The sequence below is a fragment of the Hypanus sabinus genome, chromosome 3 (assembly GCF_030144855.1).
Source record: "Hypanus sabinus isolate sHypSab1 chromosome 3, sHypSab1.hap1, whole genome shotgun sequence".
Lineage (NCBI taxonomy): Eukaryota > Metazoa > Chordata > Chondrichthyes > Myliobatiformes > Dasyatidae > Hypanus > Hypanus sabinus.
The window spans coordinates 149,789,537-149,861,625 of record NC_082708.1 but is presented as its reverse complement, the minus strand read 5'-3'; positions in this window follow the sequence as shown (position 1 = coordinate 149,861,625).

Genomic DNA, 72,089 nt, shown 5'->3' with positions numbered 1-72,089 from the left:
ACCCCCTTCACCTGGATTGACAATGATCTCGACGATGTTTTGCATCGAGACTCTTCACCTGGACCCATGAAAGGTCTTGACCCCAAACGTTGACTGTCCATTTCCCTCCACAAAGCCTGCCTGACCCGCTAAACTCCTCCAGTAGCTCATTTCCTGTGTGATTAATTTGCATAACCATTTGGTTTTTCCCAGCCATAAGTTAGAATCTAAGCCAAATACTACCTTTATGAAACAACTTGAATTAAAACTTTGGACTTAAACTTGTGCTGAAATGATTAATAACAAAATTGAATTTCAACTGCTATCATTCTTCCCCTTTTATTATCAGAACTCATCCAATAAAAGATGAAAGCAATGACCTCCAGGAATATAGAAGTTGCAGTCTACAATAAAATGGAACATTAGCTTTGCACAGAGAGACCAAAGCGTTGGGTGGCAAACTGCATGCAGAGTGATTCAAGCTACATTATCGTGCTGCAAGTAACTCTGGACTAACCCGTCATACCCATCTCCAGTGTTGAAAAGCTTCCTGGCCCACGAGGACGTCTAGACACACGAGGTTCCAGTTGCTCGTGATAATAAGATCATTTTTATTTTTAGCTTGCACATTGAGGCAAGTTGAAATGGTAAAGATGTACGTTTTTGTCGGGTCCTTGGATGGTTTTCTTACTGTCTAACATTTGCACTTGCGCTCAGCGGCCACATTATTAGGGACAGGGGGTACCCAATAAAGTGGTCACTGACTATGCTTGTGGTCTTCTGCTGCTGTAACGCATCCTCTTCAAGGTTTGACTGGTTGTGCTCTTCTGCACACCACTGTTACAACATAAGGTTTACTGTTGCCTTCGCATCAGCCATTTTCCTCAACCCCGCTTATTCACAAAACATTTTTGCCCTCAGAACTGCCGCCCGCCAGCTGTTATTTGTCTTTTTTTTTGCACCCTTTTCTAAAGACCATTGTACATGAAAATCCCAGGAGATCACCAGTTTCTGAAGTACTCAACCTGCACCTGTCTGATGCCAACAACCCTTCCATGGTCAAACTCACTCACATTTCTTCCTCATTCTGAGGTTTAGTCTGAACAACCGCTGAACCTCTTGACAATGTCTGACTGCTTTTATGCTTTAAATTGCTTCCCCAGGATAGGCTAATTAGATATTTGCATTAACGAGCAGGTGCATAGGGTGGACCTAATAAAGTGGCCACTGAGTGTATGTTTTGCATGCTGGAGTTGGATTTGCATATAACCCTCATTACCTCCCTTAATTCAACTGCCATTCCTTTAATGATCTGGGCCTGAGGTAGGAATGCTCGTGAACAGAAAAATAGCACACGGAGTCTCAGCTGGGGAGGGACTGGAATTCTGCATCACAAGGTTAGGTACAAGGGCCACAGCCTTAATTTCAGCATTTAACACCATCTGTGTAAATTATCAATGCTAAGGAAAGCTGTAAATCTGGGGAATATCAAACACAGGAGCTTCTCAATGAAGTGGCTCATAAAGGTATATATATCAGGGCTTCATAAAATATTAGCTAAAATTTGAGACTAAATTGGACACTAAAGCATTTTATTCTGTGGATTAGATTGAATAATAGATAGGGAAGCTTAAGTGAAGTGATGGTTAAGGAAAGAGGCCAGAAGAATGTGCTTGATGATCGCATGTCTAGGACCCCAAGGCAATCTGGTATAAAGTAGAATTGATTGGACTGAAAGATAGATTGCCATTAATTAAATCACTCTCCTTTGGCTCTGCATTAAACACATTAACAGCATTAGGATGGAAAGTCCTTAAACATGTGTGGGCTCATTCTCATAAATCAAAAAGGGATTTTGCTAAACATGTGAAGTACCTTGAAATACTTTAATAATCTAGGTAAATGCTTTCAAAATAAGTGAAGGACTGTGACATGTCAAAATGGATCTTAATTGTTCCAAAGTAGTAAATTTGCTAAGCTTACAAAGTTAAACCTTTTCAATTTCAATTCATAATCAGAAACAGGTTTATTATTACTGACATTAGTTGTGAAATTTGGGATTTTACTATCGGTTACAACACCACAAGTTATAATAAAATATATTTTTTTAAATATTCAAAGAGAGTGAGAGTAGTTCTCATGGGCTTGTTAGCCATTCGGAAATCTGATGGCGGAGGGGGAGAAGCTGTTCCAAAACTTTAAGTGTGTGTCTTCAGGCTCCTGTAACCCCCTAATTATAGTAATGAGAAGAAGACAGGCAGTGGATGGTGCGGGTCCTTAATGATAGGTGCCACTTTCTTGAGGTATCATGTTTTGCATATGCCCTCAATGGTGATAGGCTGGTGTACATGATGGAGTTGGGTGAGTTTACATTCTCTGCAGTTTTTTTAAATGGTTTTTGCAATGGCATCTCCATTCAAGTGGTGTAACTGGTCAGAATTCTCTCCATGGAACATCTGTAGAAATTTGCCAAAGTGTTTGATGACCAAATCTCCACAAACTTCTAATGAAATATCATCACTGGCTGCCATCTTGGGAACTGCATCCATATGTTGGGTGCAGGTTAGATATTCAGAGATGGCTCACCCTTTCAATGCCGACCTCTCGATGCGGACTGGTGTGTGTGCGTTCTCCCAACTTGCCCTTCCTGAAGTTCACAATCAATTCCTCGCTCTTACTGAGTGCAAGGTCGACGCGACACCACACAGCCAGCTGAGAATCTCATTCTCGTCTCGTCGTATGAACCATGTATGGTTCCCACAACAGCAGTTGTGTTATTGGTGAATTTAGAAATGGCATTTGAACTGGGGCTACCCGCACAATCACGAGTGAAGAGAGAGTAGAGAGGTGGAGAAGCACGCAGCCTTGAGGGGCACCTGTGTTGATGGCCAAGGAGGAGGAGTATTGTACAGGGATCCAGTTGCAGAGGGAGGTAGGGAATCACATGTTTTGAAGCTTGATGATTAGTTCTGAGGGGATAGTGGTGTTGAACACTGTAATCAGCAGCCTGACTGGGTTGCCTTGTTGTTCTCCAGGTAGTCCAAGGCTGAGTGGAATGCCAGTGACATTGCATCTGCCTGGAGACGGCATCAGCTCAAGCTAGCTTTTTCCATACAGGATGAGACTCTTAATCTCAGGGTTGTGAGTTCGAACTCCATAGTGGGTACAACTTTGTGTAAACTAATAGTTTACCGAGGCAAAATCTAACCAATCATAAAGAGCTTTTCAAGGAAGTTAGCAGAAGAGTTGATGAGGCAGTGGATGTTGCCTACATGGGCATTAGCAATACCTTTGACAAGATCCTGCATGTGAGATTAGTCAAGAAGGTTCAATTTCTTGGCATTCAGGATGAAGTAGTCCATTGATTTAGACTTTGACTTTGTGGGAGAAGCCAGAAAGTGGTAGTTGGCACTCTGACTGAAGGCCTTTGACTAGTGATGTGCCAAAGGGATCAGTGCTGGGTCCGTTGTTGTTTGTCACCTGGATGCAATGATCTGGATGACAATGTAGTAGACTGGATCAGCAAATTTGCAGATGATACCAAGGACTGGGGGCTTAATGGACAGAGAGGAAGGCTATCAAAGCTTGTAGAAGGATCCAAAGCTTCCAGCTGGAAAAATGGGCTTCAAAATGTCAGATGGAATTTAATGCCGACATGTATGAGGTGTTGCTCTTTGGGAGGACAAACCAGGGTAGGACTTGCACAGTGAGTCTTACGGCACTGAGGAGTATGGGAAAACAGAGGGATCTGGGAATGTAGACCTTTAAATCCTTAAAAATAGTGTTGCAGGTAGATAGGGTTGTAAAGAAAGTTTTTGTCACATTGGCTTTCATAAATCAAAGTTTTGTCTACAGGAGTGAGGATGTTATACTGAAGTTGTATAAGACATTGGTGAGGCCAAATTTAGGGTATTTTGTGCAGTTCTGGTCACCAACCTACAGGAAAGATATCAATAAGGTTCAAAGAGCACAGATAAAATTTGCAATGATGTTGCCAGCGGTTGAGGACCTCAGTTGAATAGGTTAGGTATGTATTCCCTTGAGCATAGCAGAATGAGGGGAGATTTGATAGAGGTATACAAAATTATGAGGGGCATATTTAAGATAAGTTCAAACAGGCTTTTTCCGCTGAGGTTGGTTAGGACTAGAACAAGAGGTCATGGCTTAATGGTGAAAGATGAAATGTTTAAGGGGAACATGGGGGTAAATCTTCCCAGAAGGTGCTGAGAGGGTGGAACAAGCTGCTAATGGAAATAATGGGTGCAGGTTCAATTTCAATGTTTAAGGGAATTTTGAATAGGTACATGGATGGAAGGGGTATGGAAGGCTCTGGTCCAGGTGCCAGCCAGTGGTAATAGACAGGTTAATATTTCAGCATGGACAAGCTGGGCCGAAGGGCCTATTTCTGGGCTGTAGTGTTCTTGGACTCTTGACCTATTGTGGCAGAAGGCAATTTGTGGCATGTCCAGGTCCTTGCTTAAGTTCATGCAATTGCATCACAACACTTGAAAGATAAGCTTCAAAATTCTCAAGCAACATATTCAGTGAATCTGTAATAGATTTGCAAAGATGTACTAATTTTTTTCCAACCTTTTTCTAAAAATTATTCACTACACAGTCACATCACTTTGACAAAGGAAATTGTCACACTGGCCAAATGCTTTGTGAATATGCTGTGTTGGGATGAAGCTGAATATAAGTTATAAAGATAAGAGCCTGTTTATTTTGCATGTGACTCCCAAAGCTGTTCCCACCATTTGCTGGCCAGGAGTGAGATGAAATTCTTCCCCACTTGATGTGTGCAACTACAATGGGCATCATCCAGGAGCAAACAATTTACTTGATCATCTGCAATGCTGTCTCCACTATGGCTGCATTGTATTGACACCTACAAGGTGCTTTGTTTCCACTCAATGGTTCAATGGTTCCATTTAATATCAGAGAATGTATACAATATACAACCTGAAATTCTTACTCTCCACAGACATCCATGAAACAGAAGAGGAGCCCTAGGAATGAATGACTATAAAACCTTCGAACCCCAAAGCCCCCTCTTCCCCTCCCATGTACAAGCAGCACCAGAGTATCTACCCTCTCCCTCCCACAGTTATTTCAGCAGAAAGCATCAGCACACAGCACCCACCAGGCAAGCAATAGCAAAGCACCCAAATACAGGCCATTATTTGCAGTCCAACCTAATTGTTCACCCGACAATTCGACATGACACAGGCTCTCTCTCTCTCCCTATTAAAGGAACAGAGAATTATCACCCTTCCCCCAGCAAGAGGGGAGACCAACAAAACAAAACAAATCACTGATTATCATGTTAAAGTCTGCTGCACGTTTTTATTCAGAGTTCTCCAACTCAAGAATCAGCAGCAAACTTCTCCCCACCATCGAGGGAGAGAGTGATTGCCCGAGTACGGAGACCTCCGACAGCTGATCTGCTGCTCGTGATGTTCCGTTTCTCCCGCGGTGACACAGGCATGGAACTGGCCCATCCACAGAGCCACAGGACCTCGCTCGAAGGCGCACATGTCTTCCAGGCTGCATTCTAGGAATATCGAAAACTGGCCAGTCAGTGAGGCCCGTGAGCGGGAACCAGCGCCATAAAGAACCACAGTCTGGGTGCAGCTGTAGCTCACTGACTCCAACAGACCTTGAAAAGGGAGAAAAGAAGACATGAAAGGGAAGAGATTATGCAGTTTTTGCAAATGTGCTCGACGAAGTCCCCCTCTGACTATGTCTTAATTCTGCCTCACTAAAGTCACCAATAAAATCATAAGATACTTCTTCAACAGAAACTTTAGAAGCCACTTCCTCCCATACCCCTAGAATGACATCTGGGACAACCCGGACTTAGGCATTTATCAATAATGATAAAGATTCCTGAAAAGGACGGCAATTCTTTTCCCTTCACAAACGTTGCTCGACCCACTGAGTTCCTTCAGCATATAGTCTGTTGCTCCATGTTCCAGTATCTACAGGCTCTTGCTTCTTCATTTATCAATGACAGTCTTGTGGTGGAGTTTGTATGTCCTTACTGTGACTACGTGGGTTTCCCCCAGATGCTCTTGTCTGCTCACATATCCTCAATGTGTGCTGCTAAATAGGTTACTACAAATTGTTTCAGTGGAGGGTCGGGGAGAGGGGAGAGGGAAGGAAAAGATACAGAAAATCAGTGCAGGATTAGGACTGATGAGATTTCTTTGGTTTCCCCAGCAATGACCTGATGGGCCACATAAACTGCTTCTATGGAAATCACAAGAACTTTGATGGTTTAGGAGGAGGCTTGTCACCTGTATAAAGTGCCAGTCTTGCCATTAACATTCTGTCACATTAGGGCTGTTTTATTCAGTGGAACATAGGGCCTCCTCCTGCAGCTTGTCCCAGTGTTGATCTTGAGGTTTGAGAATTTAACAGCTGAGGGTAATTGAGGGTTCCCAGGTTACAGTTATAGAGAAGAACATCTTACGAATAAACTCTTCTCGGATTTCCAGCTGGGTATAGCCAATTATAACTGACGTTTCGATAACAAACTCTGCCATCTTCATGGGCATGTCTAGTCCGGTGGTACTTATACCTCATAATCCATCCCTCTTGATTAGTTAGCCGTCATCCAATCAGACTTCTGCTCTCCCACCTTGTTTACAATTGAGTTCCAGTTCTTACTTAGAGCAAGATCTTCATCTTTGTTAAAATTCTTTTCCTCTAGTTTTGTTTCAATGGCTTCCTTTACCAGGCAGTCCCAACAGCCATTGGCACAGTGCAGTAGTTTTGAGACATCAAAGTCAATCCAATGGCCTTTCCAAATGCAATGTTCTGCTAGGACCGATTTCTCTGGGTAACCCAAATCAATACATCTCCTGCACTCTTGATGTAGTCTTTCCTGTACTTCCATGGTTTCTGGAAGGATCGTCAGTATCCTGAGGAAATACCAAATTAATACCATTCACAAACCTGTAAGGAAGCTCAAATCACAGCTTATGTGGGTCAAAGATGATCTGGAACTCAGGTCAGCTGGTGCTTACAGGAATCCCTGTGAATGTGGATCAGTGCATATCGGCCAGATGGGACGCACAGTGGAAGCCCGCATCAGGGAACACAGGAGGTGTATCCATTTGGGTTACCTGGAGAAATCAGCAGAAGCAGAACACTGCATTCACAATGGCCATAAGATTGACTTCAGTGACAGGAAACCACTGTGATGTGCCAATAGCCTTTGGGACCGCCTGGTGAAGGAAGCCATTGAAATAAAAACAGAGGAATTTTTTTTGGATGACGAAGGTCTTGCTGTAAGTGAGAACTGGAATTCAATTGTAAACAAGGTGGGAGAACAGAAGTCTGATTGGATGAGGACTAACCAGTCAGGACAGATGGACTACAGGGGTATAAATACCACCAGATTATACATGCTCTGACATCATCCCTGATGAAGATGGCAGAGTTTGTCATCGAAATGTTGGTTATAATTGATACCTGTACCTGGATGGAAACCCAAGAACAGTTTGTTCGTCATATACACCAGGAAAGCACTAGATCCTTTTTCAAAAACATCTTCTCATCACAATGGTAACTTGCTGTAGTGATTTGGAGTTTTCTAAATGAAATATGAAAAGCAAGGGATTCAAGATATATATTTTAAATGTGATGTTTTGTGCAAACAGATGCACAGGAATCTATAATTGGTTTATAACTGTCACATACTGAGATACAGTGAAAAGCTTTGTTTTGGATATAGACCATTTGAAAGCATAAACTCATTGAAGTAGCACAAGTTCAAGTTCCAGTTTATCATCATTCACCTGTACGCATGTATATAAACAAACGGAAAGGGAAAAGCAATAACAGAATATAGTGTTACAGTTACAGACAAAATGCAGTGCAGGGAGACTAATAAAGTTGAAGGGCCACTACAAGGTGATTGGTAGATTAACAGTTCATCTTTATTGTACAGTAGATTTATTCAAGATCCAAAACAGCGGATAGAAGCTGTCATTCAGCCAGGTGGTGAGAGTTCTAGAACTATTGTATCCTCTGTCCAATGTGGGGCGGGAGCGAAGTCTGGGGTGGGAGGAGTCTTTGATTCATTTGGCACAAACCAGTCTATTCAGCCTGACTTGGGACAAAGTGGTCTTGGCATTAGCTCTGTAACTGCCTCATACAAAACAGGAGACATCAAAGGAAGGCAGACTGGATGAAAGGACAGGGTCAATGCAATGTTTTCTCCAAATCAGCAGCTCCGACTTCATTGATGATGACTTGTAAGGACTGCATGCCTTTTGTAACTTTTTTAATTAACTGCCCAAAATATCTATTCTTTTGTTTTCTTTGGTTGGTATTATGTTAGTCTTTGAATAAGAGGTAGTGCATGGCAGATGATGAGTTGATAAAACAAGAAGGATCCAGACTAGATATTAGAAGAGAAAAGCACAAGAGAGATAAAGACAGCTAAATACAAACTTGAACTACTCTCCTTGCCTTTCATATCAACAAATAACAGCCTTCCAGATTCAATCAAGCCATCAATTTCAGATAACTATCTTGTCTTTAAAGATAAAGATTAGCATTACTTGTCACATCCACATCAAAACATCAAAATGCGTTGTTTTGCATCAATGTCAAACACCCATGTGACTGGCTTCAAAACAGCACGCCTGTATCTCACTGACTGTGACTGAATGTGAGGAAACCAGAGCACCCAGAGAAAACTGACACAGTCACGGGAAGAGTATACAGACCCCTTACTGGGAATTAAACCCTGATCGGTGATCACCGGCTATGTGAAGTGATTATACTAACCACTACACTACCATGCATCTATTGCTTTCCTAATTATATTGTCATTTCAACCCTGTTACAGATCTTCCCATAGAACCATAGAACATTACAGCACAGAAACAGGCCTTTTGGCCCTTCTTGGCTGTGCTGAACCATTTTTCTGCCTAGTCCCACTGACCTGCACCTGGCCCATATCCCTCCATACATTTCTCATCCATGTACCTGTCCAAGTTTTTCTTAAATGTTCAAAGTGAGCCCGCATTTACCGCTTCATCTGGCAGCTCTTTCCACACTCCCACCACTCTCTGTGTGAAGAAGCCCCCCCCCCCCCCCAGTGTTCCCCTTAAACTTTTCCTCCTTCACCCTTAACCCATGTCGTCTGGTTTTTTTTCTCCCCTAGCCTCAGTGGAAAAAGCCTGCTTGTATTCCCTTTATCCATACCCATCATAATTTTATATACCTCTATCAAGTCTCCGCACATTCTTCTACGCTCAAGGGAATAAAGTCCTAACCTATTCAACCTTTCTCTGTAACTCAGTTTCACAAGTCCCGGCAACATCCTTGTAAACCTTCTCTGCACTCTTTCAACCTTATTAATATCCTTCCTGTAATTCAGTGACCAAAACTGCACACACTACTCCAAATTCGGCCTCACCAATGTCTTATACAACCTCACCATAACATTCCAACTCTTATACTCAATATTTTGATTTATAAAGGCCAATGTACCAAAAGCTCTCTTTACTACCCTATCTACCTGTGATGCCAATTTTAGGGAATTTTGTATCTGTATTCCCAGTTCCCTCTGTTCTACTACACTCCTCAGTGCCCTAACATTTACCTTGTGTGTTCTACCTTGGTTTTTCCTTCCAAAGTGCAATACCTCACACTTGTCTGTATTAAACTCCATCTGCCATTTTTCAGCCCATTTTTCCAGCTGGTCCAAATCCCTCTGCAAGCTTTCAAAACCTACCTCACTGTCCAGTACACCTCCAATCTTTGTATCATCAGCAAATTTACTGATCCAATTTACCACATTATCATCCAGATCATTGATATAGATGACAAAAAACAATGGACCCAGCACTGATCCCTGTGGCACACCACTAGTCACAGGACTCCACTCAGAGTAGCAATCCTCCACTACCACTCTCTGACTTCTCCCATTGAGCCAATGTCTAATCCAATTTACTACCTCTCCATGTACACCTAGCGACTGAATCTTCCTAACTAACCTCCCATGCGGGACCTTGTCAAAGGCCCTACTGAAGTTCATGTAGACAACATCCACTGCCTTCCCTTCATCCACTTTCCTTGTAACCTCCTCGAAAAACTCTAATAGATTTGTTAAACATGACCTACCATGCACAAAGCCGTGTTGACTCTCCCCAATAAGTCCCTGTCTATCTAAATACTTGTAGATCCTATCTCTTAGTACTCCTACCAATAATTTACCTACTATCGACGTCAAACTTACCAGCCTATAATTTCCTGGATTACTTTTAGAGCCTTTTTTAAACAATGGAACAGCATAAGCTATCCTCCAATCCCCTGGCACCTCACCTGTAGATACTGACATTTAAAATATATCTGCCAGGGCCCCTGCAATTTCAACACTAGTCTTCTTCAAGGTCCAAGGGAATACCCCATCAGGTCCAGGGGATTTATCTACTCTGATTTGCCTCAATATAGCAAGCACCTCCTCCTCTTCAATTTGTATAGGTTCCGTGACCTCACTACTTGTTTGCCTTATTTCCATTGACTCAATGCCAGTTTTCTTAGTAAATACAGACTTTAAAAAACCATTTAAGATCTCCCCCATTTCTTTTGGTTCTATACATAACCAGCCACTCTGATCTTCAAGAGGACTAGTTTTATCCCTAATTATCCTTTTGCTCTTAATATACCCGTAGAAGCTCTTTGGATTATCCTTTACCTTGTCTGCCAAAGCAACCTCATGTCTTTTTTTAGTCCTCCTGATTTCTCTTAAGTATTTTTTTGCACTTTTTATACTCTTCAGGTACCTTATTTGCTCCCTGTTTCCTATACATGTCATACATCTCTCTCTTCTTCTTTATCAGAGTTTCAATATGCCTAGAGAACAAAGGTTCCTTATTCTTACTCACTTTGCCTTTAATCCTGACAGGAACATACGAACTCTGCACTATCAAAGTTTCTCCTTTGAAGGCCTCCCACTTACCAACGACATCCTTGCCAGAGAACAACCTGTCCCAATCCATGCTTTTTAGATCCTTTCTCAGTTCTTCAAATTTGGCCTTTTTCCAATTTAGAACCTCAACCCGAGGACCAGATCTATCTTTATCCATGATCAAGCTGAATCTAATTGTGTTATGATCACTGGAACCAAAGTGTTCCCCTACACACACTTCCGTCACCTGTCCTAACTCGTTTCCTAATAGGAGATCTAATATTTCAATCTCTCTAGTTGGTACCTCTATATATTGATTTAGAAAACTTTCCTGAACACATTTTACAAACTCTAACCCGTCTAGACCTTTAACAGTATGGGAGTCCCAATCAACATGTGGAAAATTAAAACTTTATGTTTCCTGCAGTTGTCTGCTATCTCTCTGCAGATTTGCTCCTCCAATTCGATCTGACTATTGGGTGGTTTATAATACAACCCTATTAATGTGGTCATACCTTTCCTGTTTCTCAGCTCCACCCATATGACCTCGGTAGACAAGCCCTCTAATCTGTCCTGCCTGAGCACTGCTATAACATTTTCCCTGACTAGCAATGCCACCCCTCCCCACCCCGCCACCCTTCATCCCTCTGCCTCTATCTCGTCTGAAACATCAGAACCCTGGAACATGTAGCTGCCAGACCTGCTAATGGTTAATTTCACAGTGGCTATAATGTCATAATTCCAGTGTCAATCCATGCCCTCAGCTCATCAGCCTTCCCCACAATACTCCTTGCATTGAAATAGACACACCTCAGAAGATTATTACCATCACACACAACCCTTCTCTTTGTGAGTTTGCATGAACCTTTAACATCATTTATTTTCACCCCCGCTCCACTATCTGCTCTGGCACTCTGGTTCCCATCCCCCTGCAAATCTAGTTTAAATGCCCCCACCCCCAACAGCACTAACAAACCTCCCTGCAAGGATATTGGTCCCCTTGTAGTTCAGGTATAACCCGTCTCTCTTGTACAGGTCCCACCTGCCCCAGAAGAGGTCCCAATGATCCTGAAATTTGAAACCCTGCCCCCTACACCAGTTCCTCAGCCACGTGTTCATCCTCCAGAGCATCCTACTCTTACCCTCACTGGCACATGGCACAGGTAGCAATCCTGAGATTACCACCCTCGAGGTCCTGCTTTTTAACCTCCTGCCAAGCTCTCTATACTCACTCTTCAGGACTCCTCACTCTTTCTTCCTACGCCATTGATACCAATATGTACCATGACATCTGGCTGCTCACCCTCCCACTTCAGAATGCTGTGCACACGATCAGAGACATCCCTGACCCTGGCACCAGAGAGGCAACAAACCATCCAGAAGTCTCTGTCACGACCACAGAACCTCCTGTCTGTACCTCTAACTATCGAGTCCCCTATCACTACCACTCTCCTCTTCTTCCCCCACCCTGCTGCACTGCAGAAACAGAATCAGTGCCAGAGATCCGGCTGTCGCAGCTTGTCCCAGGTAAGTCAGCCGCCCCCCAACAGTATCCAAATCGGTATCCTTGTTCTTGAGGGGAATGGCCATAGGGGAGCCCTGCTCTGCCTGCCCTTTCCCCTTCCCTCTCCTGACGGTAACCCAATTACCTGTGCCCTGCTCCTTTGGCATAACTGTCTCCCTGCAGCTACTGTCTATGCACTCCTCATTCTCCCAAATGATCCGGAGGTCATCCAGCTCCTGCTCCAGTTCCCTAACGTGGTTTGTTAGGAGCTGCAGCTGGATGCACTTCTTGCAGATGTCATTGTCAGCGACATCAGAGGTCTCCCTGACTTCCCACATCCTGCAAGAGGAGCATTCCAACATCCTGCCTGGCATTCTCTCTGCTCTAAACAAACGAATCAAAATTTACCGGAACCTACCCTCACCTCTGCCTGTTGAGCCAAAGCCGTCCCACTCTGACTCAGTCCACTCCGACAATGGCCGCTACGATGATGGCCGCTGTATGTGGCAGTCTTTTTTTAAAACTTTTGGTGCACTACGTCACACCCCTGCACAGTCTAGCCTCTTTTCCCTGAACAGTTAAAAAAAAATTGGCTTCTCTCCAAGATGCCTTTACTTCTTCACTCTCTGCCTCTTGCTTCAATTTAAAAGACCGTTGAAAAGTTCCTCTCCTTTTTAAACCTTTGGCGGGCTATATCACACACCTGCGCAGTCTAGATTCTGTTTTTTCCCTTGATTCTCTCCTCCCCTTCCTTCTTCTCTGCACCTCAAATCTAGTTTAACTCCAACTTTGACATGAAGTATTAATTTCATTTTCCTCTCCGTAGATGCTATGCAATTTCTTGAGCAGTTATCTTCCATAATTTGTCATCTCTTGTTTTTGTTTGCTTTATTGTCTTATTTTCTACATTATTTTCATTGTTGTAAAATAATACAGCATAGAGTCATTAAAAAGAGCAGAACAGAAACCAACCGTTCAGCTCAACAAGTCCACGTCAGCTTTTTAGTAAATCTCTAATCATCCCATTTGCCTGTACTATCCTCAATGCATTATCTGTTTAAATAACTGTATAAACATCCATATACTTGGCTCTGTCACCTCCTTTGGCAGCAAGCTCCAAATATCAAGGACTTTATGTAAAGGATCATACCATTAACTCTCCTTTAAAACTCCTTCCACTCACCTTAAATCTTTGCCCTCTTGTTTTTCTACTCCTACATCCTCTTGTTTTTGTTTACGAGTCTGTGGTGGCCAGTGCTATCATGTTTGCTGTTGTGTGCTGGGGCAGCAGGCTGAGGGTAGCAGACACCAGCAGAATCAACAAACTTATTCGTAAGGCCAGTGATCTTGTGGGGGTGGAACTGGACTCCCTGACGATGGTGTCTGAAAAGAGGATGCCGTCCAAGTTGCATGGCATCTTGGACAATGTCTCCCATCCACTCCATAATGTACTGGTTAGGCACAGGTGTACATTCAGCCAGAGACTCTTTCCACCGAGATGCAACACTGAGCGTCATAGGAAGTCATTCCTGCCTGTGGCCATCAAACTTTACAACTCCTTCCTCAGAGTGTCAGACACCCTGAGCCAATAGGCTGGTCCTGGACTAATTTCGACTGGGCAATATTTACTTATTATTATTTAATTATTTATGGTTTTATAATGCTATATTTCTACACTATTAGTGGTTGGTGCCACTGTAACGAAACCCAATTTCCCTCGGGATCAATAAAGTATGTCTGTCTGTTCACTCTTTTGCTCATTATAAGTTACAGTCATGCTTCACGTTGCATTTTTCAAGATGACTAAATGCTTCTACCTCATTCTATTCCCTGGTCCCCCAGTTGAAAGTCTGATGCACACCATATTTCCTTAAACAGTAACTGATGCCAGAGTTACAACTTCTGTTTTACCTCATACTGTACCTCCTCTTCCAATATTATCGCAATTTGTACAATAGATATATCTGTCATTCGACTAGTTTCTAACTCTGAGTGTCCTGTTGTGCTGTGCAAACTGAAAACATGTGGGAGTGAAATACAGAAGTTCACTAATATAAAGAAAACAGCTATTAGAGTTGTCTGAGTATAATGTAGGGTTTGCTGTTTGCTCTTACTAATGCACAGGGAAATATTTCACTTTGTGGATCTGGAAATGGGTCATGTGCAGATTCACTTGACTTATGGATGAAACAACACCGTGCTTTTTTGGATAACTTGAAGAACTGTTCCTTGTGTCATCCCTCTTCATCATTCATTTTAGCAGCAGGAGATGGCGAAATGTAGTGAAATTGCTTCTTTTCCTGATCATATCATGGATGCATGGATGCTTCAATTGGAAGATAGATGGTCCTGACAACATTTGCAAGATTCAATCTTGATTCAAAATGTTAGAAAAAATCATGTGAATGTTAATTTCAATATTTTACCATTACAACACTTAGCTTTCAATATAAAGGTGTAGTCCAGGAGAGATCCCGTCATTGACACATAAACAAACTCGAGGAACAGCATCTCATATTCCACCTGGTTGTGTGCTACCCAACAACATGAATACCACATTTTCCAATTTCAGATAAACTGCTTCCCTTCTGTCCTCCTGATCTACTCAGAATTTTCTCACCTCCCCCCCCCGCACTCTTTCTATCTGACCATCACCCCCACATTCCTCCCACAGGTTCCTCTTCCCCCACTATTCCCACCTTCCTTATTTGGTTCCATATTCCACCTTCCACTTGTCTCAGATTCCATCATCTGCAGCCCTTTGTTGCCTCAATTTATCACCTTTGTCACTCCTTCCACTCTTCTCTCGTACATCTGCCTGTCAACCCTCCTCATCTACATCTGACAATCATTTGATTGTCCTTAAACATGAGAAATTCTGCAGATGCTGGAAACCCAAAGCAACATACACGATCTGCTGGAGGACCTCAGCAGGTCAGGCAGCATCTATGGAAATGAATAAACGTTTCAGGCTGAGGTCCTTCTTGAGGGTTGGAAAGGAATGGGGCAGACACCAGAATAAGAACAAAGGGGGGATGGAAGGAGGATAGATAGAAGGTGAAGTCAGATGGGAGGGAAAGGCAAAGGGCTGAAGAGGAAGGAATTTGATAAGAGGGAGAGTGGACCACAGGAGAAGGGGAAGAAGGAGGAGACCCAGGGGAAGGTGATAGCCAAGTGAGGACAGAATGAGGAATAGAAGAAGAGGGGAGGGGGAGGGAAAAATTTATTTGCCGGAAAGAGAAATCAATATTCATTCCATCAGGTTGGAGACTACCCAGATGAAATATAAGGTGTTGCTCCTCCACCCTGAGGGTAGCTTCATCATGGCACAAGAGGAGGCCATGGACCAACATGTCAGAACAGGAATGGAAATTGGAATTAAAATGTTTGGCCACCAGGAAGTTACACTTTTGTTGGATGGAGTGGAGGTGCTTGATGAACCAGTCCCCCAGTTTACAACGGGTCTCACCATTGTAGAGGAGGCCTCATCAGGAGCATCGGACACAATAGACAACCCAGTAGATTTGCAGGTGACACACACAAAATGCTGGAGGAGCTCAGCAGGCCAGGCAGCATCTACGGAGAAGAGTAAACTGTTGATGTTTTGGGCCGGGACCCTTCATCAGGACTGAGAGAAAAGATGAGGTCAGAGTAAGAAGGTGGGGAAGAGGAGGAAGAAATACAAGGTAGTAGGTGAGAGGTGAAACTGGGAGGCGGGGAGAGGAGGAATAAAGAGAGGGTAAAAGTTGAGCGGTGAAACTGGGAGTGGGAGGGGGAGAAGTAAAGAGCCGGGAAGTCAATTGGTAAAGAGATACAGGGCTGGAGAAGGGAAAATCTGATAGGAGAGGACAGAAGGCCATGGAAGAAAGGGAAGTGGGAGGAGCACCAGAGGGAAGTGATGGGCAGGTAAGGTGACAAGGTAAGAGAGGGAAATTGGAATGGGGAATGGTGAAGGAGAGGGGGATAGCCATACTGGAAGTTTGAGAATTCGATGTTCATTCCATCAGGTTGGAGGCTAGGCAAACGGAATATTGGGTGTTGCTCCTACAACCTGAGTGGGGCCTCTTTGCAACAGTAGAAGAAGCCTTGGACTGACATGTCGGAATGAGAATGGGGAGTGGAATTAAAATGGGTGGCTGCTGGGAGATCCCACTTTTTGTGGTGGACAGAGGACAGGCGCTCGGTCTCCCAATCTACGTCAGGTCTCATTGATATACAGTATGTCACACTGGCAGCACCAGATAGTGTATGACTCCAAAAGACTCACAACTGAGGTGTCGCCTCCCCTGGAAGGACTGTTTGGAGCCCTGAATGGCAGTGAGGGAGGAGGTGTAGGGACAGGTGTAGAACTTGTTCAACTTGCAAGGATCAGTGGGGAGGGACAAATAGATGAGGGAGTCGCATGGGGAGCAATCCCTGTGGAAAGCAGAAAGTGGGGGGGGGGGAGAGAAAGATGTGGTTGGTGGTGGGATCCCAATGGAGATGTTGGAAGTTACAGATGTAGAGGCCTTCCTGGCAGGGGATAGATGTGTTTAGGAACTGGACATCTATAGTGAAAATAAGATGATCGAGGCCAGGGAACTTGAAATCTTTGAAAAGGTCAAGAGCATGTGAAGTCCATGGTGAAAATAAGATGATCGAAGCCAGCCCTCAAAGTTCTCCATTTCGTTCTGGACAACAGACCCAAACCAGTTCCCCTTCACCACCACTCTCCCCCGTCTGGCAGAACTAGCCCTCAATCTCAATAATTTCTCCTTTGACTCCTCCCACTTCCTGCAAACAAAAGGTGAGTCCATGGGCACTCACATGGGTCTCAGCTATGTCTGCGTTTTTGTTAGCTACATGGGATAACCTATGTTCCAAGTCTACACTGGTGACCATCCCACATGTTTCCTACGCTACATCAATGACTGCATTGGTGCTGCTTCCTGCACCCATGCAGAGTTCCTTGACTTCATCAACTTTGCCTCCAACTTACACCCAGCCCTCAAACTTAACTAGTCTATTCTCACCACCTCCCTCCCCTTTCTCGATCTCTCTATCTCTGTCTCTGGAGACAGCTTATCTACTGATGTCCTTTATAAACCCACTGACTCTCACATCGACCTGGACTCTACCTCTTCCCACCCTGTTACTTGTAAAAATGCCATCACCTTCTCTCAATTCCTCTGTCTCTGCCACATCTGCTTTTCAATAGACAATAGACAATAGGTGCAGAAGTAGACTATTTGGCCCCTCGAGTCTGCACCGCCATTCTGAGATCATGGCTGATCATTCACTATCAATACCCAGTCCCTGCCTTGTCCCCATATCCCTTGATTCCCCTATCCATCAGATATCTATCCAGCTCCTTCTTGAAAGCATCCAGAGAATTGGCCTCCACCGTCTTCCAAGGCAGTGCATTCCACACCTCCACAACTCTCTGGGAGAAGAAGCTCTTCCTCAACTCTGTTTTAAATAACTGACCTCTTATTCTCAATCCATGCCCTCTGGTACTGGACTCTCCCAACATCTGGAACATATTTCCTGCCTCAATCCTATCAAATCCTTTAATTATCTTAAACGTTTCAATCAGATCCCCTCTCAATCTCCTCAATTCCAGCGTGTACAAGCCCAATCTCTCCAATCTCTCTGCGTAAGACAGCCCTGCCATCCCAGGAATCAACCTAGTGAATCTCCAGAACTAAGGAGATGTCCTCCTCCTTCAAAGAAAAAGGCTTCCTTTCCTCCACCATCAACACTGCCCTCAACTGCATCTCTTTCATTTCATGCACATCTGCCCTCACCCCATCCTCCTGCTACCCCACCAGGGATAGGGTTCCTCTTGTCCTCGACTACCACCCCACCTGCCTCCGTGTCCAGCACGTAATTTTTCATAACTTGCCCCATCTCCAAAGGGATCCAACCATCAAGCACATCTTTCTCTCCCCACCCCCCCCCCCACTTACTGCTTTCCACAAGTGAAACAAGTGCACCTCCCCATTCACCTCCTTCTTTTCCTCCTTTCAGGGCTCTGACCAGTCCTTCTAGCTGAGGCAACAGTTCACCTGCAAATCTCAAACTTCGGCCACTTGCAGGAATAAGTGGCAGGAGGGAGTTTAGTGGGGAGGGACAAATGGACAAAGGAATCACAAGGAGAGTATCCCTGTGGAAAGTGGAGAGAAGTGGGCGGAGAGGTAAAGATATGTTTGTTGGTAGGATTCCTTTGGAAATGGTGGCAGTTGTGGAGAATGGTGTGTTGGATGTGGAAGCTCATGGCATGGTATGTAAGGATGAAAGGAACTCTATCACTGTTAAGAGTGGGAAGATGTGGTGAATGCAAAAACGGAAATGGAGGAGATGTGGGTGAAGGCAGCATCAACAGTGGCTCTTGCCCCACTCCTTCCCTTTGTCCTTTTATATACTGACTATCTCCCCTCTACCGTTCAGTCCAGATGAAGACTCTTGACTTGAAAAGTCGATTGCACATTTCCCTCCACAGAGGCTGACTGGCCTACTGAGATCCCTTAGGATCTTAAACACAAGAGATTCTGAAGATGCTGGAAATGCAAAGTAACACTCACATGGTGAAGGGTCGTGGCCCAAAACATTGACTCTTTATTCCTCTCCAGAGCTGCTGCCTGACCTGCCGAGTTCCTCCAGCATTTTGTGTGTGTTCCTTCAGCATCTTGTTTGTTGCTCTAGCTTAGAGCATCTGCAGTCTCTCAATGTATGTCTCCACAAATATAATGTACTCTGGAGGGAAATTATCTTTAGCCACAGTGTCAGACAAGAACGGTGCTCCGTGATCTCATTTCCAGATCATTACACTTGAGTGTTTTCTCTAATAGTTCATGAATTTCCAGATAACTCTCAGTTAAATATTTTTTAGTTTACCTAGAGTATAATAATACCTAAAATATTATAATTAGAAACTTAATACAAAATAATTCCTATTTGAGATGGGAAATTCACTGGTTTCAGTGGAACCGAATCCATGGAACTCACTGTAAGTGGCATCAGATATTCTTTAGTGCAAGGTTAATGCTGCAGCTGGAAGATTACTTACTCCAAATTACCTCTGGCTGTCAACTTTCCAGTCTGTAGTAGATTTGCCATGAGGGCATACGGACACCGGTTACCTTTGATTGGAACAGAAAATACAGTATTCAAATATTTTTTGAGTTCTTGCTCTTCAGGGATTGCTCACAATAGCCTCATCTGGGAAATGTCCAGATACACCATGAATTATTCAAAGTGCTGACTGCCTGTAGTTTAATGTGTCACAGAGCCTGCACAGTGATTGACTTGGCCCCTGAATAATTTCTATTGGATAACTTTTATTATATGACCAGGAGTTATGAAGTTTACTCGCTGAGCTTTATTGATTCAAGATTGCTTTATGTCATTTCCTGTACACAAATGTATAAAAGAATGAAATAATTGTTACTCTGGAGCACCAACTACACAAAAGATAAATAAAACAATAATAAAAGTAAAACACAATAAATATAAATGCATAAGATGGCTTGTGTACATAGATTTAATGTATGTCCATAAATTGATGCTAGGCACAGGAATGTCTGTACATAAGGTGACTGACAGGAAATAATAAAGTGGTGATGGTTGAGGATGTGAAGGGGTGGGTTAGTGGATGGAGGTTTTGATCAGCCTTACTGCCTGGGGAAAGTAAGTCTGTGGTCCTGGCGTGGCTGTTACGTAGCATCCTCCCTGATGGGAGTGAGACAAACAGTTCATGAGCAGGGTGGGTGGGATCCTTCAAGATATTACTGGCCCTTTTCTGGCATCTTTCTGTATGTATGCCCTTGATGGCAGGTAGGCTGGTGCTGGTGACGCTTTGGGTAGTTTTAACTGTCCATTTTAGAGCCCTTCTGTCTGTTCCAGTACCAAGCTGTGATGCAACTTGCTAGGATGCTCTCCACTGTGCATCTGTAGCACGACGTAACTATTGAGTTGCATAGTACAGCCCTCTTCAGCCTCCTCAGAAAGTAGAGATTTTGGTGAGTCTTCCTCTGGAACCATGAGAGGAGATGTGCACTTGCAAAAGTTTGAAACTGCTTGCAGTTTCCACAGCTGCCCCACCAGTATGGGGGCAGGTGCATGGTATGAGTTCTCCTGAAGTCAATAGCCATCTCCTTTGTTTTTTTGACAATAAAGAACATGTTATTTGACTGGAACCGAGCCTCAAGCTCTTCCACCTCCTCTCTGTAGGCTGTCTCATTGTTGTTGGTGATGAGCCCCACCACTGTCATGTGATGGGCAACTTGAGAATGTGATTACTCTGGTGTATGGTCGTACAGTCATGTGCTGAGAATGATGGGAAGGGAGGAGCAGTTGTGCATCCTAACTATCTGAGGCCTGTTCATTAGAAATTCCAACACCCAGTAGCAGAGTATTGTATTTAGACTAAGGAGTAGGAGCTTGTTCACCAATGTCTGTGGGACAGTAATGTTGAATAGAGAACTGAAATCCAGAAACAGCATTCTGACACAAGTATCCTTGTTTTTTAGGTGTGTCTGGGGCAGATGCATGACAGATGCTATGGCATAGGTTGTAGGGCAATTCTGTCAGTAAGCATATTGGTGAGTGTCTAATGAGGCAGGAGTGGAGTTTTTGATATGTGTCATTATTCGCCATTCAAAGCACTTCATGATGATTGGCATCAGCGCCACTGGGCAGTAGTCACTTAGTTATGCAGCTGTAGAGTTCTTTGGTAGGGTGATGGTGGCTGATTTGAAGCAAGTGAAGACAATAGCCTGGATGAGTGAAGTGTGAAGAAGTCAGTGAGCTGGTATGCACACTCCCGAGTTCTCAGCCTGGGATGTTGTCGGGTCCAGCCACCTTACGGGAGTTGACTCTCTGCAGCGACCTTCTCATGTTGCTGCAGTTACAAACAGTGGCTGCTCACCTAGGTGGGAGGTACCTTTCATGGTCGGTGTGGTGTTGCATGCCTCGAAGCATGGATAGAAGTTGCTTAGAGCATCAGGGAGGGCGGACTCACCGGTACAGTCCACAGTTTTTTTTCTTGCCTAGTTAGTTATGCATAGCACATACACTGGGGATTGTTAGCAGACTGGTGTTCCTGAATTTTTTGTGCATAGGTGGTCTTTGTCCTTTTGATGCCTAAGTTAAGGTTTCTCCTAACTGCTCTGAAAGTTGTGCATTTGCCGGACTTGAAGGCAATGTTCTGGGCTCTACTAGGAGCGCACCTCCCCGTCCTCTCAGGGCTTCCGGCTGGGCTTTGAGATGACTATTCCTGACCTACCAACATTGTTTACACACTAACTGATGTAGCTGGTGGCAGATGAGGCACATTCCTCAAGGTCTGTGCCTTCTCCATTCGTGGCAGCTCACTGTTCAGGTTCAACAGCTAATATGGCAGAAACATTAATTTAACAGTGATTTTGAATCCAGAGGGAGATTATTTTTCAACACCCTCACAGCAAGTTTTTTCTATAAAATGTAAATATGTTCTTTCCTCATTTAAATATAAGTGTAGATAACACAGCTGGGCTTGAAATTTTGACTAGCTAATTTAAGAATGGAGGCATTAATTTTCCACAATGAGGAGGGTTCTCCTTTTTTCCCTCCACCTCACCATCCCTACTCTGTAATGACAGGAATTCACAGACTGCGGGACAATGTCATTGCACAAGTCAGGCAGAAATATTCCATTCGGGAGAGTGAAATAGACTAGGTAACTGCACAATTCCTGGTGTCTAAGTCAAAGACAGGCTTACTGTCCTATCACTAATGAAAAGCTTACTTGCAGCAGCATTACAGGGACACAGTGTAGGATACACAATGTTCACAAATTATACACTATTTTTGGCAAGAAAGAACACAATTGGAACAAAATGAAGTACATTGTAATGCAAGCTGGTCAAACACACGGTAATTGTCTATCGCTGATTCAGATTCAGATTTATTGATTAAATGTACATCAAAACATACAATGAAATGCATCACTTGTGTTAACAACCAGTGGTAACATAAGGGTTAGCGCGACACTATTACAGCTTGGAGCGCCAAGGTTCGGAGTTCAGTTCCAGCATCCTCTGTACGGAGTTGGTATGTTCTTCCCACGTGGGTCTGGGTTTTCTCCGGTTTCCTCCCACAGTCCCGAGAGGCAACAGTTGGTATGTTAACTGGTCATTGTAAATTGTCCTGTGATGAGGCTAGGGTTAAGTAGGTCTGTAGCTGAGCGGTGTGTCTTGTTGGGCCGGAATAGCCCGTTCCACACTGTATCTGCAAAAAAACACACCCATGGATGTGCTGGGGACAGCCTGCAAGTGTTGCCGTGCATAACATGCCTACCATGTTCAGCAGAACTACATGTTGCCACCTTCCCACTGCCCAGTGGACAAGCTGTCACCCGGACTGCTAATGACCCCAAACATACTACAGATTCACAGAAGGCACTCCTTTGATCCCAGCTATTTTACTCTTCATGCCTTCCTTCCACCTTAAAAACAATGTTGGATTTTCCCTCTTTCACTCTTGCCCAAATATATTCAAACATCATAACCTCAAAAGAATATTTCATTTTATTTAATCCAAGGCTGCGTGGTAGTCCCCCTGATTTTGAGTAATTCTCCCCAGCATTAAATTTCTGTTTTCCCTCTGGCTCCCCCAGCTTTCATGTCCATTGGATACCATCTTCTAGTGTCTCACTAGAAGGGAGTGAGGGAGCTGGTTTGTTAATGAACATCAAGACGAGACAGGTATATTTTATATTCAGTTTCAGGATTTAGGTATCACTGGCAAGGTTCATCCCTAATTGTTATTTAGAAGGTAGGGGTGAGCTGACTTCTTGGACTCTGATGGGCTATATCATCTAGAATTCTCCAATAATTCAATGTAGGTACATAGAACATAGGAAATAGAATTCGAAGGGCAACCCCCCACACCTACGCCTCCATTCAATCAGATCATGGATGTTTTACCTCAGTGTCATTTACCTGCACTCCTCCCTTACCCCCGATTCCCTTATTATCCAAAAGTCTATCCCTCTGTGTTTTGAATATACTCAATGATCATGCATCCTCAGCTCTTCTGGGTAAAAATTTCCAAAGGTCCACAGCTCTCTGCATGAAGAAAATATTCTTCCCATATTTGACCTGAAAGTCTAGTCCATTTTTTGAGATGGTGAGCCCTGATTTTAGATATCTCAACCAAAGTTCAATGTAAGTTTATTATCAAAGTACATGAACGTTGCCAGAGCCAACCGTACGATCATTTTCTTGCAGGCATTCACAGTAAATGCAAGAAACACAACAAATTCAGTGGAAGACCACACCCAACAGGATGGAAAACAAACAGTGCAAACACAAAAGAGAAAGAGAGAAAAAACAAAATACTAATAATAAACAAATTAATTAAATAATTGAGTAATAAACAGGCGAAGGATCATCTTAATTTATCCTGTAAAGCCATACAAAAATATTTTACATTTCATTGACAGCTCAGTAGAGTACAGGCCCTCTTCACACAACAAATCCCCAGGACAGGAATAAACTTAGTGAACCTATGCTACATGCGCACTGACACAAGTATATCTTTCTTAGGTAGGGAAAGAAAACCGTGCACAATGTTCTGGATATACTCACACTTCGACCTTATACAATTGGAGCAAATCCCTCTATCGTAAATGAACATCAAATTTTAAACACTGCAGGTACTAGAAATTGGAAATAAAAATCAGATTTTAACAGTTATTTTCTATCACATTAGGTCATCTTGTCTCTATAACATCATAAGACCATAAAATATCGGAGCAAAATTAAGTTATTAAGCTAATCAGCCTATTGGGTGTGCTCCGCATTCAATTGCTGATTTTTCAAGAATGCTCTCCTGCCTTCTTCCCATAACTTTAAACTCCTTTGCCAAAATAGAAACTTAGAATACATCCATTAAATATACCTAATGACTTGGCCTTCACAGCCATCTGTGGTAATACAGTTCATAGCTTCATCACCCTATGGCTGAAGAAACTCCTTACTGCCCATTTGTGCCTCTAGCTTTGTATCATCAGCAAATTTGAATATTTTATTTCATTTTATTGAGATACATCACAGAATAGGCCCTTCTAGCCGTGCCACTCAGCAACCCCTGTTTAATCCGAGCCTAATCATGGGACAATTTACAAGACCAATTAATCTACAAACTGGTACGTCTTTGGACTTTGGACCCAGAGGAAAGCCAAGAGGTCACAGGGAGAATGTACAAACTCCTTACAGGTAGGGGTGGATGTGGTGAACTACATGTGCCTGTCTGGACACGCCCCCTGCCGACTGCTCCTGTGGCTCCTCCCACAGGCCCCTGTATAAAGGCGATCTGAGGCCTGACGCTCGGCCTCAGTCTCCAGGACGTAGTATGATGGTCACTCACTCCTGGTTCCTTCTTCCAGTCAATAAAAGCTGATATCTCGCCTTACGTCTCAGAGTGAGTTATTGATGGTGCATCAGTGGGAATTGAACCTGGGTTGTTGGTACTGTAAAGCATTGTGCTAACCACTACGCTACAATGCCTACACATGATCTCCTCATCCAAATCATTGATGTAGGCCAAGCACCTGAGAACCAGCACCCATCCACTGCATCAATCTGCTGTTTGGAGTCTCACAAGCCAAAGTGACCCATTTGTACCTGTATTCTGTTTTCTGTCCACGAAGAAATCTTCAGTCACTCCACGCATCTTATCAAAGGCCTTCTCCAACCCCAAGTACGCTACATCCACCACTCCATCCATACACATTAAATTAGTTACAACACCAACAATCTCTTTTCTTTCTAAATCTTTTTATTATTATTAGTAATATGGACCGAATACAAATGATATATTGATAAAGAAATTACAAACATACAAATTCCATTACATATGAAAAAACATATATAATAGTTACAATATAAATGAGTTTACCAAGACATAAGCCATAAAATATATGTATGAACATGGTAAGTCTAAATATTTCATAATATATGATATAAAAAAACAGAAAAAAGAACGAAAAAAAATAAAATATATATATAATGCAAAACTAGCTAATCTACTAATCTAATAACTAATAACTAATATAGAAGAAAAAAGAAGCAAAAAAAGAGAGAGAGAAAAAAAAGGGGGCTGTTTATAATATCTCACAAGAATAAATATTCATCAATGCCGTCACTTCCGGTCCTCTCAACATACATAAGCTAAAAGCTGGGAAATCAAATAAACTTGGCACAGGGTCATATTACATCATATGAAAATGTTGAATAAATGGTCTCCATAACTTTTCAAATTTAATAGAAGTCTCAAAAACACCACTTCTAATTTTTTCTAAATTTAAACATAACATTGTTTGAGAGAACCAATTAAATACAGTGGGAGGGTTAATTTCCTTCCAATTCAACAATATAGATCTTCTAGCCATCAGAGTTAGAAATGCAATCATTCGACGGGCAGAAGGAGATAAATGCAGTGAGTCTAACATTGGTAAACCAAAAATTGCGGTAATAGGATGAGGTTGCAAATCAATATTCAAAACCGCAGAAATAATATCAAAAATATCTTTCCAATATTTCTCCAAAAATGAACAAGACCAAAACATATGAGTTAAAGACACAATTTCAGATTATCTATCACAAATAGGACTAATATGAGAGTAAAAATGAGCTAATTTATCCTTGGACCAACAATCTCTAACTGATTTATCAAATATGCCTTGCCATTTATATTGCCTTCAAGTCAATAGCAACCTTGTACTCAACATCAGTAAGAGCTGGGAATGAATTGCTGACTTCAAGAAAGGAAAGTTGAGACAGCTCATACTAGTCTTCATCGAGGGATCAGCGGTGGAACAGATGAGCAGTTTCAAGTTCCTGGGTGTCAACATCTCTGAATATATATCCTGAGCCCCAACATATTGATGCAATTATGAAGAAAGCACAACAGCAGTGATAATTCATTAGGAGCCTGAGAAAATCTGGTATGCCACCAAAGACTCTAGCAAATTTCGACAGATGCACCACAGAGTAGATTCTAACTGGTTGCATCACCATCTGGTATGGAGAGGCCACCGCTCAGGATCAGAAGCTGCAGAGATTTGCAAACTCAGCCAGCTTCATCATGGGCACTAGCCTCCCCAGCATCGAGGACACCTTCAAAAGGCAGCATCCATCATTAAGAATCCCCATCGCCCAGGACATAGCTTCTTCTCATTGCTGCCACTCAGTGTTTTAGAAACAGCTTCTTCCCCTTCTCCATCTGAAGAAACAATGTATACTACCTCATTACTTTTTGTTCTCTTTTTGCACTACATATTTATATATTTTATTTGTTATTATAACTTACATATTTTAATGCATTACATTCTACTACTGCTACAAACAACAAATTCTATGACATACAGTATGCTAGTAGTATTAAGCCTGATTCTGATTCTAAAACCCATGCAGACTTTTTCAAACTCTATTAATTTCAAAGTAACCAGTAAACAATTTTTCTTATATGTTCCGATCATCACACTAACTTGTTCCTGATTTGCAAATGGCGGGTTTACATTACAAGCATTTTCCTTTGATATAATGCCATATTTAATTTATTTTAAGAGATTTATCTTGGCATTTTTACTGGTAAGTTCTCCAAGCGTTCCCAACCTTTTTATGCCATGGACCTATTTAGACATGGACCTAGACGAAGTCCTAGTCCTGACGAAGGGTCTCAGCCCGAAACGTCGACTGTACTTCTTCCTATAGATGCTGCCTGGCCTGCTGTGTTCTACCAGAATTTTGTGTATGCCACTTGAATTGAAACTCATTTCTCCCACATCAAGATCAGAGCTTTGAATTCAGTTCTCTCTGATCTTTTTCAACATTATGTCAACTTGCACATTTCCCAGTAGTAATCAGAGATTATTACTACTGTGGTTTTGACTTGAAATTTTGAAACCTAACTACTCATAGCTCTTTTGCAGAATCTTTCTATTTTTCCATTAGCTTCCACATGGTCATTGAAATTTGGATCTTCCACCAACCTTTACAAGTTGCTCTCCTGTCCCGAATAGATGTTCTTTACCCTGGGACCAGGCAAGGTCAAGTGGGGTCAAGGTATCTGACAGGAAATAAACTAACCAGTTGCATATGGACAGAGTGGGATTGGAAGAAAGGGAAACGAACAGTCAACCCTATGATTGACAAATAGTTCAGCACCCATATCATTTAATTCCATTTGTTGAAAACTCTTCAAAGATGGTGACCTTAAAAACCAAGGTCAGCTGACTATCAGTTAGTTCATCTGCAGTACACATCTGCAGTATTTGCATATGCTCGGAGGTTGAGCTCCAATTTATCACTGGTTTATTCACTGAAATACAAGAGCCTTTCACACTACATCTGCAAAAAGGCTTCTACTTGCCTACCCCATTATACAGAACTAACTTCTAACAATACTAGTTCATGCAGAGACTTGGAAAACATGATCCCCTTCTTATTTCTCAAAGAACATTGGTGATGAAGTTCACCATTGTCTAGAACGTGCCAGCACAGTTTTCTGTCAATTCAGGAAATAGATATCTGAAGATCAGCTCATCTGGTTTGTTGCAAAACTGATCTCTAACCATATTATAGTGAAACTTGCCCGAAGGCCCAGACTATCTACAGGAGATGCATCAAGGCATCAAAAATACCAACAAAGTCAACACGAAACCCTCAACGTTCACTGGAGCCAATGCCAGCAAATTCACTAGTCTTCAAACCAGACACTTAATTCCAAGCTGCATCATAGGAAGAAATTATCAGGTGACAGAAGAAAATATTCAAGGAGTCCTAAACGACATCTTGAAAAAATGTATTTCCACATAGATTCTTGGAAACCTTGGGTCTGTAAGCATTCACAGTTGAGATAAAACATTCAGGATGGCACTGAGAGCCTCCTTAAGAGTACTAGCTTCATCAATGACACAGAACGAGACTGGAGGCAAGACTGGGGAAAAGATGGGAAAAGAGAAGAGTAAGCCTTTCAGCTCTTTAATCCTTCTCTGCCATTCAGTATAATAATAACCGATTCCCCTTTCTTATTTGGTGAGTCCCTTGTGTCTGCAGCTTGAATAATAAGAAGAAATATGACATTGATATAACTGTATACATACAGATCAGACAGTTCTTCTTCCTTATGGGAAATATGAATGCACAGTTATATACAGTCATTACACCTTTAGTCAGTGAGCTAGCTTTCTTTATTGATTTGACCTCAAATATGTACCTATTCCTCTCATTGTACTCATCCCTGGAACCAAAGAACTAGCAACCTCTTCATTTGACTCACCACTCTTCCATAACTCTTCAACATAACTGGCTCTGTATCAAAACCAAAGCTAGATTTGTTATCATGCATTACTTCATGTCTATATGTACCATGAGTCTTGCTTCAATCACTTCAATTCCTTACCTGATTCCCAATTCAAACTTCTGCCACCACACATTTGAACGACTTCACCGAGGTTCCATTGCCGAGTCTCGCTGGCCCAGTTATCTCTCACTCAGTTGAAGTTGCTTTTCTCTCTCTCAAAACATTGCCTTCCACTTCACTTGCTGCTCTCTGATTTCCCCTTTGAGTTAAGCTGCACCATGATCAGTTGTGTGAAAAGATGCATTCACAGCTCTGCTGGAGTGAAACACCCAGTGGAACGTGAAGTCATACATTAGTTAAAGTATTAATGACTCATCGGGAAGCCTGAGTAACCTTGGAACACTTGCTCCTTCAAGGTTTCTTTTGGCACATGTTCACATCTTTCTGCTGTCCAATGGAAGTGCGAAGATCAACAGAATAATCACACAGAAACTCGCAAAGTGATGGATTCTATTGCCAGCCACCATTTCTACTGGTAATTCATGCGCAGCAGAGAGCCAACTCAACTCTTCAATGGTACGTTGCACAATTGAACATATCTGACTTCAATCCATTTTCCATAAACACCACCAGTACAAGGAAACTAACATTGTCTTTATGACAGAAATCGACAAGGTTTGTTGGAATGGTCAGATTGGCCTTTTCCCTGGCTGTAATGATCCCTTAGATGTTTTTGATCAGCATGGCTGACAAACTGTACACATGGACACATGAACATAAATTCCTCCATCTCCATTAATGTGCAGCCATTTGTAACCTCTTAACAATGACCTCCATTTGACAAACTACAGTCTTTTCCTGAGAATGTTCAGAATGACTGTTCCACATTCCCATTCTAAACACCCCTGATTGGTTGACAATTTAGCCCAGCAACTGTAGATAGTCATAAAGCTTCATTCAGAAACTCATCCAAGCTGGTCATTCTCAATCTGTTTCTGTAGACCTGCTTTGATGTTACACCTGCTGAATAACCTGAACAACCTCATTAGTGTTACAGAAAAAAAGCCTTTGCTTTGCAGTCTGACTATCAAACGTTTAGTACTAATATCTGAATGATCTGAACAGAGGATCAGCTGAAGCAGGAAGCTCTTCTCTGCTATCAATTTCCAGACTTTTTAAAACCAATCTTTGCTGATTACTGTAGGTCGTGTTCGTTCGTCCATTGTCGTCGATGAAGACCTCGACATCAAGATGGTGTCGAGAATAGTGCTGGGTTTCGATTTAAGTGAGGGAGAGTTGCGCAGGAACAGTTACTACCCCTCAACCATCAGACCAGAGGGGATAACTTCACTCAACTTCACCTGCCTCATCAGTAAAATGTTCCCACAACCTATGGACTCACTTTCAAGGACCCTTCATCTCATGTTCTCGATGTTTACTTTTTATTTATTTACTTTTTTTTGTAGTTGCACAGTTTGTTGTCTTTTGCTCACTGGCTGTCTGTCCTGGTGGTGCAGTCTTTCACTGATTCTGCTATGGTTATTGGATTTACTGAGTATGCCTGCAAGAATATGTATCACAGGTGACATATGTAGTACCTACTTTGATTATGTTTACTTTGAACTTTGAATTTTTGAACCTATAGCAGCAATAGGCAAATTGCAGCAGGTTCTGGTCCTTGTTTAGGCAGGTGTTAATTCAGGCCATGGCCAACCTTCCAATGCACTTCAACACAGATATCAGTGCAACTGGGCATTAGCCACTGAGGCAACTCACCCTGCTCTCCTTGGGCACTCGTATGAGTGTCACCCTTCTAAAGCAGGTGGGAACTTCTGACTGCAGAAGTAAGAGACTGAAGATGTCCTTGAACACTCCCACCAGTTGGTTGGCACAGGTTTTCAGTGTCCAACCAGGTACACCATCAGGACCTGACAGGCTTCACCCTCTTAAAGGTGTTCTGCGTCAGCATCTGAGACAGAGATCCCAGGGTTACAGGATGCTGCAGGGAATTGCACAGGTGTAGTTTTATTTTCTCTTTTAAAGTGTGCATAAGAGGTGTTGAGCTCATCTGGGGGTGAAGCAATACAGCCATTCATGATGTCAGGTTTCATTTTATAGAAAGTAATGGCTTGCAAACCCTTCCAGAGTTGATGTGCATCCAATTCTGTCTCTAACCTCAATCAGAATTGTTTTTTTTTAACCTGTTGTGGCAAAGGCAAATTGCAGCAGGTCCAGGTCCTTGCTTAGGCAGGCGTTGATTCTGGCCGAGAATCGGAATCTCCTGGTTCATCCATGGCTTTTGGTTTGGTATGTCCAGTATATTCTTGAAGGCACACACTCATCCATACAGGTTTTCATGAGGTCAGTGACAACTGTGACGAATTCATTTAGATTGGAAGATGAATTGCTGAATATTGTCCAGTTCTGTGAGCAATCCTCTTCCTCATTTGACCATTCCTTCTTTCTCCTTAGTCTCTGCCTATATGTCAGGAATAGAAGTACATGCAGGCGATCAGACCTTCCAAAGTGTGGGCATGGGATGGCAAGGTAAGTGTTCTTAGTGGCGGTATAACAGTAGTGAAGTGCCCTGGCTCCTCTGGTTTCACAGGTGATACGTCGGTGGTAATTCAGTGACTTCTCCAAGCTGGCCTGTTTGAAAATAGAGAAGGTATCTGGGTCCATGGTGCTGGGTGGCAGGGGGGAGATACATCTCTACAAAAGGAGATGTAAGGTGCTCCTTCCCTCCGCTAGCCTGCAGGTCACCCTTGGGCAATGTGTAGTACCTGCTTAGCCCCCCAGTCAGAGTCAGACGAAGCCATGGAAGCAGGTGATGGATGATCGTATGAGCAGCTGGTGCACATCACAAGACCTGGTTACGCGAACGCTAAAGCCAGGCAGACAATCTCTGAAGAGCATTGATAATGGCTGGGGTCACCCGTCTTGTAAAAACACTGATCACAGAAGAAGGCAATGGCAAACCACTTCTGTAGAAAAATTTGCCCAGAGCAATCATGGTCATGGATAGACCGTTATTTCCCACATCATATGACATGGCACACAATGATGGTGAGCATCACAGTGCCTGTACCTGCCTGACATTGGCCTGAGGTGCAATTACACTGTTATTAGGGTGATGTCAGATGAAATGGATGACATTTGATGGCCAGATGTTCCAGGTTGGCTGAATAGGATTGAGACGGAACCGCCACATTGTGCACCACAATGAGTTAATCACGAAGTGTACTCCACATCCTCTACCTTTAAACCACCCTCACCTTATTGTTCGCCTGCACTTCACTTCCTCTGTAACACTTTGCTCTGCATTGTTTTCACTTGCACAGTTGTAATGAAATAACCTGTATGGATGATATGCAAAGTTTTTTCTCCACCTCAGTACATGTGAAAATAATAAACCAATATATTAATTTAAATAAAACACTTTCTGAATTTTCTGTTGCTGAGGTAATATTGTGCAGACTCCTCCATTTCTAATAAGAAGCTCATTCTCTCCAGTGTAGTATATTTAAGATGTCATTCCTGTCTTTTGCCTTACATCTTTGGTCTGCCAACTACTAATGCACATTTTTTCTTCTGACACAAGTAGCAGTTTGTCTCTCTTACAGACTGGGGAAGAGGTTGCCAGGACACACTGAAATGACTGTTGCTACCTGCAGTCTCCAGACGCTTTCATTGTCCTTTGACTGTCAGCTATTGTTACATCTTTGGCTGGGAATCTTGGATATCATCTCCATGGGATTCACAATCCCAAACACCAAATAATAGTAGAGCTTTCTGTGCCTAACAATTTGGACTGGTTCCTTTTGACTCATAGACAACACACAATCCTGTTCCTGCATCACAAATCTGAAAACTCATTAAAGATACAATACCTTTATAGGACTCTAAGTACAACAATTCGATCACTCATGATTTTGCCCAAGGTATAGGGTTTCCAAAACTAGAGAGCAAAGGTTTAGGGTGTGAGGTGAAAAAATTAAAAGGGATCCAAGGGGCAACTTCTTCATGCAGAAGGTAGTGAGGCGCTTGAAAGAGCTGCCAGGGGAATGGTTCTGACAGGTACAGTGGTGTCATTAAAGAAGCTCTTGGATAGGTATGTGGATGAATGGGTCTTAGTGGGATATGGAATGAAGACAGGAAATCAGGATAAGGTGGATGGACACCGTGGTCGGCTTGGATCGGTTGGCCAAATGGTTTGTGTCAGTGCTGTATTGCTCCAAGTCGAAATGATTTCTCCTGGATTTTGATTGCTTGTGCTGAATTAACAGCTGTCTGCAATCTCAAATAGCCGTGGGTTGTAGTAAGCGTATATAAAGCTAGTGGACCGAGGTTTAAGGTAGGAAGGGAAAGGATCAAAGAGGAATTGAGGGGCTACTTTATCGCACAGAGGGTGGTGGGTGTATGGAACGAGCTGTGGAGGAAGTGGTAGAGGCAGATACAATTACAACATTTAAAAGACTTTTTGGACTGGTATGTGTATAGGAAAGGTAAAGGTGGAAAAGTGCCAAATGCAGGCAAATGGGACTAGCTCAGCAAAGCACTAGGTCAGCATGGATGAGCTGGGCCAAAAGGCCTGTTTTCATGTTGTATATACTCCTCTTGATTCTATTTCCTTTGTTCTATTTCCTTTGTGCTAAATCTTTCCAGCTTGTTCTGCATCTGCCCTTCTACAGTTAGCCTGCACCACTGTTTGCAAACCTGCATTGTGCGCTCTGCTTTGATTTTACTGAAGTATCAGTCAGTCCATCTTTAAGAGAGGTAGCTGCTCTTTGGCAAACAAGCACAACTGCTGCTAGTTCTCTGCCTGCCTTTGATCTGGCCCACAGCAACAGCACCAGCACACTTGATCAGCCTGTTAACTGGGAAATTCACCAATTTCTGCTGATATTTTATCATTTTCCTCACAGTCACAAAACATCCACAAGATTAGCAGGGCATAATCAATTGTTGTTTTCTATCTTTTTCTTTGTAAAACCTCATCATTAATTGTAATTGACAGCAGCATACAAGAATTAGTGCTACTGTCTCAGTTCCAGAGACCCAGGCATGGGCCTGACCTTAGGCACAGTCTATTGGGAACTAGCATAGATCCAATGGGCTGAATGGCCTCCTTCTGTGTTATAATAAGTAAATGATGTAAACAAAAGACAATCAAAATTCAAAGTAAATTTATTATCAAAGTATGTATGCAGTGTACAGCTCTGAAATTTGTATTCTCCACAGAGAGTCACGAAACAAAGAAACAACATGGAGTCAAGCCATTCATAGAAAAACATCAAACATCAAAGCCCCCTCTCCTCCAACACACAAAAAAACATGCAAAGAGCAATAAAAAAAGCAGAAACACATGATGTAAAATGCAAAATCAAAATACATATTTCAGTACAGCTAAGCTCAGTGCTCATTATCGAAAGGCCGCCCCTTGCCCCAGCTCTATCTGCCAACAGCATCGGGGGAGAGAGAGATCGCTCAAATGCAAGGACCTTCCCTCAGGAGCAGTGAGTGGGAGATCACCGCATGCAGACACCTCCTCTGGAAACAGTGAGTGGGAGATCACCGCATGCGGACACCTCCTCTGGAAACAGTGAGTGGGAGATCTCCGCATGCGGACACCTCCTCTGGAAACAGTGAGTGGGAGATCACCGCATGCAGACACCTCCTCTGGAATCAGTGAGTGGGAGATCTCCGCATGCAGACACCTCCTCTGGAAACAGTGAGTGGGAGATCACCGCATGCGGACACCTCCTCTGGAAACAGTGAGTGGGAGATCACCGCATGCGGACACCTCCTCTGGAAACAGTGAGTGGGAGATCACCGCATGCGGACACCTCCTCTGGAAACAGTGAGTGGGAGATCACCGCATGCAGACACCTCCTCAGGAGCAGTGAGTGGGAGATCACCGCATGCGGACACCTCCTCTGGAAACAGTGAGTGGGAGATCACCGCAGGCGGACACCTCCTCTGGAAACAGTGAGTGGGAGATCACCGCATGCGGACACCTCCTCTGGAAACAGTGAGTGGGAGATCACCGCAGGCGGACACCTCCTCTGGAAACAGTGAGTGGGAGATCACCGCATGCAGACACCTCCTCTGGAAACAGTGAGTGGGAGATCACCGCATGCAGACACCTCCTCTGGAAACAGTGAGTGGGAGATCACCGCAGGCGGACACCTCCTCTGGAAACAGTGAGTGGGAGATCACCGCATGCGGACACCTCCTCTGGAATCAGTGAGTGGGAGATCACCGCATGCGGACACTTCCTCTGGAAACAGTGAGTGGGAGATCACCGCATGCAGACACCTCCTCTGGAATCAGTGAGTGGGAGATCACTGCATGCAGACACCTCCTCTGGAAACAGTGAGTGGGAGATCACCGCATGCGGACACCTCCTCTGGAAACAGTGAGTGGGAGATCACCGCATGCGGACACCTCCTCAGGAGCAGTGAGTGGGAGATCACCGCATGCAGACACCTCCTCTGGAAACAGTGAGTGGGAGATCACCGCAGGCGGACACCTCCTCTGGAAACAGTGAGTGGGAGATCACCGCATGCGGACACCTCCTCTGGAATCAGTGAGTGGGAGATCACCGCATGCGGACACTTCCTCTGGAAACAGTGAGTGGGAGATCTCCGCATGCGGACACCTCCTCTGGAAACAGTGAGTGGGAGATCTCCGCATGCGGACACCTCCTCTGGAAACAGTGAGTGGGAGATCTCCGCATGCGGACACCTCCTCAGGAGCAGTGAGTGGGAGATCTCCGCATGCGGACACCTCCTCTGGAAACAGTGAGTGGGAGATCACCGCATGCGGACACCTCCTCAGGAGCAGTGAGTGGGAGATCACCGCATGCGGACACCTCCTCTGGAAACAGTGAGTGGGAGATCACCGCATGCGGACACCTCCTCTGGAAACAGTGAGTGGGAGATCACCGCATGCGGACACCTCCTCTGGAAACAGTGAGTGGGAGATCACCACATGCGGACACCTCCTCTGGAAACAGTGAGTGGGAGATCACCGCATGCGGACACCTCCTCTGGAAACAGTGAGTGGGAGATCTCCGCATGCGGACACCTCCTCTGGAAACAGTGAGTGGGAGATCACCGCATGCGGACACCTCCTCTGGAAACAGTGAGTGGGAGATCTCCGCATGCGGACACCTCCTCTGGAAACAGTGAGTGGGAGATCTCCGCATGCGGACACCTCCTCAGGAGCAGTGAGTGGGAGATCTCCGCATGCGGACACCTCCTCTGGAAACAGTGAGTGGGAGATCACCGCATGCGGACACCTCCTCAGGAGCAGTGAGTGGGAGATCACCGCATGCGGACACCTCCTCTGGAAACAGTGAGTGGGAGATCACCGCATGCGGACACCTCCTCTGGAAACAGTGAGTGGGAGATCACCGCATGCGGACACCTCCTCTGGAAACAGTGAGTGGGAGATCACCACATGCGGACACCTCCTCTGGAAACAGTGAGTGGGAGATCACCGCATGCGGACACCTCCTCTGGAAACAGTGAGTGGGAGATCTCCGCATGCGGACACCTCCTCTGGAAACAGTGAGTGGGAGATCACCGCATGCGGACACCTCCTCTGGAAACAGTGAGTGGGAGATCTCCGCATGCGGACACCTCCTCTGGAAACAGTGAGTGGGAGATCTCCGCATGCGGACACCTCCTCTGGAAACAGTGAGTGGGAGATCTCCGCATGCGGACACCTCCTCTGGAAACAGTGAGTGGGAGATCTCCGCATGCGGACACCTCCTCTGGAAACAGTGAGTGGGAGATCTCCGCATGCGGACACCTCCTCTGGAAACAGTGAGTGGGAGATCTCCGCATGCGGACACCTCCTCTGGAAACAGTGAGTGGGAGATCTCCGCATGCGGACACCTCCTCTGGAAACAGTGAGTGGGAGATCACTGCATGCGGACACCTCCTCAGGAGCAGGGAGTGGGAGATCACCGCATGCAGACACCTCCTCTGGAAACAGTGAGTGGGAGATCACCGCATGCAGACACCTCCTCTGGAAACAGTGAGTGGGAGATCACCGCATGCAGACACCTCCTCTGGAAACAGTGAGTGGGAGATCACCGCAGGCGGACACCTCCTCTGGAAACAGTGAGTGGGAGATCTCCGCATGCGGACACCTCCTCTGGAAACAGTGAGTGGGAGATCTCCGCATGCGGACACCTCCTCTGGAAACAGTGAGTGGGAGATCTCCGCATGCGGACACCTCCTCTGGAAACAGTGAGTGGGAGATCACCGCATGCGGACACTTCCTCTGGAAACAGTGAGTGGGAGATCACCGCATGCGGACACCTCCTCTGGAAACAGTGAGTGGGAGATCACCGCATGCGGACACCTCCTCTGAAAACAGTGAGTGGGAGATCACCGCATGCGGACACCTCCTCTGGAAACAGTGAGTGGGAGATCACCGCATGCGGACACCTCCTCTGGAAACAGTGAGTGGGAGATCACCGCATGCGGACACCTCCTCTGGAAACAGTGAGTGGGAGATCTCCGCATGCGGACACCTCCTCTGGAAACAGTGAGTGGGAGATCTCCGCATGCGGACACCTCCTCTGGAAACAGTGAGTGGGAGATCACCGCATGCGGACACTTCCTCTGGAAACAGTGAGTGGGAGATCACCGCATGCGGACACCTCCTCTGGAAACAGTGAGTGGGAGATCACCGCATGCAGACACCTCCTCTGGAAACAGTGAGTGGGAGGCTCATAGACGGCACTGAGCACTCGCTCGCCTCGGCACCTGCTTCGAGGCTTTCAATCTACCTCAGTGTTTAATCGACAAGAGATGGAGTTGATCATGGCCTCGCTCCCCCCAGGCTCCCTGGTCTTCGTGCTGCACGCTTGGGTTGCAGCCTCTTGGAACATTCTCAGAGATAGCAAAGGGCCAGATTGCCAGATCGGACTGAAATCACACAGCCAGATTGTAGATTACAAGCTCTGACCGCAGCAGAACCATATCAGAAATAAAAAGATGTGAAAACAATTGCTTTTTGACCCATCTTGAGGATGTCGCCTTTGACAGTGTTCATCATGGCTGATGTTCTAGTAAATTTTACTGGCAGTTTCAGGATATAGAAGCACTAAACGAAGGTGTTTATCCTAACCAAATATGCTTGATGTTTACATTATGTGCATATGTGTTTCATCCTGAAGGTTAAGATAAGGTATGTGGAGTATAATTTTCCACAGAGAGTGTGGTAGGTGACTGGAGTGCACTTTCATAGGTTGTGGTAGAGGCAAATATGATTGAGGCTCTTAAACAGGCATGTGAATATGCAGAGAATGGAATGAAAGAGACGATGTGCAGACAGGAGGGATTACATGTCATTATCTTAATTAGTTAAGCACAACACCATGGGCTGAAGGTGCTGTTCTTGTTCCGTGCTGTTCTGAGTTTATATGATGCCATGCTGTCCTGGCACCACAACAGCTCTTCATATAACTAAACAAATATGAAGAAGAAGAAGAAGAGTAGCAGCCTGTAACTCGTCAGTGGAGTTATCGGGGCACCGCCATGACAGCGTTTCCATAGCAAGCTATTCTTGTTTTTACGATGCCAAGTTGCTAGCTCGATGCTCAACCCGACTTGGAATCGAACTTGGAAACCTTCACTCCAGAGTCCGGCGCTGATATTATTGCACCACCAAGCAGGACAAAGAAATATAGGTATACAACAGATAGGGTAAACGCAAGCAGGCTTTTTCCACTGAGGCTGGATGCGACTACAACTGGAGGTCATGGGTTAAAGGTGAAAGGTAAAATGTATAGTGGGAACCTGAGCAGGAACATCTTCACTCAGAGAGTGGTGACAGTGTGGAACAAGCTGACAGATGAAGTGGAGAATGCAGGTTTGATTTCAACATTTAAGAGAACTTTGGATAGGTAGATGGACAGGAGGGTTATCAAGGGCTACGGTCCAAGTGCAAGTTAATGGGACTAGGCATAATAATAGTTTGACATGGATAAGATGGGCCAAAGGGCCTGTTTCTGAGCTGTAGGGTTCTATAACTCTATCACTTGACCATTAAGTGTCAGGGGGTTTCAGGGAAAAGGGCATAAATTTATATCCTCAGTGGTCCAAAAACAAGATGTTAATGCCAATATCTCATGGAAGACCCTCATTATAAAGTTGCCAAAAATATAAACTTGACTATCTAACTTGCCTATTAACCATGCCTATCTAATATTAGCAATAATAGGAAAAGAACTGGGTTTACCCTATGAAGAATGCCTTACAGAAGAGGATGATGATTACTCCATGTATGAAGGCCATTGGCTCATCTGGTCTCTGCCAGAGGCTTGCAAGAGCAATCCAGTAGGGCCCACTGTCCCAGCCTACCCCATCACCCCCAAACATTTTTCTTTCAGCTACTTAACCTGCCTCCACTCTACCTGAAGTGCACTCCAGAGCTTAACCACTCTCTGCAAGAAGGTGATTTTCTCAAGCTTCTCTGAATTTACTCCATTCTATGTCCTCCACTTCTTGACCCTTCCAGCATTTGAAACCACTTGGGACACGGAACATAGAACAGTAATACCCAGGAACAAGCCCTTCTGCCCACAATGTTGTGTTAAACCAACTAAATTAGTCATCAAATGACTAACTAAATCAATTTTCTTCTGTGTCCATATCCTTCCATTTTGCTCACACTCATGTCCCTATCTAAACATCTCTTAGAATTCTTTAATGCTTCTGCCTCTACCATCACCCCAGGCAGCCCATTCCAGGTACCCACCACACTCTGTGTATAAAAACCTGCCCCTCACATGCTTTTGAGATTACCCACTCCCACCTTAAAGGCAGTCCCTCTGGTATTAGACACTGGAAAAAGATATTGTCTGTCTGCTGTATCTATGCCTCACTTTACTTATAAACCTCTATCAGAACTCCCCTCAGCCTCCGCCACTACAGAGACAGGAAACAACCTGCACATATCCTCTAATCCAGGTAAACCTATGCATTGCCTCCAAAATCTCAATATCCTTCCATTAATGGGGTGACCAGAACTGTATGCAGTACTCTAGATGCACCCTAAAGAGAGTTTTATAAAGCTGCAATATAACTTCTCCACTTTTGAAGCGAATTCCTCATCTAATAAAGGCAGCATGCCATATGCCTTCTTAACCGCCTGATCAACCTGCATAACCACTTTCAGAGAGCTATGAACTTGGACTCTAAGATACCTCTGCTCATCAACAAGTTAAGTATCTTGGCCTTAATAGAGTTTTGTCTCTTTGCATTTGACTTTACATGGTGCAACATTTCACATTTGCACATGTTAAACTCCATCTGCCATTTCCCTGCCCATATTTGCAACTTATCTATATCCCGTTGTATTCTTTGCCAGCTTTAAGCCAACCACAACACTACTAATCTTCATATCATCTGCAAACTTAGTACATTTCCATCCAGGTCAATTATATACATGACAAATTGCAGAGGTCCCAGTGCAGCCCGTGTGGAACACCACTGATCACAAACCTCTAACTAGAGTAAGTCCTTTCACCATTACCCTCTGTTTCTACAGGCAAGCCAGTTCTGAATCCGAACGGCCAATTCACCATAGAACCCATGCATCTTAATCTAATGCGTGAGCCTCACATGAGGAACCTTGTCAAATATCTTACTAAAATCCATACAAACACCTAAAACTTTACCTTCATCAGTCACCTTGTCAAGAAACTCAATCAAAATCAGAATTCATTTCACCGTTGCGACATTTGTTAACTCTGTGGCAGCAGTACAATGCAATGCATAATAATAAAGTGAGAAAAAAACTGAATTACAGTAAGTACATACATTAAACAATTAAATTAAATATGTAATACAAAAAATAGAAATCAAAAGGTAGAGGGGTAGCTTGCATGGGTTCATTCATTCATTCAGAAATTGGATGACAGAGGGGAACAAGCTGGTCCTGAGTATGTGTCTTCAGGCTTCTGTACCTCCTTCCTGACAGTAACAATAAGAAGAGGGCATGTCCTGGGTGATGGGGGTCCTTAATGATAGTAAGATACGACTTGCCCCACACAACCCGTGCTGACTCTCCTTAACTAGACTATGGTTTTCCAAATGCTCATAAATCCTATCCCTAAGAATTCTCTACAGTAACTTCCCTACCACTGAAATGATATTCACTGCTGTATAGTATCCAGGATTATTTCTGGTTCCTTTCATGAATAATGGAACAACATTAGCTACTCACCAGTCCTCTGGGATCTCGCCTGTGGCCAGAGAAGACAAGATGATATTGGACAAGGCCCCAACAATCTCAGTTACCAGGGTTATATCCCATCAGGCCATTCTAAACTTTACACACTTTTCCTTTTTCTTCTTGACTAAATTCATCACTTCTCTCGACAGCCAAGGTTCTCTTACCTTGCCATCCTTGCCTTTCCGTCTGACTGGAACATGCCTCTCCTGAACACTGTGAAATTGGCTTTTAAACGCCCTTCACACATCAGATGTGAACTTGCCCAAAAATAGTTGTTCACAAACTCCATAGTTCCTGCCTATTGCTCTTGTAATTTGCTCTGCTCCAATTTAATACTCTTCTGCAAGGTCCATACTTATCCTTATCTATAGCTACCTTAAATCCTAAGGATTTGTAGTCACTGATTCCCTAACTGCTCACCCACTGAAATAGTGATCACCTGCCCAAGCTTATTACCCAAAACCAGGTTCAGTACAGCGGCTCCTCTTATTAGACTTTCCACATATTGATTTAAGAGACATTCCTGGATGTACTTAACAAATTCTGCCCCATCTAAACCTCTTGTACTCAGAAGGTCCCAGTTGATATTAGGGAAGTTGAAGCTCCCCATTGTTTTTCCACCTTCTTTAATCTGCCTGCATATCTGTTCCTCAATGCTTTGGTGGCAACTGAGTTCTACAGTAAAATCCCATCATAATGAAGGACAGATGAATGAGTGGCTGAGGAACTGGTGCAAGGGCAGATTTTTGAGTTCTATCTAGATAGACACAGTGGATGAGTCCTTCATTAAGAACAGCTGTGATATTGTGTCTGATTAGCAGTGCAACTCCCCCACCTCTTTTACCTCCCTCTCTATTTTTCTAAAACATCAAAACCCCAGGACATTAAGTACCCCTTCCTGTCCTTCTCCCAACTAAGACTCCGTTATGGCCACAACACCATAGTTGCATGAACTGTTCCATGCTCTAAGTTCATCATCTTTACCCATAATACCCTTAGCATTAAAATACACAAACTTCAAACTATCTGTCCCACCATATTTATCACTTTGCTCCTGCCTGTTTTTACTGGTCCTGACATCTACCTTCCTCCACTTTCTGATTTGGTATTCTGGTTCCCATCCACCCCTCCCCCCTCTGCCAAACTAGCATTAGTGAATCTCCTGGTGAAGATATTGGTTCCCCTTCAGTTTAGGTGCAACCCATTCCTCTTATACCCTGCCACAGAAAAAGCTCCATTTATCCAAAAACCTGAAACCTGCCCTTGCACCAGTTCCTCAGCCACTCATTTATCTGTCTTTCATTCTATTCCTACCCTGACCAGCACATGGAACTGGGAGTAATCCAAAGATTATGACCTTGGAGGTCCTGTTCATCAGCCTCTTTCCTAACTCCCTATACTCACTGCACAGGACCTTTTCCCCCTTCCTACCTATGTCATTGGTGTCAATGTGCACCATGACCTCTGGTTACTCACTCTCCCTCTTCAGCTGCTCTGAGGCATCCTGGATCCTCGCACCATGGAGGCAACACACCACCCTGGCACCTCCTTTGAAGCCACAGGATCTCCTGCCTGTGCCCTAACTATCTAATTTCCTATTGCTATCGTTCTGCCTGAACTTATCCTTCCCTGCTGAGCCTCAGATCCAGCTACAGTGCATCTGGCCTGGCAGCTACTGCTGTGGCCTGTTAGGTCATCTTGCCCCCCTCCACCGAGCAGTATCCAAAGGACAATACATGTTGCTGAGGGGATTAGTTACTGGGGAACCTGCACTAACTGCCTACTGCTCTTACTCCTCCTGGTGGTCACCCATCTACTATCTAATGCCTGGTGTGACCACCTCAATAGAAGTTTCATCCTCCCAGATGGTCCCGAGCTCCAGTTCCTCACCCTGTCAGTCAGGAGCTGAGGTTGAGTGCACTTCCTGCAGATGTAGTCATCAGGCAGACCATTGGGAACCCTGCAATCCCACATTTTACAGGAGGAGCATTCCTCTCCCTTAACTACCATCCTGCCTACACTTTTTCTATATCTTTGGCTCTAACTTCTTAAGCTCAAGTTCTACAATCAACTAAACGACTCCAAAAGACTCAGCTACCTTAGTCTCTGCTTGTCACGCCAAAGCCTCCCACTCTAACTCTGGCAAATTTCTTTCCTTTTACTCTGCATAGATCTTAATACTGTTTGGTACCTTTAGTAGAATTGCCTGTGATCTTCTCCTCTCCAAACAGAACAATACCAAGTTCTCCAATCTCAGCATGTAACCAAAGAACCTCATCCCTAGATTCATACCAAATCTTTTCATTGAGGCAGATTACCACCCTGAAGACATGTGACAAATCCTCCTTTTTAGAAACCTTTCTTTTCAAGACCCTCATTGCCATTCTCCTACATCAGCGGCCCAATCTGGGATTCCGAGAGAGACTCTGACCTTATTTGGTCATAGGTAAAACTTGGACTGTGCTTAGGATCTGGTTTATCTGAATTGCAAACAAGCTATCTCTTCACCCACTCTTATTTTGGAGTAACATGGATCTGACTGAAGGGATAGCATAGATCATTCACCCTTAATGGGATTAGAGGGCATGCACTGTAACCAGAGATTGGGCAAAGTAGGATTCCTTTCTCAGGAGTTGTGAAGACTGAAGGGAAACCTGATAGAAGTTTATAACATTATGAGGAGCATAGAGAGGTAGCCTTGTATCTTTTTCCCAGGATCTAAATGTCTAATGCTAGAGGGTATGCATTTAAGGTAAGAGGGGATAAGCTCAAAGGAGGTGTGCAGGGTAATTGTCTCTTACATAGAGAGTGATTGTGTCTGGAATGCACTACCAGGGGTGGTAGTGGAGGCAAATCTTCAGCAAGTGTGTGGATGTGTGGAGAATGGAGGGAAAAAGACCATGTGCAGGCAGGAGGCATTAGGTGTCATTGGCTTAATTACTTCAGCACAACATCGTGGTTTGAAAGAGCAGTTTCTGTGCTGTCCTGTTCTGAGTTCTATGTGATGTCATTCCGTCTTCTCACCACAGGAGTTGTTTACATTGCTATAAAGAAATACATAACATGATTGGTAAGTGTCAGGAGGCTTCAGGGAAATGAGCATAAATTTATATCCTCAGAGGTCTAAAATGGAATGACTCACAGCAAGATATTAATGCCAATATCCAATGGCAGGGCTTCATTATAAAGTAGCCAAAGATGTCAACTTGTCAGAAATAGACCATTCCTACCTAATGTTAGCAATAGTAAGAAACATATAGGGGTTGCCCTAATGAAGCACTGTCCTCTCCCCAAAGCTCATATGCTTTAAAGAATTAGGGGAAGGTCATTGGCTCATCAAGTCTCTGCCAGCATTGTCAAAAAGAAATCCAGTGAGACCCACTGTCCCATCCTACCACATCACCCCGTTAATGTTTTTGATTCAGTTATTTAATATGCCTCCTACCCAAAGTGTTCTCAAGAACATAACCACTCTCTGCTAGAAGATGCTTTTCTCATGCCTCTCTGGGTTTACCTCCTTGGCACAGGTCTTTGCCCCTTACTGGGCTATGAATTTATCATTTTTGGGGAGGATATAACAAATTATCAAAAAAAAAAGAAAAAATGATGCTAAATCTTTATCAGGTCTTTGAGCAGGTTGAATTTATACCCCTGGGTAATATAGAGTCAAGCAGCAAGTGGTTGCTCCATGGAAGTGGTGGCCAAGTTGTGGACAATACCAATCTCACAGCATGAGGGTTCATTCAAGTATCCGCCAGTGAGCTCTATTCACATACAATGGGCAAGCTGGAATCAGTTTCACTTTGGGTGGTGTACTAGACTGAATTGTGCAAGATACCAGTGGATGTTTTATAAGGTATTGCTGTTCAGTTCATATCAAAGTATCCGAAGTAGGGTGCAACCAGGTCCTCAGATCCTGTTTTTGTCATGTGTAAACCTTCATCTTACATCAATGATATCCATTTGTCTCTTTTAGCTGGACCAGAGCCACACAAAACCCTGTGAGACACCACTAAAAAATGCCAAGACCTGGCAAAAGTTTTCTGTAAGTACATTAAAGGCCTCTAGATTCATGATCTCTTCAAGCAATCTAGATGCATCGGTGTCTCTTTTAACCTGAGAAATTCATTGGCACATCTGGTAGCCTTATGTTGTACCCTGTCTGTGGTTTTGATGAGGGATTTGAGATTCAAATGTCATCACTCATGCTGTCAGTCTATAGTTATAGTCACCTGGGGGAGAAGCATGTAAAAGAAAATGGGATATAACCAGCCAACTCATGCCCGCAAATGGGATTAACAAGGACGGAGCAGTTCAATCCATCTTTTTTCAGACAAAGGTAAACTACTGCAACTTCCGGAGAACTGTACTCAGAAAGTTTTTGAAGAGGTGGCTCTCTTGATGTGAACAATATAATGGTGGAGATGGAAACATCTGTGAAGATAATTCACTCACATTTTTTATTTGTTTGTTGGTAGGAATCGGGTAATTCTGGCATCTTTAAATACTCTGATCTGAGGAGATATTTAAGGGTGAACCACATTGGAGAGTCTGGAGTCACATATGGGTCACACAGGATAAACATGGTGGATTTCTTTCTCTGAAGGACATAAGTGAATCAGTTGTTTTTAACAATAATCAGTAGCTTCATGTTTGCCATTGCTGAGACAGCCCTTTCATTTTAAAATCCCAACTTATTGAATTATTTAAACTGGTTGCATCACATCCTGATATGGAAACTCTGATGCACAGAAGAGTAGTGACTCAGCCAGGTCTATCACAGGTACGGCTCACCTCACCATTAAGAGATGGATTTTCAGGAAGTCAGCATCCATCATCCAGGACCCCCCACTCTCTGGGCCGTGCCCTCCTCTCCAAGCCGCAATCAGGCCAGGGTTACAGGAGCCTGAAGACCCACACCTCAAAGTTCAGCAATAGTTTTTCACCACTGGCATCGGGTTCTTGAGCCAACCTGAAACACTCCAAAACCACATTGCACTGTATTTCATTCAAACACAAGAAAATCTGGAAATCCAATGCAATACACACAAAATGCTGGAGGAACTCAGCAGGTCAGGCAACACCAATGGAAAAGACCAGACAGCAGACATTTCAGGCCAAGACCCTTCCTCAGGACTATATTTCTTTCTCTCTGAATTTGCACCAGTGGTGTTATATTTATCTTGTTAAGTAAATTACATATAATTTATATTAATTTAAATTATGTGTGATGTTTGTAATATACTGTCCTAATAGCTATTTTATGGCATAAATCCTATATATCTACACCTATGACAATAAACTTGGAAGTTGAATACAATCACTGCAATCAAAATCCCGTAACATCTCGTTCGAAGTTGAGCTTTCAATCCGCCTGTAGGACTTGGCATTTTTGCGGTGTGAACTGAAGTCTCAAAGGTGCAGAATGGTTGCAGCATGGCGAGTACAGGCCGAATTGAGGCACCAGGGTTCAGGCCCACAAGCGGGGTAAGAGCCAATGTTTGGCTATTGCAGGAGTGAACTTGGATGCAATTCAATGTGGCAGAACCAAGTTGAGGCAAGGCAGAATCAAGGTGGTGAAGCTCGGGCCCAAGAGCGAAGAAAATCCCAGGATTTGATCGATTTAAGCTCCGGGCCAAATTGGAAAAGTCAGGTATGGTTCAAATCAAGGAGGCAAGGCCCCAGGCCTGAGAGCATATTGAAGTGGCAGGGCCTGGGTCTGACAGCAAGGAACGATCTGAAGTTTGCACAATTTAGGCACTGGCCAGATTGAAAGGGTCAGGGTGTTGGGGCAGGAGGTGAGGGACAGACCATTTAGCTCACTGCTCTATGAGGTTTACTCATCTCTGCACTGAATGAGGCTGTGGCCTACTACTAACAGTCCGCTGAATCAGCTGTGACTGGCTTCGTGGCTATGAGCTCACTTTCACGAACTTCAGGTCTGAATGTTACTTACTTACTTTTATTGTTTGCATGTCTTGTTTTTTATTCCTGCACATTGGGTGTTGGATGTTGGTTTTTTAATGGGTTCTACTGGGTTTCTTTGTTTTGTGGTTGCCTGTATGTGTATAGTATACATACTTCGATAATAAGTATACTTTGAACTTTGATTTAAGTTCTCCAGCTGTTGTAGTGGAACTTACACTCGCATCTCTGAATCAATGGTCCAGAACTCCGAATTCTTATACAAAACTTTTTCACAACAAAATTGTATCGTTATCATAACCATTCAAGATGCTGTAGCCATATAACCTCTTCGTCACATGCACCCATTCTCACCCATCACTGCCCTACATTAGAACTTGCTACGCACCACGGCATACATGCTTGTGCCACCGCCCTATATTAGATCTTGCTATACACAGTGGCATTTTGTACGTTTATATAGACCTTTGCTGACTGGGACCATTTTCTCATCGTTGATTGGTAGAAGTATATTGCCATATAGTGAACTCATTTCACTTTCAACTTTTTAAAAGAACAGCCTGTGTTGACCTTTCCCAAATTAAATTCTGCATTTACATCATGCCTTTTATACATACTCCACCATTTTAAAATAACAGACAAAACAGTTTGCATTCAATGGATTACTTCTGAAAAGAAGCTATTGGAGTAGTGAGTTTGAGTAGAGCAGGAACCCACATTAGGTAATCTGGTTTTGAAATGTTGATTTGAGAATAAGTATTGCCTAGCATATAGTAGTCAGCATTCTGACTCCTACAAAATATCACCCAGTGTTCTTTCACCTAATTCTTCAGATGGATAGCACAATTTAATTTTGAAGCTTGCGATGCCATGGTTACACAGTAATCTTATCAAATACTAAACTGTATAAAAGGAAGCATTAACACTATTAGCAGAAACTAGACAGAGCACTTCTACTATGAAGGCAGGAACATGGGGTTGAGAGGGGTAATGAATCAGCCACGATAGAATGGAGGAGCAGATCTGATGGACCAAATGGCCTAATTCTGCTCCTATGTCTTATCGTCTTATACCACAGTAGGACAGAGGTTAGCGCACCACTATTAGAGCTCAGGATGTTCTAGAGTTCAGAGTTCAATTCCGACACCATTCCATAAGGAGTCTCTATACGTCCTCCCTGTGGAATGTGTTGGTTTCCCTCGGGTGCTCGGTTTCTTCCAAAGATGTATTGGGTAGGTTAATAGGTCATTGTAAGTTTTGTAAATTGTCCCACAATCAGGTTAGTGTTAATCAGGGTTGTGGGGTTGCTGGACTGACAGGGCTCGAAGGGCCAACTCAATACTGTATCACTAAAAAACATAAATGAATAAATAGATAAACTTCCAGGATACACTCCAGCTTGGTGATGTAAAGACTGAGTTCTCCAGTTTCCAGTAGCTGATTCCTTTACTCTTTTCTCTCTCATCCTGATAGACCTGGCCCCTCAACATATCTGTTTCCCCTCCGCCATTCTCCAAATCTGCCCATCACCTACACCTTCCCTTCACACCTCTCTCCATCAGATCCTTCCTGTCCCATCATCTTCAGCACTTGGTCACTTTTGCCTCTCACTTCCCAGCTTTTGATAATATTCACATTCACATCTCTCAGACCCCATACCCCATCTGCCTATCACACCTTATCTGGATCCACCTGCCAACTGCCAGCTCTTCACCAAATCCTTTCCTTCACCTCTTTATACAGGCTATCATCTCTCTACTTTTCAGTCCAGATAAAGGATCTCAAACTGAAGTGTCAACTGTCCATTTTCCTCCATAGATGCCTGACCCACTGAATTTCTCCAGCACTTGGTGTGTTGCTCCATATTCCAGTATCTGTAGTCTGTTGTGTCTTGCTAGTACCATTCATTGGAGAGAAAGTAGTTTGAATGTTCTTGAGACACTAAAGTGATGGAAAAGCCCTCAGTGATTTACAGTACTGTGCAAAAATCTTAGGTACATATATACAGCTCAGGTGCCTAAGACTTTCATCAGTACTGTATTTGTCAATATGGAGCAGGAAACGAGATTATGAGCACCATGGGAGGGATGTTAAACAGGTGGCAGAGAAGGAGTGCCAAGGGTGAGAGGTGGCATGGGTACAGACACACCCAGCCCTGAGCCACCAGGCAAGGTCATTTGATTCCTAACAATTGGTTTATTGATCATTACAGAATGTCTCTCTGGTGCTTCCTGCTCCTTCCCCTCTCTCTTCCCCTTTTCCCAACCATGATTCCCTTCTCCCTGTCCCCTTTCCATGAGACCCATATCAGGATTGGGTTTATCATTACTCATGTATGTCATGAAGTTTTTTTATGACAGCAGTACAGTGCAATACATAAAATTACTACATCACTGTGCAAAAGTCTTAGGCATCCTAGCTGCTCTATATAATATACACCTGCTTAAGACTTTTGCACACTACTGTAAATAGTGAAAATAACTTGCATGCTTTCTCCCACAAAATGGATGCATTGTGTGTCCAAATGTTGACCAAAGTATGGTTGAATAGTGAAGAAATAGGTAGTGTTGGAAATGAAGTGTTGCCCTTATTGCCATCTGGTATTTCATACAAATGACCAACAGCATAAACTCGGTGGCAATGTCAAAGTTAGGTGTAAGGTTGCACTCATTCAACATGACCTCTTGAAGCTGAGAAAGAGCATTTAAACTGACATTGAAGCATTATTCAAGAACATCTCACTGTACCATCAATCACAACCTGTCCCGCCTCTCTGGAATTGCCTATGGTTCCTACACTGGCCTCACTCACCACCTCAGAGCTCCCAAAAGCAGAGTGGAAGTAGTTCACCCTGACTCCCAAGAGATAGGTAAAAAGGTTTGGACTACTTCTCCCACAGATGGTCCCCGGACTCATTCAACCTACAGAAGTAGATAACCCAGCATCACCATTCAGAGGTGCCTCAAGAAGACAAAAAGTAAATATAACATTTTTTCCAATCTCCCAATGGCTCTAAAGTAAGCTTTTTATCTGAGTGTGGCATTGAAATCTAGTCCCCTTATCCTCTGATTACTTTAAAATCTAAAACTCTATCAACGTCTGAGTTTCCACAACCCTTTGAAATAAAGAGTGATCACCCTTAGAGTAAAGGGATTCCAGTTCAATGCCAGTGAAATTGGTGCTTCCTTTTATACTATTCAGTCCTTGATAAAATTACCTTTCAACCATAGCTCAGCAAACTTTGAAACAGTGAAGCATTTTATCCATCTGAAGAGTTAAGTAATGGGCCACAGAATGATAGTTCAAAGGAGTGCAGTGTGCTAATGACATCTTGTTTTGAGACCATGACACCAGGTTCTAGATTCTTCAACCAGAAGAAATATTTTCCCCGCGCCTACTGTTGAAGATTTGCTTTTTACACTTCAGTGAGGTTATTCTTATTCTTCTAAACTCTGAAGAACGAAAGCCTGGACTATTCGGTCTCTCCTGATATAGCAAAGCTGTCGCCTTAGATATGAGACCAGTGGATATTCATGGCACTTATGGGAAGTATATTTTAGACAGGGAGACCAAATAAGGAGTTTAATCTGAACAAGTGTTAGTGTTGTACTTGGGGAGGGCAGAAGTAAGGGGAAAGTACACAGTTAATGGCAGCAGGGTTGATGGGTTGATGTCCAGAGGGGTCTTGGAATGCAAGTCCATAACTCCGTGGAAGTAGCAACACAAGTAGACAGGAGAAGGTAAGCAGCATACCTGCCTTTATTGTTTAGGGAATTGAGTATAAACATTGAGAAGTAATACTTCAACTGTATATAACTGTAGTTAGGCCATGCCTGGGAGTATGACGTGCATTTCTAATCACCTCATTCCAGGAAGGATGTCAAGCTTTGGAAAGGGTGGTCAAAGAGGTTCACCAGGATGTTGCCTGATTTGAGCCCATTAGCTGTAAGGAGATATAGGACAGACTTGGGATTGTTTTCTCTGGAAAGTCAGAAGTTGATAAAAGTTTATAAAATTATTAGAAACAAGTTAAGGAAGATGATCTTTAACCCAAATGGAAATGCCTAATGTGGGAGAGAAGGTGAGGGAGGGGGGCTTTCTAAAGTCGATGTATGAAACAAACTATTTTACTCAGAGAGTGGTAGGTGCTGGAATGTACTGCCAGCGTTGGTGGTGGAAGCAAACGTGAAACCAATGACAGGCACATGAATGGGCTGGGAATGGACTGGATCATTTGTAGATGGATGAAATTGTCAAATTTGACATCGTGATCAGCACAGAAATGAGGGGCCAAAGGGCCTACTCCCCAGTTGTGTTCTATATAAAAAGATAAATAATTCCCCTGCTGTTATCTTCCATTATGCAATGGTTGAATGGCCAAAATATCACAACGCCCTGATTTCTTGCATCATCTGTATGTTATCTTTTGATGACCTGCGAACAAAGAAACACTGGTCATTTTGATCATCACATTTCCTAATCTATCACCAATTAAAAACTAGAAATTTGGCCCAGAGGTGGATGGCCTCACGGTAAACTATTCAACATTATTGCTGAATTCCGTATTATTCTCATGCTCTGGTTTGGTTCTTGAGAATCCACACGGGATATATTTCTGTATTAAGTGCTGCAAGTTCTTGCATCTGCAAATCTGATCCCAGGATAGAGCTATCACACACTGAATGTGTGCAATGTGTAGCCAGTTTGAGATGGGAATTGCTTTCATATTTTCTGGTGGTTCTTTCCAAATACAGAGCCATTACTTTACATCATTACTGTCTGCTGGTTTTACTTATTTCAATAATGAGGCCTCATCTCTTGATAAAGTGTGGAAAAAAGAAAGAGAATACCACAAAGTAGCACTGTTTAAACGTAAATAAAGCAACTTCTGGTTTGGCATAACTGATCACAATGATAGGGCCAAAGCCACATCAAAGACTAGGCTGCTTTGCAGTAAAATTTTATGTTTATGAGCTGCTAGAAGGAAGGGACTGTCAGGTTTAGATCTTCTTTTTTTCCGGGAATATGACAGCGCAGACTTGCACAGTGAGAGAATCTCCATATAGCTTCCCATCGCCTCGTAAACCTGTCTTTCGACTCTCTGGTGATCTTCTGCAAGAGTTTGTGATACCCCACTTGCTTCCCTTCATTTCTGAGGCCCCCACAATGAGGGGGGTGGTAGCAGAGACTTTCACAGTTCAGAAGTGTCTAGCCCAGCACTTGAAATACCAATGAACTGAAGGCTATCTGTGAAAAAATAGAACTATTGTAGATGGGAACCTGTTGGTATGGACAGAGCAGGCCTATTTCTTTATTGTGACTCCACTGGTTCTATCACCATAAGATATAGGAGCAGAAGTAGGCCATTCGGCCCATCAAGTTTGCTCTGCCATTCAATCATGGCTGATCCAATTCTTCCAGTCATCCCACTCCCCTGCCTTCTCCCCATACCCTTTGATACCCTGGCTAATCGAGAACCTATCTATCTCTGCCTTAAATGAACCCAATGACTTGGTCTCCACAGCCACTTGTGGCAACAAATTCTACAGATCTACCACCCTCTGGCTAAAGTAGTTTCTCTGCATCTCAGTTCTAAATGGACGTCCTTCAATCCTGAAGTCATGCCCTCTTGTCCTAGACTCCCGTACCATGGGAAATAATTCTGTCATATCTAATCTGTTCAGGCCTTTTAACACTCAGAACGTTTCTATGAGATTCCCTTCCCTCATTCTCCTGATCTCCAGGGAATACAGCCCAAGAGCTGCCAGACGTTCCTCCTACGGTAACCCTTTCATTCCTGGAATCATTCTCGTGAATCTTCTCTGAACCCTCTCCAATGTCAGTATATCCTTTCTAAAATAAGGAGCTCAAAACTGCACACAATACTCCAAGTGTGGACTCACGTGTGCCTTAAAGAGCCTCAACATCACATCCCTGCTCTTATATTCTCTACCTCTAGAAATGAATGCCAACATTGCATTCACCTACTTCACCACCGACTCAGCCTGCAGGTTAACCTTTAGAGTATCCTGCACAAGGACTCCCAAGTCCCTTTGCATCTCTGCATTCTGAATTCTCTCCCCACCTAAATAATAGTCTGCCTGTTTATTTCTTCTACCAAAGTGCATGGCCATACACTTTGCAACATTATATTTCATTTGCTACTTCTTTGCCCATTCCCCTAAACTATCTAAGTCTCTTCGCAAGCTCTCTGTTTCCTCAACACTACCTGTTCCTCCACCTATCTTTGTATCATTGGCAAAGTTAGCCACAAATCCATTAATCCCATAGTCCAAATCATTGACATACATCGTAAAAAGCAGAGGTCCCAACACCGTCCCCCGTGGAACTCCACTGGTAACCGGCAGCTAGCCAAAATAGAATCCCTTTATTCCCACTCTGTTTTCTGCCAATCGGCCAATGCTCCACCCATGCTAGTAACTTCCCTGTGCAATAATTCCACGGGCTCTTATCTTGCTAAGTAGCCTCATGTGCAGCACCTTGTCAAAGGCCTTCTGAACATCCAAGTCTACCACATTTACTGCATCTCCTTTGTCTACCCACTTGTAATTTCCTCAAAAAATTGCAGTAGGTTAGTCAGGCAGGAATTTCCTTTCAGGAAACCATGCTGGATTTGGCCTATCTTGTCACGTGCCTCCAGGTATTCCGTAATCTCATTCCTAACAATTGATTCCAACAACTTCCCAACCACTGATGTCAGGCTAACAGGTTTATAGTTTCCTTTCTGCTGCTTCCCACCCTTCTTAAATAGTGGAGTAACATTTGCAATTTTCCAGTCATCCGGTACCTCCAGTACTTCAGTGGATAGCTCATCACTGGAGGCCACCATTTATTGGCCAGACCCCACTGCTGAAATCTACCTTGTGCTGAGAGGCTGATTAACCAGAGGAAATGGTTGGCAAAATCCTTGCCCTGGAATACCATTATTGAAGGAGGTTATCCAATGATAAACCCAGAGTGTCTGTTTGCACTTCTAAAAGGCTGAATCACTTGAGTTTTTTAATGCCTTGATTAAAGTCAAACCACAAAATTTGGTCTGTTGTTCCATAATAGATCTGGAAAATAAAATTGAAGACCTCAAAGCAAGATTACAGCAGCAGAGGGACATCAGGGACTGCTGTGCACATTGCTTCATGGAAACATGGGTCACCATCCAATTTAAAAACAGAACAGCTGAATCTCTTAAAGGTAAAAGAGAGGGAGTGTGCTTCATGATTAACTCATTGTGATGCACAGACATGATGATTCTACTTTAGTCCTGCTCACACGACCTGGAACACCTAGTGGTCAAGTGACATCAACTTTATCTGCCAAGTGAGTTTTCCGTCATGATCCTGGTAGCAGTGTACATTCCATCCCTGGCCAATGTCAGGTATGCACCAGAGGAAGAGAGCATTGTGATCAGCAGACACAAAACAGTCCATTCTGATGCCTTCCCTATTATTCCAGTGGATTTCAACTAGTCCAGCTTGAAGAAGTCACTAACCAATTCCCACCAATATATCACCTGTGGAACCAGAGAAGCAAGCACATGACCACTGTTACACCACCATCAAGAATGCTTAACGTGCCATCCCGCACCAGCACTTTGGCAAGTCTGACTATTTAAACTGTAATTTGTCCATTCAGCCCATCAAATCTACTCTGCCATTCCATTATGGCTGAGTTATCTATCCCTCTCAACTCCATTCTCCTGCCTTCTCCATTCATCCTTTTGATGCCCTGACTAATCAAGAGCCCATCAACATCTGCTTTAAATATACTTAATGGCTTGGCCTGTGGCAATGAATTTCACAGATTCACTTCTCATTGGCTAAAGAAATTCCTCCTCATTTTCATCCTAAATGGATACCCCTCTAATCTAAGGCCAAGCCCTCTGGTCATATACTGTCATGTTTCATAAGAAACATCCTCCCTACATCTACTCTATCGAGACCTTTCCTGTATTTGAAAGGTTTCAATAACATCACCCTGATTCTTCTAAACTCCAACAAGTACAGACCCAAAGCCATCAAACAATCCTCGTACATCAACCCTTTTATTCCTGAATCATTCTCGTGAGCCTCCTTTGAGCCCACTCCAATGCCAATACATCTTTTCTGAGATAAGGGACCCAAAACTGCTCTGAATAGTCCAAGTATGGTCTGACCACAGCATTACATCCTTGCTATTGTATTCTAGACCTCTTGAAATGAATGCCAGCATTGCATTTGCCTTCCTTACCATTAATCAATCTGCAAGCTAATCTTTAGAGAATCTTGCACAAGGACACACAAGTCCCTTAGTGTGGTGATATCACATGTCACATGTCAGGACGTGATTGGACAGAGTTTTGAGCATGTGCAGAAAAGAAAGAATGACCAAAAAGTTTGTATGGTTGAAAATGTGGTTGCTGTTTGCTGCTGTTAAATAAAAGTTCTAGTTTTCATTCTTCCAGAATATGGTTTGTTCTTAGTAACCCACGGTATGTATAAAGAACACAACATGGTGTCAGAAGTCAGTCTGGAAGAATAATACGTTTGCTAAACACAGGAGAAGCGAAGATGATCGAAAAAAAAAGAGCACAAACTTTTTTAGTGTTTGCTGACTGGGAACGTAGCTGAAATTTGGGGAAAAAAATTAAACAGCATTTTGAAATTTATTTATTGACATTCAGAGCAGAAATAAATCTGAAAAAATGAAAGCTGCGATTCTATTCCATGTAATGGGGATGACACAGTTAAGGTATATAACCATCTTACTTTTGAGAATGGAGATAAGTTGAATCTAAAACCAATAACGGACAAATTTGACGCATTTTGTATACCGAAGCACAATGTGACATATGAAAGGTATAAATTCTTTACCTGTTGGCAGAGAACTGGTCAAATGATTGATCAATTTGTTACGGAATTGTGACACCACAGTAAAACATGTGTGTTTGGAGAACTGACAGACTCTCTCGTTAAAGACAGAATTGTTTGTGGCATTCTGGATAATGCTATGAGAGAAAGAATCTTCAGAGAACCAGACGTAAATTTGGAAAAAGCTTTGATTCTCTGCAAAGCTTCTGCAACCATGATGTCGCAGGCTAAAAGAACTCTTCATCGAGAAAGACTACGTAGATGCTGTGAGAAAGTGCAAACATATTAGAAAAAAACAATAAAACAGCAATGGAACCGACAGAGAACAAGACGTCGTCTGAAAGAAAAAAATTTGTGATCACAACATCGACCAAAAAAGTGTCCAGCATATGGAAAAACGTGCAAAGACTGTGGTAAGAGTAATCATTTTTCACCTGTTGCAGAAGTAGGAAAGAAACAAAGCATGTAAATGCAATGCTTGAAAATGAACTTGAGGAGTTTTATATAGATGTGCTTTGTGAAAATAAACAAAGTAAGAATGAGCGGACTATTCCATTGCAAATGAACCAAAACAATATTCTGCTTAAATTGGATACTGGAGCACAAGTAAATGTTCTTGCAGAATCTGAGTTTGATGCATTAAAGCCAAGACACAAGTTACATCAGACAAATATAAAAGCGACTGGGTATTCAGGTGCAGACATTCCATTTAAAGGAACATGTGTGGCAAGTAATGTACAGTCAATACTGGGTTTATCTGCCTGTAAGAGACTGAATTTTGTGGAAAGAGTATTAGTCCTGAATAGTGTCACAGAGTCAGAATACAGTGACTTGATGAAAGAGCAAGAGAGAACAGAATTTGATTCCAACATGGCAAAAGTAATGAAAGCTTCCAGACCCATCTCCTTGGTACCAGCACCTGACAAAGCATTGCCACCAAAACCAAACTTGCCGGTACAGTAAAATACTGATCTGAAGCCAAAGAGTGACAAGAATCAGGATCCAATTGAAGAAGTGAAAGCACAAGTGAAAGAATTGAGAAGCTTTATTGAAATGATGACGTCTCAGCTTAAAAAAGAGATTACACAGTTAATGAATGAATTAGATGAAGTAAGGATACATGACATAATGAACACATGGACACAGAAAGTTACAGTGCTTGAAGAAGTACAACCCAGATCATACATGGTCCAAACAGAAAAAAGAGCAGTGTTAAGACAAAATCGCAAATACCTCAAGAAAGAGCCAACTTCAGAGTTTCAGTTAACTGATGCAGACCAGACAAAACATGAAAATAACAATGAAACACAAGAACTGTGTGAACCACTTAGAGGTCTACTCGTGTTCCTAAACGCCCAGAGAGACTGATAGAGACATGTTAAATTATGCATTTGTTTTAATTAGTACTGCTAATTGTTTTTCTTTTTAAGGAAAGGAAGATGTGGTGATTTCACATGTCATGTGTCAGGACATGATTGGACAGAGTTCTGAGCATGCGCAGAAATGAAAGAATGATCGAGAAGCTTGTATGGTTGAAAACATGGTTGCTGTTTGCTGTTATAAATAAAAGTTCTAGTTTTAATTCTTCCAGAATATGGGTTGTTCTTAGCAACCCATGGTATGTATAAAGAACACAACACTTAGTGTCTCTGATTTTTGAATTTTCTCCCCATTTAGACGATAGTCTGTGCCATTATTCCTTCTACCAAAGTGAATGACATACATTGTCCGACATTATATTCCTATCTGCCACTTCTATGCCCCTTCTCCCAATCTGTCTAAGTCCTTCTGCAGACTCCCTACTTCCTCAGCACTACTTGCCCTCCACCTATATTTGTAACAGTCGCAAAAGTGGCTACAAAGGCATCAATTCCCTCACTAAATCATTCACATATAATGTGACAAGAAGCAGTCCCAACACCAAACCCTGAGGAACACCATTCGTCACCGGAAGCCAACTAGAAAGTGACTTCTTTATTCGCACACTTGCCACCTGCCAGTTAGTCAATTTTCAATTTGTGCTGGTATCTTTCCTGTAATACCATTGGCTCTTGTTAAGCAGCCTCATGTGTGGCACCTCGTCAAAGGCCTTCTGAAAATCCAAATAAACAACATCCATTAATTATCTTTTATCTATCTTGCCTGTTACTTCCTCAAAGAATTTCAACAGATTTGTCAGACAAGATTTCTCCTTTAGAAAAACATGTTGACTTTGGCCTATTTTATCATATGCCTCCAAGTACCCCCAAACCTCATCCTTAATAATGGGCTCCAAAACCTTCCTAGCCACTGAGGTCAGGCTAATTGTTCTATAATTTCCTTTCTGCTACCTCCCTCCTTTCTTAAAGAATGAAGTGACATTTGCAATTTTCCAGTCCTCAAGAGCCATTTCAGAATCTATTGATTCTTGAAAGATCATTAATAATGTCTCCACAATCTCTTCAGCCACCACTTTCAGAACCCTGGCATGTAGTCCATCAGTCCAGCTGTTTTATCTAACTTCGGACTTTTCATCTTCTCAAGTACCTTCTTCTGAGTAAGAGCAATGACATTCACTTCTGCCCCCTGACACTCTCAAATTTCTGGCATGCAGCTAAATAATTATTAACAAAATAATTATTAAGTTCTTCTGCCGTTTCTTTGTCTCCCATTACTACCTCTCCAGCATAATCTTCCAGTAGTCCAAAATCCACTCTTGCCTTCTTTTGCTCTTTAAATATTTGAAAAAACTATTTTAGTATCCTCTTTTATATTATTGGCTAATTTCCTTTCATATTTCATATTTTCTCTGCTTGTGGCTTTTTAGTTGGTTTATAAAAGCTTCCCGATCCTCCAACATCCCATTAATTTTTGTATATTCTATGCCCTCTCCTTTGCTCTCCTTTGACTTCTCGTGTCAGCCACAGTCACCTCACCCTCCCTTTAGAATATTTCTTCATTTCTGAGATGTAGCTGCCCTGCATCTTGGATGTGCTTCTATTTCCAGCGTACGGGCAGAGACAGAGGACCACAGCAATAGTGGTGAGGCCAATGAAGGTATGGTCACAGGAGGTGGAGGAGTGCTTACAGGACCGCTTTGAATCAGTGGACTAGATAATAGTCAGTGATTCATCAGTGATGCATGAATACATCACAGCTGATTTCATCAAGCCCTGTGTGGATGAGTGTGGACCTCCAAGAACATACTGGACGTACCAAACCAGAAGCTGTGGATGAACCAGGAGATTCACAATCTGCCGAGAGCTATATCCGGAACTATACAAGAAGTAAAGGTATGAACACTAGAAGGCTATTTTAATAGTGAGGAAACAATTCTGATTGAAGTTAGAGACAGAATGGGATGCACGTCAGCTCTGACAGGTTAGGAGCAGCACAAATGCCATCTATAAAATTCCTGATGACACAATTAATGTTGGCAGAGTTTCAGATGGTGATGAGGAGGCGTACAAGAGAGAGTTAGATCAGTGAATTGAGTGGTGTTGCTACAGCAACCTTGCACTCAATGTCAGTAAGACCAAAGAATTGATTGTGGACTTCAGAAAGGAGAAAATGGGGAAACACACATCAGTCCTCATCAAGGGATCAGCAGTGGAAAGGGTGAGCAGTTTCATATTCCTTGCTGTCAACATCTGTAAAATCTACCCTGGGCCCAAGGTGTTCATACAACTTCAAAGTAGGTGCAACAATGGGTATACTTCATCAGGAATTTGTGGTGATTTGGTATGTCAACAAAAACTCTAGAAAATTCTAGGAAATTTCTGAAGATGTTCCATGGAGAACATTCGAACTGGTTGAATCACCATCTGGTATGGAGGGGCCACTGCACAGGATTAGAAAAAGCTGCAGAAAGTTGTAAACTCAGTCAGCTCCATCACGAATACTAGTCTTCCCAGCTTTGAGGACATATTCAGATATGAGTCAGATGCAAGAATCAGATACTCGAGAGTACCCCTGTGGCTGTCCCCTTAACAAAAGGCACTCATGTTTGAATACTGTTGGGGGGAGATGGCCTACCTGGTGGAAGCAACAATGGACGAACCTCTGGCATAGAGTCTGGCCCTGTGGCTCAGAAGGGTAGGGGAAGGAAGAGGATAGCAGCAGTGATAGGGGACTCGATAGTTAGGGGGTCAGATAGGTGACTCTGTGGACGCAGGAAAGAAACATGGATGTTAGTTGCCTCCCAGGTGCTAGGGTCCGGGATTTTTCTGATCATGTCCACAATATCTTGAAGAGGGAGGGAGGACAGCCAGAGGTCGTGGTACATATTGGTACCAACGACAGGCAGGAAAAGGGAGGAGGTCTTGAAAGCAGGGGAGTTAGGAAAGAAATTGAGAAGCAGGACCACAAAGGTAGTAATCTCGGGATTACTGCCTGTGCCACGTGATAGTGAGTATAGGAATAGAATGAGGTAGAGGATAAATGCATGGCTGAGGGATTGGAGCAGGGGACAGGGATTCAAATTTCTGGATCATTGGGACCTCTTTTGGGGCAGGAGTGACCTATGCAAAAAGGACGGATTGCACTTGAATCTGAGGGGGACCAATATCTTGGCAGGGAGATTTGTTAAGGCTACTGGGAAGAGTCTAAACTACAATTGCCAGGGAGTGGGAACTGAACTGACAGCGGAAGAGGCGGTTGGCTCACAAATAGAGAAAGCTTGTAGACAGTACAAGGGAGGATAGGCAAGTGATAGAGAAAGGGCATGCTCAGACTGAAGGTTTGAGATGTGTGTATTTTAATGCAAGGAGTATCATGAACAAAGAGGTTGAGGTTAGAGTGTGGATCAGTACTTGGAGATATGATGTTGTGACCATTACAGAAACTTGGATGGTTCAGGGGCAGGATTAGTTACTTAGAGTGTCAGGCTTTAGATGTTTCAGAAAGGACAGGGAGGGAGGCAAAAAAGGTGGTGTCAGATCTCTCATTGGGAGAGCATTTTGGAGATAGTGATCACAATTCTGTCTCCTTTACCATAGCGTTGGGAAGGGATAGGAACAGACGAGTTAGGAAAGCGTTTAATTGGAGTAAGAGGGAATATGAGGCAATCAGGCAGGAACTTGGAAGTATAAATTGGGAACAGATGTTCTCAAGGAAATGTATGGTAGAAATGTGGCAAATGTTCAGGGGATATTTGTGTGTAGTTCTGCATAGGTACGTTCCAATGTTACAGGGAAAGGATGGTAGGGTACAAATGCTGTTGTAAATCTAGTCAAGAAGAAAAGAAAAGCTTAAGAAAGGTTCAAAAAACTAGGTAATGATAGAGATCTATAAGATTATAAGGCGAGCAGGAAGGAATTTAAGAATGAAATTAGGAGAGCCAGAAGGGGCTATGAGAAGGCCTTGGTGGACAGGATTAAGGACATCCCCCAAGGCTTTCTACAAGTATGTGAACAGCAAGAGGATAAGATGTGAGAGAATAAGACTAATCAAGTGTGACAGTGGAAAAGTGTGTATGGAACCGGAGGAGATAGCAGAGGTACTTAATGAATACTTAGCTTCAGCATTCACTAAAGAAAAGGATCTTGGTGATTGTAGGGATGACTTACAGTGGACTGAAAAGATTGAGCATATAGATATTAAGAAAGAGGATGTGCTGGAGCTTTTGGAAAGCATCAAGTTGGATAAGTCACCGGGACCTGACGAGATGTACCCCAGGCTACTGTGGGAAGCGAGGGAGGAGATTAGTGTGCCTCTGGTGATGATCTTTGCATTATTAATGGGAATGGGAGAGGTTCCGGAGGATTAGAGAGTTGTGGATGTTGTTCAATTATTCAAGAAAGGGAGTAGAGATAGCCCAGGAAATTATAGATCAGTAAGTCCTACTTCAGTCATTGGTAAATTGATTGGAAAGATCCTGAGAGGCTGGATTTATGAACATTTGGAGAGGCATAATATGATTAGAAATCGTCAGCATGGCTTTGTCAAAGGCATTACGAGCCTGATTGAGTTTTTTGAGGATGTGACTAAACACATTGATGAGGGTAGAGCAGTATATGTACTGTATATGGATTTCAGCAAGGCATTTGATAAGGTACCCCATTCAAGGCTTATTGAGAGTAAGGAGGCATGGGATCCAAGGGGACATCGCTTTGTGGCTCCAGAACTGGCTTGCACATAGAAGGCAAAGAGTGGTTGTAGATGGGTCATACTCTGCATGGAGGTCAGTCACAAGTGGTGTGCCTCAGGGATCTGTTCTGGGACCCTTACTCTTTGCGATTTTTCTAAATGACCTGGATGAGGAAGTGAGAAGATGTGTTAGTAAATTTGCCGATGGCACAAAGGTTCGAGGTGTTGTGGATAGTGTGGAGGGCTGTCAGAGGTTACAGTGGGACATCGATAGGATGCAAAATTGGGCTGAGAAGTGACAGATGGAGTTCATCCCTGACTACTCAATGTGTTGCCGCAGAGATCGGGAGGGAACATCAGGAGGTGGCATTGCTGTTTACTGCTTGGAGGGTATTGCGATACACCATAACCCTCAGAGAGATCCAAAAGACCTTGAACTCATGTGGTTCACCATGGTTCTTCAATCACAGAAACTACTAATTGGTGCCATCTACTGACCTCCTAGTGCCAATGATGACGTCCTCGAATACTAGGACAGTAACACCTTCCCCAAGATGACAGAGTTCAGTGCACAGTCTGTGATGCTTATAGGGGACTTCAACATCCATCACCAAGACTGGCTGGGCAGCAGAACAACTGACAATGCTGGCCAGTGCACACTACAACTAGCTGATAGATTTGGTCTGCAGCAGATTGTGTCAGACCCAACAAGGGGGGAGCATATCCTTGATCTTGTTATGATGGTCCTACCCGCTAAGGCAACAACTATGTTTCAAGTGGGTTCTTCAGACCATACTGCCGTGCTAGTGAAGTTGGATGTTCCAGTTTACCGTGACCAGCCATACAAGAGTAAAATTTGATGTTACAACTTCTGGGATATGCGTGGTCATCTTACATCAACTGACTGATCTGGCATTCTCAAAGACAAGGACCCTGAGAAGGCTTGCACCAAGTTATATGTGAGGCCATGGACATTCACATTCCCAGCAAAATTGTTACTAAGAAGACTGGCGACAAAGTATGGTTTGATGACAAGTGCAGACAAGCAGCAAAGAAGAAACAGCGTCTCTACTGCCATCTAAAGAAGTGCAACACCCCTGCTAATAAGGAAAAGTTTGTACGGGATAGGCAGTCCTATAATTGAGCGGAGAGGCAGGCCAGAAGAAACCATAACATCAAACTCAAAAATGACTTAACCAGTGGGTACCTTAGCAGCGAGAAGTGGTGGAATGGTGTGAACTCCTTCTCTGGAAGAACAGGCCACTCTGACATCCCTGTCATTGAGCACAATGGGCCTGTACATACAACAGCAAAGGATTAGGCCAATGTTTTCTGTTGGGCTTTTGCAGATAAATGTCGGCTCACAAATGCTAATGACCAGCCACCAGATGCCAAGCAGCTTACTACCACCTCGCTGAACAAAATCATCTTCAAACTAAGACATCAGGAAAATTATGCAACAGCTTTCACCTGATAAAGCATTGGGCCCTGACCAGATTCCAACTAGGGTCTTAAAGGAATGCAGTGCAGAACTTGCAAGTCCTCTCTGCCGCCTCTTCCAGATAAGCTTCTCAAGAGGTGTATTCCCAAAACAATGGAAAATAGCATCAGTAACACCAGTACACAAGCCGAATTCCAGAGGTGATCCTACAAATTACCGCCCCATATCTTTCCTCAGTGTCATCAGCAAGGTAATGGAAGCAGCAGTCCACAAACAAGTTCAGAACTACCTACTCCGTAACAACTTAATTTCAAGTAGGCAGTATGGATTTAGACCTGATCACAGTACAGCCGATCTCCTCACCACCTTATCTCAAATGTGGAAAGTCTTCTTGGACAAAGGTGGAGAAGTGCATGTCATAGCCCTGGATATTGTGCTAAACCATGTATATCTGTCTGGACACGCCCCTCTGATGACTGCTCCTGTGGCTGCTCCCACAGACCCCTGGATAAAGGTGATTGTGTCACTGCTCCACCCACAGTCATCCAGCATGGACGTGCTCCATTTTACTGTTAATAAAAGCCTTTCAGTATTTACACTACTTCCAGTCTTTTGGAGTTATTGATAGTGCATCAGATATCAAAAGAGCATTTGAGAAGGTCTGGCATAATGGACTCTGTGTTACGCTGAGATCCAAAGGAATATCTGGAAAGCTGCTTAAATGTCTGCAGAGCTACCTTCATGGACGGACTGTATAAGTTGTCATCTCTGGTCAGGCTTCTGATTCTTCAACCATCAATGCATCTGTACCACAGGGTTCAATACTTGGGCAACTTCTGTTTTCCATCTTTATTGATGACTTGGTTGATACATGCAGTAACGAGCTATACCTGTATACTGATGACTCCACACTATTTGCACCAATTAGAGCAGGAAAGAGTAATACAGTGACAGCAGGCCTGAACAGGGATCTTGACAGGATGAAAGCCTGGGCAGATGACTGGAATGTCACCTTTGAGCCTACGAAGTGCAAGGCCATGGTGATGTCTAGGAAGAGGAATCCATCTACCCCCGACCTGTAGTTTGAGAACTGCAAGCTGGATTTAAAGAAGGAGCTAGTAATCCTTGGTGTTAATATTGACAACATGTTGGTGTGGGATAAACACCTTTCCACTATTTCAAACAAGGCTGGACAAAGGCTTGGAGCTCTACAGAAAGTAGCATCCAAACTAGACAAAGAGGGCAGAGCCACGGTTTACAAAGCCCAGGTACGAAGTATCATGGAGTATGCCTGCTTATCATGGATGAATGCCTCACAGAGTGTCCTCAGCCAGCTTGATTCCACTCAGAGAAAGGCTCTCAGGATTACAGGTGCAGATGAAGCCACAGCTTGTGAGAAGCTAGCCATCAGTAGCTGACACCACAGACGACAGGTTGCTGCAGCTACTGGGCTGTACAACATGCACACCAGACACAGCCCTGCAGACCTTCGTGCCATGCTGCCTTCATCTTATGAGAGATGGCACACCACACAATCAAGTTTATCAATGCCTGCTCAGGCTGTTTCTGTGCCTGATGCGAGAACCCACACACTGGATAGAAGCTTCCTTCACTGTGCTATCAGAATTTGGAACAGCCTTCCAGATGCTGTGGTTGGAAACATCTGCGACAATGGGGTCAAGCCTTCAAGAGTCGAGTGCACAAACAACTATCATCTCTGGGAGGGAGGCTGCATGCTTCTCCATAAGCTATCATGAAGGGGACCAGGATGGCAATGCTTAGTTGTTGGTAGGTAGGGTTAATACTTGACTTTCAAGTATTGTGAGTTATGTTCCAGCTGGACTTAGTCCTTAAACTGCTGGAGAACAGTGCGGAAAGATCAGGTGCTGTTTTCTCCCAGTAGGGATTAGTTTTTAGTTCCAAGTGCCCCAGTCACGTTTTGTCACCCTGCAACCTTATCCTTCAATCTCTCTGAATTATACAGGACAGCATGTGTATAAATGTCTCTCCAGCAGACTTCATCATGATCATCATGACTCCAGTATTTCTACTATTTTTTAATGCTTCTTAATTGTACATCTGATTTTTTAATGTTCTATCGTTGAGCAGCAGTGAACCATCTGATTGGCCTATCAGAGTTCTTTAAGGGAACTGGTTGACTTGATCAGCATTTCTGATCTGGCTATTGTTCAGAATTGCACTTAATAAAAAGAAAGTGTGAGGTGATTTATTTTGGTAGGTCAAATATGATGGCAGAATATAGTATTAATGGCAAGACTCTTGGCAGTGTGGAGGATCAGACAGATCTTGGGGTTCAAATCCATAGGACACTCAAAGCAGCTGCACAGGTTGACTATGTGGTTAAGAAGGCATTCGGTGTATTGGCCTTCATCAATCGTGGGATTGAGTTTAGGAGCTGAAAGGTAATGCTGCAGCTATATAGGACCGTGGTCAGACCCCACTTGGAGAACTGTGCTCAGTACTGGTTGCCTCACTACAGGAAGGAAATGGAAACCACAGAAAGGATGCAAAGGAGATTTACAAGGATGTTGCCTGGATTGGGGAGCATGCCTTATGAGAATAGGTTGAGTGAACTCAGCCTTTTCTCCTTGGAGTGACAGAGGATGAGAGGTGACCTGATAGAGGTGTATAAGATGATGAGAGGCATTGATCGTGTGGATAGTCAGAGGCTCTATCCCAAAGCTAACACGAAAGGGCACAGTTTTAAGGTGCTTGCAAGAAGGTACAGAGGAGATGTCAGGGGTAAGCTTTTTTCACACAGGGAGAGCTGAGTGCGTAGAATGGGCTGTCGGCAATGGTGGTGGAGATGGATACGATAGGATCTTTTAAGAGACTCCTGGATAGGTACATGGAGCTTAGAAAAATAGAGGGCTATGGGTATCCCTATGTAATTTCTATAGTAAGGACATGTTTGGCACAGCTTTGTGCGCCAAGGGGTCTGTATTGTGCTGTAGGCTTTCTATGTTTCTATTTTCAAAATAGTGGCATACATCATTCAGGATCCCCATTACCTGGTACGTGTCCTCTCCTCATTGCTACCATCAAGGAGGAGATACAGGTGCCCAAAGATACACACTCAACATTATGGGAACAGCTTCTGATCCCTTCTGCCATTAGATTTCTGAATGGACAATGAACCTATGTACACTACCTCACTATTCTTTTGATCTCTTTCTGCATGGCTTATTTAATTTAATTGTATACTTTTCTATGTACTGCACTGTTCTGCTGATACAAAACAACAAATATATGCCAGTGATATTAAATGGGGTTCTCATGCTAGTGATCATAATTTGGACAGGTACAGTACATGGATTGAAGATGTAGGGGCCAAATGCAGGAGATTGGAATAAATTACAATGGCATCTTGGTCTGCATGAACAAGTTAAGCCAAAGCACTTGCTTTTCATAACAAGACCAGAATACAGTAAGACATAAGAGCAGAATTAAGCTATTCAGCTCATTGAGTCTGCTCAGCCATTCCAATCAAGGCTAATTTATTATCCTTCTCAACCCCATTTTTCTGCCTTCTCCCCATAACCTTTGAAGCCCAGATTAATCAAGTACCTACCAGCCTCTGCCTTGCACATACCCAGTGACTTAGCCTGCACAGCCATTATGGCAATGAATTCCACAGATTCACCACTCTCTGGTTAAAGAAATGTTTCCTTATTTCTTTTCTAAATGGAGGTTCCTCTATCCTGAGGCAACACCATCTGGTCTCCACTATAGGAAACATACTTTAAAGCTACATTCTATCTAGGCCTTTCAATAGTCAATAGGTTTCAATGAGATTCCCCCTCATTCTTCTAAACTCCAGCAGGTGCAGGCCCAGAACTATTAAGCTCATGTGATAACCCTTTCATTCCTGGGATCATTCTTGTGAACCATCTCTGGAGCAACTCCAAATCCAGCACATTTTTTCTTAGATAAGGGGCCCCAAAATGGGCCATCATCCCTGCTAGTATCCTCTTCCACTCAATTTTGGCTAACTCCCCTCTCATGCCACTATAATTCCTTTTACTCTTCTGTCATATTGATACATCTGACTTTAGTCTCTTCTCTTCAAATTGCGGGGTGAATTCTATCATATTATGATCACTACCTCCAATAGGTTCCTTTATCTTAAGTTCCCTCATCAAATCTAGGTCATTACATAACACCCAGCCAGAATTGCCTAACCCTTAGTGGGCTCAACCACAAGCTGCTCTAAAAAGTCATCTCATAGGCATTTTACAAATTCCCTCTCTTAGGATCCAGTTTCAATGCAATTTCCCCAAAATACCTGCATATTGAAATTCCCCCATGACCATCATAACATTGCTCTTTTTACATGCCTTTTCTATCTCCCATTGTAATCTGTAGCCCACATCCTGGCTACTGTTCAGAGGCCTGAATATAACTCCCATAAGGGTCTCTTTACCCTTGCAGATTCATAACTCTATCCACAAGGATTCTACATTTTCTGATCATAAGTCACCTTCTTCTTAGGGTTTGTTTCCTTTCGTACCAACAGACCCACCTTATCCTATGTGCCTACCTGACTATCCTTTCGATACAGTGCATATCCTGGGATGTTAAGCTCCCAACTACGATCATCTTTTAGCCACAACTCAGCAATGCCCACAGCACCATACACACCGATCTCTAACTGCACTACAAGATCATCCGTTTTATTCTGTATACTGTGTACATTTAAATGTAACACCTTCAGTCCTGGATTCATCACCCTCTTCAATTTTGGCTCCCTGTGTCAGTACCTCCAGTTGAACTCTGTCTTTTTGTGTGTTTCCCCCCAGCTGTCAGTCTGTGGTTTTGTATTGCCATGTGCTCCTGTCCCCGCTCCTGATCTACTCCGGCGCCTGTATCACTGAGTACTCTGCTCTCACCCGTTTCCCATTATTACCTGTTTTGTTGCCTCCTGTGTCTCATTGTGCTCCACCTATCATCTGCCTCTCTGTTTATTACTCAGTGTATTTCAGTCCTGTGTTTTCACCTGTTTGTTGCCAGATTGTGCCAGTGAATTTTCCTGAGCCTCTCCAGCATTTGTATCTGTATTCTGTCCATCTGAATATCGACTCTGCCTGTTTCCTCATTCTGGTTTCTGGATTTCTCTGGATGTTTTAATCTCTGCCTGAACTTTGACGCTGACTGTGTTTACAACTTGGGATTTTTTTTACTCAATTAATATCACTGTGTGCACAGTACTGGGTCTGCAATTGGATCCCTGCTCCAGTATCCTGACACCCTGTTGCACTTTAACTCATCCCACTGACTGCAATTTTGCCTTATCTGCCTGTCCTTCCTCACATTTTCACTACACACTGCACCTAAATGTACACAAACTGTCCCATCCCCAGCCTTATCACTCCGGCTCCCATTCCCCTGCCAGATTAGTTTCTCCACAGCTCTAGTAAACCTGCCTGTAAGGATATTGGTCCCCCCTCAAACTCAGGTCCAACCTGTCCTTTTTGTGTAGGTCATACCTTCCCCAATGATCCCAATGATCCAGAAATCTGAAACCATTTGCCTCTTGCACCAATTCTTCAGCCAGGCATTCATCTGCCAAATCATCATACTCTTACCCACACTGGCACATGGCACAGGCAGTATTCCAGGAATTCCTACTCCGGATATCTTGCTTTTTCAGCTTTCTTCCTATCTTCTCTTTTCAGAACCTCCTCCCTGTACTGATGTGCACCATGACTTCCAGCTGTTCACCCTCCCCCTTTGGACCCAATCCAAGACATCCTTGGCACCTGGGGGCATCATACAGTCTGTGTGTCTCTTTCACATAAAGAATCTGGTGTGATTATGGTTCTATGATGTATGACATTGTGAATTAAATGGTTCCATGAATCATAAGAATGTAATCCAGAACTGTAAGGTTTCCAAACCTACCCAGGAATACTGAAGATAATTAAGATCTATTAAGGCTACCATACTTATCCCACAAATACTAAATCTAGTTAAGATCAGACCAGAGATATTACACTATTGACTTTCCCAAGATCTCTTATTCAGTCCCTTGTTATTTATTTCTGCACAACTGAGAATATGGAGGATGTTTCATTTAAAATGTCAGCACAAAGTGTAAGAGTTTCCCATATACATCTGATTCTAGTAATATTAAGAACAGAAGAAAGCCAAGATTTCTGTTTGCTAGAACCAGTCCTCGTAAACCTGGTAGTCAGGAAATGATTTCTAATGTTAAGGCAAATAAATGAAAGCACAATTTTCTTTACTTTAAAAAAAACATTTAAGTTGGGCAATGCAACACTTAAATTGAGACTCTGATGACCCAGCCACAGATGATTATTATGTGCTAACAAGTTATGTAATGAATTGGAGTCTTGCCAATCAGAAGCGACTTTGATGTTGGAGATAGAGGAAGCTTCTGAAGATCAAGGACAAGGCAAATTGATTGATCAACACCTCATCCACTGGTTTAAACATTCACCACCAATGACTGCAGAATGTACTGTCTACAGAATCCACAGTCCCCCCTCCTAAACCCACAACATTCACTGCTGAGGGAGAGACACCAGCAGATGTACATAATCACCGACAACATCTCCAGCCCTCCCCCTCACCAGCTTCTGTCTGTTCCTTGCTGCTCGGCCAAAAAGAGTGCAACTTGTCCTCCTTGCAGGACCTGAAAAATATCTTTACCGCAGTCTTCCCAAGAACAACAACAGATAGCAAGCAAATACTGAACCCACAACAGGAGCTTCATGCATTAGGGAGTCGAGTGACACTTCCCTTTCAAAGAGGCCATGTTTTGGAAAGGTTTTGGAACTACTTTGAAAAACACACAAAAAATGCTGGAGGAGCTCACCAGGTCAGGCAGTATCTATGGAAAAAAGTACAGTCAACATATCAGGCCAAGACCCTTCAGCAGGAATGGAGAAAAAGAGATGAGAAGTCAGAGTTAGAAGGTGATGGAATGGGGAGGGAGAAACACAAAGTGATAGGTGAAACTGTGAGGGGGAAGGGTGAAGTAAAGTGTTGGGAAGTAAATTGGTGAAAGAGATAAAGGGCTGGAGAAGGGGGAATCTAGCAGGAGAGGATAGAAGTCCATGGAAGAACGAAAAGGGGAGAGGAGCACCAGAGAGAGACGATGGGCAGGTAAGGAGATAAAGTGAGAGAGGGAAAAGGGGATGGGGAATGCTGAGAGAGAGTAGGGGCATTACCAGAATTTTGAAAAATCAAAGTTCATGCCATTAGGCTTATATTCCAGATGGAATATAAGGTGTTGCTCCTTCAATTGGAGTGTGGTCTCATCACAACAATAGAGGAGGCCATGGATGGACATGTCAGAATAGGAGTGGGAAGTGTAATGGCCTCCCCTTCAAGATTCCACATTCCCTTTTCCCTCTCTCATCTTATCTCCTTAGCTGCCAATCACCTCCCTTAGGTTCTCCTCCCCTTTTCTTTCTTCCATGGCCTTCTGTCCTTCCCTATGAAATTTCCTCTTCTCCAGCCCTGTATCTCTTTCACCAATCAACTTCCCAGCTCTTTCACCTTTCCCTCCCACCTCTCTTCCCGGTTTCACCTATCACCTTGTGTTTCTTCCTCCCCTGTCCCCACCTTCTAACTCTGACTCCTCATCTTTTCTTTCTCCAGTCCTGAAGAAGGGTCTTGGCCTGAAACATCGACTGTTCTCTTTTCCATAGATGCTGCCAGCATATTGTGTGTGTTGCTTGGATTTCCAGCATCTGCAGATTTTCTCATTTGGAACTACTTCGACTTGTCCTTAACAATCATATTTATATTTGTATGATTTGGTTGCAACATATATCAGGATCATCATATCTAAACATATACCTTGGTAAGGATAGCATTGAAGAGGAGGACAGTCTATGTACAGTATATCGTTAGAATAGAAGGGTTCTTGATGATCACCATGAACAAAGTGGGTCAATGAGTCCATTTCTGCACTATATGAATCTCAGACAGTTGAAGTCAATTTTATGTTTCATTTTTACTGATCTGCTCACATGATGTGGCTAATGCTGGCACAACCACCATTTATTGTCAAACCCTAATTGCCCCTCAACTTCGTGATTGTAAGAATTGCTGTGGCTAGGAATGGCTTATCACAAAACTAAATAAAGATGGTAGATTCCTTCCTGAAAGATACTAGTGAACACACCTGAGCTGGAGGACACTGTGCCGTTGTGGTCACCACACTGTAGAAAGAATGTGATAGTGTTGGAGATAGTTCAGAGAAGATTCACCAGGATCTCACCCGGGACAGGTACATGGAAAGAGTGGAGAGATGAGATCTGTTTTCCCGAAAGTGATGAAAGTTATTGGGGACATGACTGATGTTTATAAAATTATGAAGGGTGCAGATAGAGTAAACCTCATGAAAATTTTCCCTTTATTTGAGGTGAATAAAACTAGATGGTATATATTTAGGTAAAGAATAAGAGATATTGATGGAATCTAAGGACGTGTTTTTCACTCAGAGTGGTGAGTACCTGAAATACATAGTGTTTACCAACTTTTATAGTTGCTAAAAGCATTTCAGAGGTGCCTAGATGATCACCCAGGCATGAAGGACTATGGACCAAGTATGGAAGTTGGAATGATTAGGGGTGGGTGTCCACTGTTCGGATGAATGTGGTGGGAGAGTGGTCTGCTTCCAGACTGTATGACCTTATGACTGACCGAATATTCCCTTTGTTGATGTCTCTGGCCATGTGGATTCTACGAATAAGCAACAACAGAACACAGAACATTGAACAGTACAGAATAGGAACAGGC